The 72,089-nt window shown below is 42.3% G+C and overlaps 1 protein-coding gene and 1 non-coding gene across 2 annotated transcripts; one reads left to right on the top strand and one right to left on the bottom strand.

Annotated features, from left to right (window-relative positions):
• Positions 1-33,551: 33,551 nt before the first annotated feature.
• LOC126457027 (glutathione S-transferase 1-like) lies at positions 33,552-66,693 on the bottom strand. Its single transcript, XM_050093004.1, has 6 exons — positions 66,604-66,693; positions 55,669-55,831; positions 44,749-44,807; positions 41,992-42,130; positions 38,378-38,542; positions 33,552-33,826 (listed from the first exon to the last, which is right to left on the bottom strand). The coding sequence occupies exons 2-6, from the start codon at positions 55,810-55,812 to the stop codon at positions 33,677-33,679; spliced, it is 657 nt and encodes a 218-aa protein (XP_049948961.1). The 5' UTR covers positions 55,813-55,831; positions 66,604-66,693; the 3' UTR covers positions 33,552-33,676.
• On the top strand, positions 47,845-47,918 carry Trnas-cga (transfer RNA serine (anticodon CGA)). Its single transcript has one exon. It is a non-coding gene; the product is annotated as a tRNA-Ser (tRNA).
• Positions 66,694-72,089: the final 5,396 nt, after the last annotated feature.

Raw genomic sequence — 72,089 nt, 5'->3', positions numbered from 1 at the left:
TAGCTGCGCCGTATGAGGGCAAAAGAAAAATCTGGCAAAACTCTGAAAGAGCTAAGTTGAAATCTTTTGGAGAGACAGCCATGACTTAACTATTCCTCATGATGTGCAAGATCTAAGATACAACTTAAATACCTTCATATTTCAAGAAGAATTTAATAACATCTGTATAAAAAACGTAAGTGCTGACAGGTGTCAATATCACCACACTACGACTATTACAAGTCATGGTTGAATGATTTAAAGTAGAATGGAAAAACTGATATGAGTCGACATGGAAGGAGGCATGTTTCGGTAATACACTCTTTGCCGGTTATCTACAACTGTTGCTAAGACTTTTTTCTTAGTGAACAAATCCGGTCCAGCTGTATTTGAGAAATGCGTACACTCTACCGGGGTTTCTGGATGTAAATCCCATCTTTAGGCCCTGCAAAAAAAAGGAAAACTACAGGGGATTCTCCATAAAATTATTTAACATCGAAAGGACGGATACAAATGTGAATATCATATGATACCGTGATTTTGTGGGAGAAAGTCGTACCAATCATGAAAAAACATCCAGAAAATGTATCAAGTAGCTTGTGAGATCCCGTGCGGGTGAAGCATGAAAATATTTACATAGGGTAAACACGGTGTAACTGAAAAAAACGTAGATATAACAGCAAATAAGCACACACTGTCAGTCTAATATAACCTATGAACCAAGTGCGAACGACCAGATATGTGGCATGGGCTTGAGAAATTGAAATGAAGGCATAAAGACCGTAAGATGTAAAGTAAGCTGGTTTTTGCGCTGTTAGTAGCGGTTGAGGTTTGAGATAAAACGTGAGGTTGCCGTCGTATTGTTAGCTATGGCTTCTTCTGTGGCCTCTCCCACCCTAGGTTTTAGTTTCCCTGGTAGCCACTCTCTGATGTATATGTACACACAGTCACCTCATTGCTGCCGGCCGTAGTGGTCGAGCGGTTCTAGGCGCTTCAGTCTGGAACAGCGCGACCGCTACGTCGCAGGTTCGAATCCTGCCTCGGGCATGGATGTCTGTGCTGTCCTTAGGTTAGTTAGGTTTAAGTAGTTCTAAGTTCTAGGGGACTGATGACCTCAGAAGTTAACTCCTATACTGCTCAGAGCCATTTGAACCTCATTGCTGGTTCGCGCGACAGTCGACCGCTCTCGCTGTGACGTGCGGCGGGCTCCGTGCTTTTATGGTAAGCTAATGTTGAGGTTCACAGATTGGGATTCTACAGCTTTTATACCTTCATTTTAATTTCTGAAGTCAATGTCACATGTCTAGTCGTTCGCTGTTGGTTCATAGGTTACATTCGACAGGCAGTGTTTGTTTATTTCCTGTCACATCCATGTTTTTTTTCGGTTATGCCCCATTTGCCCGATGAAGTGCTAGCTAACTCAAAGGACTTTTTCATGCCTCACCAGCGCGGGAAATTTGCTGGATTTTTTACTTGACTCTTGCGACTCCCTCGTAAGCAATCAAGATATGAATTGATATTGATATTTGTATGGACCCTTTTAATGTTAATTAATTTTATTTAGAATGCCTCTTAGATTTCCTTGTTTTATGTAGCACCTGAAGAAGGGGTTTTCATCTCGGAACCCGTATCGTGTGCACTAGTTTATAGAAATAAGAAATATATCAAATACAACTGGAGCGGATTTATTCATCATGGAAAAAGTTCTATTTGGGTCCCAGAGAAATATAGGGTACACACGAGGCAAAAGTGATCCACTACTTATCTTAGGAGGAAGGTTAAATAAAAACGAACTTACGTTTATAGCATTTATAGATTTAGCAAATGGAGTATACTCTTTGCAATTCTGAACGTAACAGGTATGAAATTCACCCAGCGCAAGTTATTTACAACTTGTGCAGAATTGAGACTGTAGTTAAAAGAGTCGAATGACATGAAGGGAAAGCATTAACTGAGAACGGATTGAGATAGGCTTGTAGCCCCATGTTAATGAAACTACACATTGAGTAAGCTGTGAAGGAAAGGGAAATATAGTCCACGGAGAAGATCCTAAAACATTGATATTTGCCGAATACTTTGCAGTTTTGTCACACACATCAGTGGACTTGGAAGATCAGTTGTTTGGAATGGATAGATAAACACCCACGATAGTAAATGAAGGGTAATGGAATATCGTTGCATTACACCAAGCGATACTGAGGGCATCAGATTAGTTGAAGTGAACTAGATATATAATGCAGACTGCCAATAGAAGGAAAAGCATTTCTGAAAACCAGAAATGTCTTAACACTGACATCACATTCTAATGTTAGGCAATATTTCTGAAGAAACTAGATAATGTTTTATTTCTTCCGTTCTAGTAATACCATATTCTGCATCAGATGTTACTGATTTGGGGCTGACACGCCCATTCTCAAACCACACACCTAAAAATTACAAAGTACATGCCTTACGACAATGTGTACGACCATATATATGTCCGTATTACAAGTATTCATGTGCTTATAGACATAACTTCCTATAAACCATAAATATTAATACAATATGCTGCCGAAAGCCACGAATAGCTTCTGTACAGCAAAATACGCAGCGGGCAACAAGTACACTCATTATTCTTAGCCTATGTGTCTGTTGCAATTGACTTTCTCAACCAAACGGACAAATATTAGCAGCATAAAAAGCTGGGTGGTGACGACATAGCGCGCCCTCCTGCATACAACCCTTTAATTTGAAGAAGCGTACAATACCGAGCATACTACCTTGCACCCAGGGAGTAATGCTAAAACCTAAACTATGCTGTTCATTATTATATGTTAACCACATACTGTCTAAAGTTAAAATAAAACAGTTTGCATCTATGTAAATTACATTATTGGTGTAAACTTAGTAACAAACCCACAGTAATGCATTAAACAAACGTTAAACAGCACCATACTGATCATCGTCCTATGCAATCAACTTGCAAGGCGTGAAGGCTGTTTTCAAAAGCATAAGATGGCAGTCTTTAACGAAATGCTGACACGCGTATGCTAACTTAAATTGGATGAGAGGGAGATACGGACCAAACTCAGAGTGCTCAAGCAGGTAACTGCTGCCAATGGTTACAGGGCTGAAATTGAAAATAATATGTATTGTAAGCTTCAACAAGATAAACCTGTGCTTAGTAAAGAGACTAAGTATGTTACAGTACACCATTTCAGGGACGTCACCAACAAATTGGTACCTGCACTGCCAAAGAGATGCAAAATTTCATACAGGAAGTCGGGTCTTCAAATGATTCAAATGGCTCTAAGCACTATGGGACTTAACATCTGAGGTCATCAGTCCACTAGATTTAGAACTACTTAAACCTAACTAACCTAAGGACATCACACACGTTAATGCCCGAGGCAGGATTCGAACCTGCGACCGTAGCAGCAGCGCGGTTGCGGACTGAAGCGCCTAGAACCGCTCGGCCACAGTGGCCAGCACGTCGGGTCTATTACAGAATAGACTAAGACATACTCTAGGTAAACCATCAGAGGGCAAAAAATATAATGAATTCGGGAATGTACGTGTGACATCAGTCACACAGGCAACACTTTCAGGACATGATATAAAGAGGACATCTGCCCGTCGAACCGAACGGGTTATGGACAACATGTGAGAACTAATAGGCAAGATCGAGGTACCATAAAGAATACGATAAATATTTACATTGGGCAAAAGAAGGGGCCAGATTGGATTTCCTCGAAGAGTTAGAAGTACAGGGTGAGCACAAAGTATTTTCCTGAATATAAAAATTTATAACAGAATAACCGTTTCACACAATAATTTACATTTGATGCTGTTACATAGGTTAGTGTTACTAGTTGATCTGATCAATAAATGGCGCTAGTGCTCCTCAACACCGACGCGGTCTTTTAGGTCACGTTAGTTGCTCGCGAAATGGCGTCGAAGCAGGAGAAAGCGAAATGTGTGCTCTGGTTTCACGAAACGAAATCGCCCATCAGTGTTCAGCGTTTAATTTCGGTCTTCTTATGTACTCAGCCCTTCTGACGTTAAATCAATAAAGCGATGGCATGCAAATTTTAAAGAAACAGGCAGCGTTGAAGATCGTCCTCGAAATGCAAGCCTCGTGCGAGTGATGCAACTGTTGATTGTGTTCGGCAATCGTTTCAACAGAGTCCGTCTAAATCAACTGGTCAAGCATCACGTGAACTTCAAATACCGCAAGCAAGTGTGATGAAGATTCTTCATGAAAGGCTTAGGTTGCATGCTCACAAAGTACAAATCGTACAGGGATTGCAACCGAATGATTTGCTGATACGTGCTGAATTTGCAACTGAGATTCTCAACAGGACTTATCGCGCTAACGATTACTTAAATCGGATATGCTTTACCGATGAATCCATCTTTCATGTCAGGGGATTGGTAAATAGGCATAATGTCCGTATATGGGGTTCAGAGTTTCCATATGCTGCTGTACAGTTACAGCGAGACAGCGAAAAAGTGAATGTTGGTGAGGCCTCATGCATAACAAGGTGTTTGGACCGTTTTAATTAGTGGAAAAATCCACTACCGCTGACATTTACTATGACGCTTTGCAACAGTTCATTGCCCCACAGATAGAATAATATGAAGAAGCGTGGATAATTTTCCAGCAAGATGTAGCACCCCCCCCCCCCCCCCCCGTTCTCGCTTTCCGCGCCCGGGTTCGATTCCCGGCGGGTTCAGGGATTTTCTCTGCCTCGTGATGACCGGGTGTTGTGTGATGTCCTTAGGTTAGTTAGGTTTAAGTAGTTCTAAGTTCTAGGGGACTGATGACCATAGATGTTAAGTCCTATAGTGCTCAGAGCCATTTGAACCATTTGAACACACACTTGGCTTTTATTGTGCGTGATTTCCTAGATGAATAATTTCCGGATCGGTGGATTGGAAGGAAAGGTCCGGAACCCCGGCCACCGCGTTCTCAAGACATTACGCCCCTTGACATTTTTTTTCTGCGGCTATATCAAGGACAGAATCTTCGTCACACCAGCTGCTGACGTCGACGAGCCAAGATACAAGCTGCTGTGGGCACTGTGACAGAACACATGTTACGAAATACCTGGCGGGAACTGGAACATCGCCCCGACTTACCATAGGAGCACACGTTCAGGCTTACTATCGTTAAGTGATCTTAAAAGAAACTAGTAACATTAACCTATGCAATGGCATCAAATGTAAATTATTATGCCAAACGGTTATTCTGTAATAAATTGTTGTAATCAGGGCAAGACTTTGTGCCAACTCTGTATACATAACGAAAGTCAAAGAGCCTGTAAAATGCTAAATGTGTAGGCAGATTTTAAGTATAGCAGATATTTAAATTTTTTACAAAACTTTATAATGTTTGGAGTATATGTTTCAGATACTGTAGTAAGGGTATGTATTATTATGTAAAATGTGATGGTTACTGCTCACCCTTGAGCTTGACATTACAAGATATTAGTACCCTTAGAGGTAGCAAGTACATGCGCGTGACTATGAACATGGATAACAGTAAAGATGTGTAGTACACAGATAATGAGTAGTTGTTAATGTTTTACATGTATGTATCGTTATTATTATATGTTTAATAGTTGATGTTCAAACTCCATCAGCAATGCTTTAGGATAAAGTAATGGATACGGCCATAGCAAATAGCGAGGCAGTCGGTAGTATAGTGTATGAATTTTGGCATTTCGTTGGACCAGATAAATGTGGTGGTTTATGTAGGCACCACATCTTTGTGTTGTGGTATGCACCACCGTGACTAACCTGTAGACATCTTCCGTGTTTTGGCACTTCACTAGAACTTTAGTTGTCAGCATGACCTTATGTACTCGTATATGTACCACAGTCTACATTGCATGTATTCCTTCCTGTTTGAACTAGATATGATTTGTTAGGTAGTTTTGGTCGTTAATGGCATATAATATCGTCATAACTAACCACTTATAATTGAAAATGCATTCACATTGGTGTGTGAGACACAAGTGATTCGTAATATTCCTGGTACATAGTAGCTAGCACCTGTTATATAAGAGGGTTTGGGTTTTGAGTCTAAAACCTGTCATGGGTGTTAGGACACAGCTCCGCCACACAGAAGACTGTATTGCACTAGGAATAACTGGACTAATGCATTTCAAGATCATATAATGTACGACCCATGTCACAAGTACTACCCAAAGAAATTAGCATATAATAACTTTTTATGTATTGAAATTTAGGAACGCGTCATGATGACATTGCTGCCTCAATTGCATAAATACATACACTACATTTTTATAATACGTTCATAGTTTGTTTATGACATTATGAAAGGAGCAGGAGATTTTGTTTTAATAAGAAATTTTTCGAACATGATACGGAAGGTGATAAGGGCTTCATTTCCACAACCCAGGCTTTGTATGATATGCTACGCGTTGATCATAGAGAATTGTGATGTGCTGTTTGTGTCTGCGGTGCTTATCGTTATTCCCATTTTGAGCGAAAGGCATATGTTGTTACATTACTAGCGTAAATAGGATGTGCACATACGTAATCGTTTGAGACTTGTCCAAATCTGTATGACTAAAATCAACACACCTCGTGACGGCACATATTATTTGCAACACGCTTTTTTAATGCAGCCCTATGTAGTGGTATATTACCAAAATGTTGCATAATAGTTTTACCAACTATTGTTACGTGTACATGCATGCGACCTTCGCGCCATGAATTAAGATTGCGTTGGATGATGCTTGGTATGGTTCTGCGTGATGTTTACTTAATGCGTTACTGTGAGTTTGTTACCAAAGGTTATACCAATAATGTATTCTGTAAAGATGCAATTATATGATGTCTTTCGCCATATTTCGTTTTTAGCCTATGTGGATAACACAGTAATGAAAAGCATGTTTTAGGTTTTAGCATTGACTCCCTGTATGTGAAGTAGTAATGTTTGGTACTGGCTCAAATGGCTCTGAGCACTATGGGACTTAACTTCTGACGTCATCAGTCCCCTAGAACTTAGAACTATTTAAACCTAACTAACCTAAGGACATCACACACATCAATGCCCGAGGCAGGATTCGAACCTGCGGCCGTAGCGGTCGCGCGGCTCCAGACAGTAGCGCCTAGAACTGCTCGGCCACACCGGCCGTCTGTTTGGTACTCTTCCTTGTTACAAAAAAGAAGGGTTGTATTCAGGAGGGCGCGCTATGTTGTCACCTCCTGGCTTTGTATATTCCATTTGGAAGCTAGTTATTTTGTAAAACAGAATTGTTAACATTTCCTGTTATTCAAAATTGACATTTTCATTTGGATGTTACGTTATTTTGTAAAACAAAATTGTCAACAAGTCCTGTAATGTAAAATTGCTATTTATTCACGTTTTAAAAATCTTAGCAATAAATTACAATGGTTGTGACAGCACCACAGAAAATTACTAGGTAGCCATATGCGCATGCGCGTATATACATTATGTGATCAAAACTGTCCGGACATCCACAAAAACATACGTTTTTCATAGTAATGCCAGGTACTCCCTATCAGCGACCTTAGTAGTCATTAGACATCGTGAGAGAGCATAATGTGGCGCTCCACGGAACTCACGGTCTTCGAACGAGGCCAGGTGATTGGTTGTCACTTGTGTCTTACGTCTGTACGTGAGATTTCCACACTCCTAAACACTCCTAGGTCCACTGTTTCCGATGTGATAGCGAAGTGGAAACGTCAAGGGGCATGTAATGTACAGCACAACAGCGTACAGGCCGACTTCGCCTGTTAACTGACAGAGACCGCCGACAATTGAAGAGAGTTGTAATGTGTAATAAGCAGACATCTATCTACACCATCACACAGGAATTCCAAACTGCATCAGGATCCACTGCAAGTACTATGACAGGCGGGAGGCGAGAAAATTTGGATTTCATGGTGGAGAGGCAACTCATAAGCCACACATCACGCGGGTAAATGCCAAACGACGCCTCACTTGGTGTAAGAAGCGTAAGCCTTGGACGATTGAACAGTGTGAAAATGTTGTGTGGTGTGAAGGAACACGATACAGAACGTGGCGATCCGATGTCAGGGGTGGTTATGACAAATGCCGGTGAACGTCTTGTGCTAGCGTGTGTAGCGCCAACAGAAATATTTTGAGGCAGTGGTGTTATGGTGTGTTCGTGTTTTTCTTGAAAGGGGGCTTGCACCCCTTGCTAGTTTGCGTGGCACTATCACAGCACAGGCCTACATTGATGTTTTAAGCACCTTCTTGCTTCCCACCGTTGAAGAGCAATTCGGGGATGCCGATTGCATCTTTCAACACGATCGAGCACCTATTCATAATACATGGCCTGTGGCGGAGTGGTTATATGACAATAACATCCCTGTAATGGACTGGCCTGCACAGAGAACTGATCTGAATACTATAGAATACTTTTGGGATGTTTTGGAACCAAGACTCACCGACCGATATCGATAACTCTGCTCAGTGCAGCACTCCGGGGCTGCCATTCCCCAAGAAAATTTCGAGCACCTGATTAAAGGTATGCCTGCGAGAGTGGAGGCTGTCATCAAGGTTAATGGTAGGACAACACCATATTGAATTCCAGCATCACGGTTGGAGAGCGCCACGAAATTGTAAGTCTTTTTCAGCCAGGTGTCCGGACACTTTTGATCACATGAGGGTGACGCTTACCAAGATATCTTTATCATTACTGTAGGTAATACACTCCTGGAAATTGAAATAAGAACACCGTGAATTCATTGTCCCAGGAAGGGGAAACTTTATTGACACATTCCTGGGGTCAGATACATCACATGATCACACTGACAGAACCACAGGCACATAGACACAGGCAACAGAGCATGCACAATGTCGGCACTAGTACAGTGTATATCCACCTTTCGCAGCAATGCAGGCTGCTATTCTCCCATGGAGACGATCGTAGAGATGCTGGATGTAGTCCTGTGGAACGGCTTGCCAAGCCATTTCCACCTGGCGCCTCAGTTGGACCAGCGTTTGTGCTGGACGTGCAGACCGCGTGAGACGACGCTTCGTCCAGTCCCAAACATGCTCAATGGGGGACAGATCCGGAGATCTTGCTGGCCAGGGTAGTTGACTTACACCTTCTAGAGCACGTTGAGTGGCACGGGATACATGCGGACGTGCATTGTCCTGTTGGAACAGCAAGTTCCCTTGCCGGTCTAGGAATGGTAGAACGATGGGTTCGATGACGGTTTGGATGTACCGTGCACTATTCAGTGTCCCCTCGACGATCACCAGTGGTGTACGGCCAGTGTAGGAGATCGCTCCCGACACCATGATGCCGGGTGTTGGCCCTGTGTGCCTCGGTCGTATGCAGTCCTGATTGTGGCGCTCACCTGCACGGCGCCAAACACGCATACGACCATCATTGGCACCAAGGCAGAAGCGACTCTCATCGCTGAAGACGACACGTCTCCATTCGTCCCTCCATTCACGCCTGTCGCGACACCACTGGAGGCGGGCTGCACGATGTTGGGGCGTGAGCGGAAGACGGCCTAACGGTGTGCGGGACCGTAGCCCAGCTTCATGGAGACGGTTGCGAATGGTCCTCGCCGATACCCCAGGAGCAACAGTGCCCCTAATTTGCTGGGAAGTGGCGGTGCGGTCCCCTACGGCACTGTGTAGGATCATACGGTCTTGGCGTGCATCCGTGCGTCGCTGCGGTCCGGTCCCAGGTCGACGGGCACGTGCACCTTCCGCCGACCACTGGCGACAACGTCGATGTACTGTGGAGACCTCACGCCCCACGTGTTGAGCAATTCGGCGGTACGTCCACCCGGCCTCCCGCATGCCCACTATACACCCTCGCTCAAAGTCCGTCAACTGCACATACGGTTCACGTCCATGCTGTCGCGGCATGCTACCAGTGTTAAAGGCTGCGATGGAGCTCCGTATGCCACGGCAAACTGGCTGACACTGACGGCAGCGGTGCATAAATGCTGCGCAGCTAGCGCCATTCGACGGCCAACACCGCGGTTCCTGGTGTGTCCGCTGTGCCGTGCGTGTGATCATTGCTTGTACAGCCCTCTCGCAGTGTCCGGAGCAAGTATGGTGGGTCTGACACACCGGTGTCAATGTGTTCTTTTTTCCATTTCCAGGAGTGTATTTGTCAGTTTGGTTGTGTCATTCACTTGTAACAAGCACGTAGGTTAAGATCAATGACAGTATTTGTTGCCCGCAATAATTCTTGCTGTACAGAAACTGTTCGTGACTTTTGGCCCATTTGTATGAATAATTATGGTTAATAGCAAGATATGAGCATATGAGTATCTGTGATATGGTCATACGTATTGTATGTCCAAATTATTTTAAGACCCACACTTTGTGATTTTTAGGTGTGTGGTTTGAGAATGGGCGCGTCAGTCCGAAGCGTGTAACCACTGCAGCAGAATTCTGTACCAATGCAACTGAGATGGACCAAATAAAAAGTTATTCAGTTTACTCAGTACTGAACAGCTGCGAACCCTTCTACGGTAGCGTGCCTCGAATAAACAAGTATTTCTGATATTCGTCTGGAGTATAGCGCCGTACTGACGTGAAACGCGGACAGTAAACAGTTTTCAGGCAATAAAAGAGAAACTTTTGAAATATTGTGCAACAAACGAATTCTGAAGACTTGGAGGACATGTCGTATAATTAATGAGGACTTACTGAACCGAACACGACTCACGGAAGGAATAGGTTGTTAGAGCACATTCTAAGGCAAAGTTAATTGTTAGTGGTGGTAAGGAGCGGGGGGGAGATAGATTTGAGGGCCACACCAAGGTTTGACTGCAGTAAAGGGGCTCAAGTGGATGGGGGTTGCAGCAGTAAGACAGATGAAAAGACTTGCTCAAGATAGACTCGCATGGAGCGCTGCATCAAACCAGTCTTCGTACCGAAGACTATAGCACTAATAATGTCACCTCATAACGCATTACTGTATTCTAACTACTCTTTCTTATTTTGCTTTAGCAGTATAAAACGTAGTTGTAATCCATTGCCATGATACGACATTACGATTTATGTCCTCTACATCTACTGACATCAACCCTTCGAAAGTCGTTATACGTACCACTGTATGACATGATTCTGTCTGCGTAATATATATAAACAAACGACAGTGGAAAATAAAGTAATATATTATCGAATGTGGTACATGTATCGCATCATTTTGTTGTTTCTCTTGTGACAAAATGTTAATTGCCTATGTGAAAATGTGAATTGCTTGTCGGAGCGAATGTTATGCAAAGAGGTTCTGGCTTCACACATTCTCCTGCGTAAAATGCAGATTGTATAATAATCAGGCATTTACCACCTTTTCTAATAAAAAATCATTCTAAAACAGATCTGTGGAAACGCAGATCATGAACTTTTGATGTCTCTGTCATGATGATACTTTCTCGTCTTGCCAAATTTGTAACGAAAAATGGAAACAATTCGTTTCTGAGATAGGAAGATAAAGACTTAGCACTTAGCTCATAAATAGAACAGACAGTGACAACTCAGATGCTCGATTCAGAGGAACGACGTTTTTCGTCAAAGCTCACAAACAAGCTCCTCATGTAGAAAGTGTGTTTGTTAATATGACCGAAAAGACTGTCTGGGTGCGACGTTCATGTTTGACCTTCACTGCCTAAATTAGTAACTTATATTGAAATTGTGTTTAGATACGTAATCTAGATGCAGAGCGAACTCTGTTGTACAGAAACAACATTTAACACGCCCAGCTTTCCTTGTAATTACATGACATTCATTGCTTGTCGGTAATTTAACGAACTGGCTGCCCTTGAAGAAAGGGTTTAATACCACATTTCATTTGATAGAACCGTGATAGGGTAACAGACTCGTCAAGGCCTGTTTGCCTTGTAGCCTTAAAGTATTCGCGACGGTATATACTCGTATTTCGTATTTGGTATCGTGCGTAGAGTTCACTTACCATGTAAAATTTGGCACTGGCATAGCAAAAGCTTTATGTCTAGAGTTGTGATGCAGTCACTAGTGAAGAGTCTGCATCTTGCCAGTGAAATATATTGTTCTTTTTAAGTACAAAAGCACTTAGTTTAAAGCGTAGGCCCAGTTTAGGGGTCCGGTCTAATAGATTTCAACCTTAAATTGCGATTCCGGGAACTTTACGAAACACACATCTACGGCTGCCTATACCCTCTTCATCAGGCTTCAGCCTTCTTTCATCCACAAATTCCTTTCGATTTTAGAATAGGTATAAGGCCATGTAATCTTATAAGGAGGATAGATGTCCTATGCATTTCTTTTTTTTCTTTTTTTTTTTTTTTTTTTTTTTGCAGTCAATACAATTTCTAGTGTATTCTTACATCCTATCCACTTTGTTAAGACGACTAATGTGGTATTCATGAAGTGCAAAGAAAAGAGTTCATTTTTCATTCCTCAAACAACTAATGTTAATCTTTTCGGCAGATGAAATAACCTTTCGCCTTTAGTGCCACCGATTCGTTCGTCTGCGTTGATTTCTTTTTGGTGCTCCATACGTCAAACGGTGTAAATGGAAACCTTACAGGAGACTTTGTTATCCGTCTGTCTGTTCGACTGTTAAAAACCATATTCCTCGACAACGGGTAGACATACCAAGTTCATATTTGTCACTTACCAAGGTCTATGGTTCCCTGGCGGTGTAATTAATGTAAGCTCCTACGTCAATGTAATCAAAGAATACAGACATTTGTGCCACATACTTTGATATTCGCAAACTCATTCATTAAAACCTGAAGGGTACTCTCCACTGGTCTAAAGTCATGAAATTTGTACATAATACAGGAAATGAAAGAAATCATAAAACTGCTAATTTGTAATTATGTATAACGGAAAAAGAATTATTTTCCCCTTTGTTATTCGAAATCAAATTTGAAATAAAAACATTCCCGAAAGTCTTGGAATTAGCGGGACCTACATCTTTGGCAGTATCAATGTCACAACACATAAAACTCCTCCCCGGCGTATATAAACTGACTGTATGCATAATTAAGTTTGTACGGCAACCCTGAGGACGCGAGTCCTATTGTCATCCGACCAAAGTTTTTCGTTGCTAACATAAAGTAAGGAATGGGCGAACAAAATCAGCTACGTACTGCTGTCATGAACAGTTTTGTTGGTCACTTAGCTGAAAATTTCTCTTCGTTTCTTCGGTTTCTTTTCCCCGTTCAGCCTGAGCAAGAGAGTGCATTTTTTTTTTTTTTTTTACTGCATCACAGTCTTTATCTTTGCTATGTAGCAAATAGCCTTCTTGTATTGGGTTTACGTTAGTTTATGTCCCAGTTCCTTCTTCGTAGCTCTTCCTATATTTAGTTATTCATAAATCACAGTCAGACGTATCCATTCCAAAGATATTTAACTCTATGGGCTCTATTGATTTATTCAAACATCATTTCCAGAAGCTTTTGTTTTTCCAGTCCGTATTTAATGTACCATGTCTCCTCACAACAGTGACTGAAGACTGGCTATTCTACAATTCAGTGTAGTTTTCCAGTCATGTTCTGAGAGCCTTTCTTACTTTGTGCTTGCAATGCCACGAAGACTAGTCATTGTATCTTCATGTCTTGCTACTTGATCCTGGTCAAATACCATCTGCTCATTCATCGTTAACTACAATCTTCCACTTTGTCATTATTTTTTGTCGGATGAAACTGGACAAAACTATTGAAAAATTATCGCCATTTACAAATCCTGTCTGTATATTCAGCGGTATCGAAATCTCCCTGAGTACCTTATCTTTGGAGTTTAGTTTTCAAATGTTTCTTCCCGCTAAATTTCGTGATTGTACTTCAGTGGGAAGTACCCCAATAGTTTCATTGAGTGAGTGGCTGCATTGATTTAGAAGCTTACATTTATTACACCGCCAAGGTACCACAGTCGTTAGTACGTGACATGAATTTCGGCTTCATCCGTTATTGAGGAAAAAGTTTCTCAATAGTCGAACAGACAGACAGAAGGAAAACAAAATGATCTTATAAAGGATACGTTTTCACCCATTGGGGTTCGGAAACCTGATTAACAGTTTCGGTTTTTTCCCTTTACTTGTAATGCGAAGCCTTTCTTCTTGACAAATGTCATGATTCCAAGCCAACGGGAAGTACACTATCGGTGCTGATGAATGAGTTTGCGAGTATCAAAATATGTAACATATGATCGTAATTTTTGATTTCATTTACTTACGGGCCTTAACCTTTTACTCTGTCAAGGGACCATAGACCAAATTATGTGACGCAAGTTTCGACGTGATATGTCTATCCGATTTTGAGAAAAAGGGTTCCTAACATGTGGATGGACAGACAGGTGTTTTTCGTGTGATATTAATAGAAATTAACAATTTTACAATTTTTTTCCCTTTAGTTGTGCTTTGAAACCCTACTTACTACCAGATTTCATGTTTGTAGCCCAATGGAAGTACCCGGTGGTTTTTATGAGACAATTAGCGACAATTTGTGACGTAAATGGACGAATCTTTTGATTGCATTGGTTTTCTAAATCATTGCAATCAAAAGGTACAGCCATTTATGTCACATATGTTGATACTCGTAAACTCACCCACAAAAACTTTTAGCGTGAATACTTTTTGCACCACCAAGAGACCGTGGACCTTACAGTGTATGACAAAAATATTTCACGTCGATACGTCAACCCATTCCTGAGGAAAAGGCATCTTAACAGACGGATGGACAGTCAATCAGATAAGAAATGACATTTTTTGTGTTATAAAATTGCGAATTTAAGATTTCGGATTTTTCCCTTTATTTGCACTGTGGCGCCTTTTTCTTTACCAAATGTCGTGATTCCAGACCAGCGGTAAGTACACTACGGGTTTTGATGCGTGAATTTTCGAGTATCAAAATGATCGAAGTAACTAGCCGTATCTTACGACCGGAATGATTGAGAAGCTTGAGTTTTTTAAACCGGTAAGAAAATTTACACCCTAGTATATGGCAGACATACGGAGAACAAGCTGATCCTATAAGGGTTCCGTTTCTACCTGTTGATGTACGGAACCGTCAAAATGAACGAACACCACTCCGGTGTTTATTCCTCAGCCTACTCTTGCTCACAAAATGCACTGATTATTCCCCTAGTGTTTCCGCATTACACAGGGTTTACCCAAATTCCTCTTGAAGCAGGTCGAAAAGATCCTGGATATATCTCATGTCTAACTCTCTGCCATATTATTAGGCAAAAGTGGCAATGTTGATCTACGTTTATGACAAAATATACAAATATCAGTGACAACAGACATAGCTCTCCTACAACACATACCGCTCCTCCTGACACGTCCTGTGTCCCAAGTTACAAAGACAGTGAAAACTTCAGTTGTGGTACAACATTACGGAAGAGAAAATAGCTACGGATTGTATGGCGAACAATTTAATGTCATGTCGCAAAAGCAAAATAAGTTAGTCGAGAATTTTTTGGATAGGATACACAAGATCAGCGTTAATACATATCAACTAATCGGATAATAGCGTAAAAAACAGAATTTTCGTACAGAAAGCAGAAGACAGGGCATTAGACGCTTTCGAAAAGGGGACTGCCAGCCGATGTGCCAAGAAAGGTGCGCACAGCATTTCAGAACCCTGACTGATGTTCTTGCCCTAGTCACGGCTCTGGAGGAATAGATGCGATAACAGTAGTCAGTAATAAAAGATATATCTGCTTGGTTGACGTGAAGCGTTATCGTTGTGGACTTTCAGGTCACATACAAAGAGAGTGCTGTGAAATAGTGTAAGAAATGTGGAAAAGTGGAGCACTGGGAGCGAGATTGCAGAAGTCATTGGCGTAAAGGAAAAGGAAGGAATTTAAACCGTCAACCATTAATCAACAACGGGGACCCCAAATCCACCCAGCAACTGTCACGGAAATGTACGCATAAGCTTGATTGATATAGGAGACGGTGAGAAAATAGGTTTGTATTAAACACAGGGCCTCACGTGTACATATGAAGGGTACTGCCTGATCCTGTGGTTAGATTTCCTGTATTAACATTCACATACCGTGAAAAAGGAAACTGCCGCGAGGTCTCTCAATACATCAAGAATACGTTACGCTGCACCCAGCTGACTGAATGCAGAAGTGCAGTGTCATCATTGTCGGGTGTGCATGCCATCTTCATTGGATGTTGCAATAACTCTCTCGCCTACTTCCCTAGTAGTTTTATAAATCAGTGACGTGAATTGACTGCACTGTATTAACCAGTAAAATCGCACATTTACAGCTCTGACGAGAATTTCCGTTGACTATCGATCCGAAATATTGAACACCTTTTTGTGCACCGACACGCTGATCTGATCATGTCAGTAGAGTAAAATGCTTGTTGCAACATAGTCCACGTTCCGGACGAGCCATATACTGTTCCTGAGTGACAGGAACATCTAAACTATATTGGCTGTAGGCTTGTCGTAGCCACAAATTCCGTAGGAGTTTAACTTACCATTAATCATAAGTTGGGAGAGTTGCACTGTTGTATTTTACACTCGAGACGTTACATTCTGCTGGAGCTAAGTGAATTCGAATGTGTGGAACTGACTTTTTATTTCATTTATTTACGGGCCTTAACCTTTTACTCTGTCAAGGGACCATAGACCAAATTATGTGACGCAAGTTTCGACGTGATATGTGTATCCGATTTTGAGAAAAAGGGTTCCTAACATGTGGATGGACAGACAGATGTTTTTCGTGTGATATTAATAGAAATTAACAATTTTACAATTTTTTTCCCTTTAGTTGTGCTTTGAAACCCTACTTATTACCAGATTTCATGTTTGTAGCCCAATGGAAGTACCCGGTGGTTTTTATGAGACAATTAGCGACAATTTGTGACGTAAATGGACGAATCCTCTTCATGTGTGTAAATACTGTAGTCATTAATCGAAGTGCTTAGATCAGGGATTCCCAAAGTGGTCGATATCGACCTCTTGGGGTCGATATCGGTTTCCTAAGAGTCGACATAAACGAAAACTAAAAGTCGACCCCTATTAAATTAACACAAGTTCTTATTTAAAACTTATTCATAATAGTCTGCTAACTTAAAGCATTGCTAATTCTCACTCTGTCTTCTTCTATTGACCTAAGTCAGAATGAAAAATAATCACTCTGTAGCAGCTGTTTTAAGTTAGTGGACCATTATGAATAAGGGGGTTGATCTCAAAAGTAGGTAATTTGGCCATGGGGGTCTGAGGTAACAGTTCATTTTGGAAAAGGGGTCACTTGTTCAAAATAGTTTGGGGATCCCTGGCTTAGATGAATCATATACTAAAAGAAGTGATACAAGAATATCAAGGTTTCCGCGTTAAATAACTGAAACTATAGACAGGTAGGTAACAGTTTGAATTTGACACACTGGTTCTTGTTTTTAAGACCTACAAAACAACATTGCTCGTTGGTATTGTGGCGATAGTCAATACGTTCAACATTCACCGACTCAGTAGGAATGCCTGTGTATAGAGACACACTGAGACTATCAAAAATGCGAGTTTAATGTGGATACCAACAGAAGATAGTGTAAGACGTGTTTACTCGTAGCAGGGGCAGATACACCCACATTCGCATAAGGTTCTTACGTTTTGGCTGGTACATTTTCATTTGGTGAATCTTATCGGGATTCTTACCAACTTCCAGATTTTACCAGCTTTACCAATTTCCAGATTTGGCACAACTCAGCTAACATTTTGCAAATTACCGTATAACGTAATTACTATTACACTGTAAAAGTATGTTATTGGAGCGTATATACAACATACGTATGGACTATGTGTGTATGTATGCCATAAGCGTTGTGTATACGTTGTGTATTTGTGGCGTAACTGTGACGTAATTCTGGTGCAATTGTAGCGCATTTGTGGTGTAACTGAGGTGTATGGGGTGCATGTAAGGCGTAACACCGCCAATTTACCAATTATGTAGAAAGTACTACCAATTTCAAGATTTTGTATCCTACCAATTTTTCTACTTACAGCCTGTACTAACAATTTCCGGATTTTGTACCACGCGATTAACATTTTACAGAATGTCAAACAGTAGAAAATCTAGGATAGAACAATAAAATTACGAAATGTATGGACTGCTATTCCCTATGCAGAAGAGATGTTCAGTCGCAGACAGGAACACCAAAAACACTGCCAAACATGTGACATTTCGGCCAAAAGGGCTTCTTCTGGAGTATGTAACACACACACCCACCCACCCACACACACACACACACACACACACACACACACACACACACACATATTCATGCAAGCTCAGCTCACCAACATACGACCACTGTCTCAGGTCACAGCCTTAGTGGGCACAGACAGTGGCCACGCGTGTGTGAGTTATCCTTGCGTGAATCTGTGTATGTTATCTAGTCTAGAAGCTCTTTTGGCCGAAAGCTCACATGTTTCGCAGTCTTTTTGTTGAGGCTGTCTCCTACTTAACATCGCATCTATATGATGAGTATCAATCGATCTCTTTTTTACAGACCGTACTTGATGTCGTTATTGAATCTTTTCAAAGAATCTTACTTCGCCGTTTTTCTGTCGCTCGGCTTCTCAATGGAGCACATAATCCCCTGGCTACGGAGCAAAGCCCTCCAATGGAGAACAACAGCACACGAACTTTCGAGCACTATGGGTAATGGTGCGAAGCTGCACCGGTGTGAGATGCCGACATTACAGCGATATGACGCCCGTGTGATGTATGGGTTTATCACATGTGTGACATCGTCAGACTGGATTCATTTGGGTCAAAAGTGAATATATTCTGATACCTGAACACTGATATAGACTGGACGGCATATCATGGGAGTCCCTTCATGCTCGAAATATAGACAGCGTTTGACGACTCTGACAATCAAATTAAAGTTTGCTCGTAGGATTTGTGGGCGGGGGGTTAAGAACTTGCGCGCCACCGTTACGCGTTCATAAATATCATAAATATTAAAGCAAAATAGCGTGACGTCGCAGTTATAGGTTTCACCAGCTCTCAGCTTTTTTGCAGTAAAATGGCAGCAATTTAATTTGACGGGAGGCACGGTGTGACGGGGGAGGGTGGGGTGGGGGGGGGGGGGGGGGAACCTGATGCTGGGAACAGGGAGCGCGGGTGAAGTGTTGTCAGAATTCCTGGAGTGAGGGCGTCTTGGGCTCCATGCAAAACCGAGCACGATGATGTTAGAATTCCTTGAGCGATGATGTCATGACCTTGATGCACGTGGCCAGAGGCAATGATGTTAGAAATCCAGGAATGTTGATGGTTAAATCGGATAAAGTGGTCCGTCACTCCATGTTTAGTCAGCCCAGACCCCGCCGTGACCCTCTACTGTAGTAATAATCGAAGGCCTTTTGACAGCTGTGAACTACATGAACGTGTTTTGGAGCGCTACAATCCTTTAATGCTTGGACGTTTTTTTTCTTATCGATGGAATCGCCCAGCAGGTAACTGTACTTATCGTAATCCTGGAATTTTGCTACAGTGGTTTCTGGTGCGTGATAATGAACTTACATTGACGTGTTGTTCACTTAATTCGCTTGACCGGACCTAATGAAATACATCTGGAATTTTGTCGGGCACTAGCTCAGTGACCACAATCCATCTGCCCATTATTTACGGGAATTGAGTGACTTGTGCGAAGTCACTTGGTGCCACACGCCTCCGGAAAAGGAAAAAAAAAGTTTAAAAACTTAGTGACATTGCATGTGAGCTACGTGTTAGTATGAATATGAAATGCAATACAATTAAATTCGAACAATGTGGCCACATACCATAGCACCTGATGCGGCCCGTTTGAACGTTTACATCTTACAATGTAAACAAATGATGTCCGAAAATTCCTTCTCATACCCTGAATCCTTTTACAGTTGCTTACAGGAGAGTTAGCTATCAGCCACAAATGGCAAATATTCACGCCACTGTACCTTTATAGAATTCCAGTTCCCGAGCAATTCACACTTCCGGTAAACTTTAAGATTCTAAAGCGCTACTAGCATTATGTTTAAACTGAATGAGACTGTGCTCTATTTCTGATTTACTTAGATATATTCTTTATTTGACCAACGCGTGATTACGTCTCTCTTACTGGGACAGTCTACTAGACATGAAATTAGTCATATCTAGGAGACAATCCGCTTATACTGCGCATTACGACCTCTAACCTAGATAATGGCTTCAAGAAAGCGTCATTGACAGGAAGCGGACTCGCCTTCAGTCCGTGCCACTAATCGCATGCTGTGTTACATGACTGCGAATGGTGATCATTCACGGTAGACGTGAGTAACTGTCTATGTTGATGCACCAGCAAATCGGTCCGCTTCGTCCGCCGGCTGGTCATGAGAACTTCGCGACACGAACGTTCGTCTGTGCCGTTTTGTCCCATCTCCCAGTCGACCCATCTTACTACGCTGATTCCCCACACTCGACTGGTACATACACATCTTTAAAAATGTATTAAAACAGGCTTGATCGCAATAAAATATTTATTTCCTATTGGGCGACTGACGTTCATGGCGTCACAATACCTGCCCCGTTCACCGCCATCGCCTACCATCACGGTGTAAGCAGTTGGAAGATGGCCACATTCTGCTGAAGCCGGCAACCATTGCTAATATATCTTATATCGCATTAAGATAGTTTTTAATCCATTTCTAAAGTGTTTGAACCAGACTACTACTTTTCTTCACGATAAATGCTCTTAAAAGTTTTTCCTCCCTGGAAGAGACTTACGTCTTGCAGTCACATGACCGCATGACAGCAGTTCTGTAACAACTACGCTTTCCATCATCATCAGTGTGTTCTTTTAAGGGGTGAACAATGTTTTGAAATATAACTTCATTGGAGAACGTGTGTTTATGCTGCCAAAAATTTTAAAGGTTGTGGAGGTGATGCAATAACGTTGTCCTATAAGGTCAGCAATTATCACCATAGTATGTTGAGTTGTAAGACGCATAGTGACTGTACAGTTGAATACGATACGTTTCATTCAAGGAAGATAGTTGTGCAGGTTGAGTACGTCCAGAGATGATGCTCCTTTCAAATACCATAACGTTCAAGTACAGTGTAATCGTTCACACTAACAGACGTCGTTTTGGCATCCATCGCTGTTTAGACTATTCGTAGATACTTACATATAAATATGGTATGTCTTAGAGAAAGCCATTCAAACCATGAACATAGATGGTGTTTACAAAGTACTGTGTTGTCAGAGATTCTGCGAGTCAGTGCAAGTACATATTAGTGCCGAGATACAGGCAATAGGTTGGCAATACGTTGTGGCGTAAAAACATGGTAGGAGAATGGTGAGAAACATGTTGGGGAAGGGGTCACTTCTGCTGTTATCTAGCTACTAAAATGTAAACCAATTGCAATATCAGTATTCGACAAACAGTAATAACGGTCATTGTATGAACGAGTACCGTTATACAGGACATTTTATTAACACAGTGCCGGAAAAAATGCAACACCGACAAGTTCGAGGTCATTTAACTGGACATGCATTGTGATATGTAGTTCATAATTGTAGGAGTACATGCTAATAAATTCACAGTAGGAGGTACCCAAACATTCCCATCAACATACAGCGTAGCACCCCTAGCCTGCAATGCAGGCGTGTAGTCTTACACACAAACGATGATAAAGACACCAAATGGCGTCCTGCTACAGATTTTTCCGACGCATCTTTACCTCTTATTGCCGTTCGACAAAGGTTCTTGCAGGCTTCGGAGAATGAGTAAAGTCCCGCTTCATCATGTCCCATATACGTGCAGTTAGCAATAGATCTGGCTATCTTGCTGGCCACGGCAGTAGTTGCACACCACGATGAGCAAATTGCGTTGGAGGAGCCGTACGTGGACGTCCACAGTCCCGATGAAATGGTAGTATTATGTGGATAACAAACTGTGCAGTCTTGTGGCCACCGGTTACTTTACCCTGAAGAAACACCAAATGTAACCGAGCTACGTGATGGCTCACCTCACCATAAAGCCTGGGATGAAACGTATGAGTCGTAGGCAAATGCGCTCCAGAATAGACCGCTACCAAGTAAGGTGGCGCAGTGGTTAGCACACTGAACGCGCTTTCGGAAGGACGACAGTTCAAACCGGCGTCCGGCCGTCCTGATTTAGGTTTTCTGTATTTCCCTAAATCACTTTGGGCTAATGACGATTAGTTCTTCTGAAAGGGCACAGCCGACTTCCTTCCCTAATCCGATGGGGCTGGTGACATCGCTGTTTGGTCCCATCCCTCAAATCAACCAACCAGCTCTTCACAGTACCCGTGTACGTCCATCACTAGCATAATTTCAGAGAATACAATCGTCACTGGAGACAACAGAGTGCAATTCCATTCTGCTGTTGCCTCTTTCATGACACCAGAGGAACTGTGCTTGGAGGCGGCGTTGTTACTGTGGCCCTGTATCCAGAACCATAAATGATCTTAGACCCTCTGCAAGCATGTGGTTTCCAGCGGTCTCTGATAAAACAGAATGTGCAATAAGTGTCCATAATTCTTCCTTGGACGAAGTTATATCGGCCATGCCTGCTCGTACAACTCGCCGAACTTGACTTTGTCTGTACTTGTACTACATATAAGTTGAGAAGCTAGCCTCCGGGAGTTGAAATTTTCCATAGACCACTGCTGAAAGGTGTGATACACCAGAGATGCATTGCTTCTGACATGTGTACCAATCCGTCAGTTCGCTGAAATGTGTTCGCTTTAATCAGCCATCTTTAATGTATTCCACATATACAGGGTGATTCAAAAAGAATACCACAACTTTAGGAATTTAAAACTCTGCAACGACAAAAGGCAGAGCTAAGCACTATCTGTCGGCGAATTAAGGGAGCTATAAAGTTTCATTTAGTTGTACATTTGTTCGCTTGAGGCGCTGTTGACTAGGCATCAGCGTCAGTTGATGCTAAGATGGCGACCGCTCAACAGAAAGCTTTTTGTGTTATTGATTACGGCAGAGGTGAATCGACGACAGTTGTTCAGCGTGCATTTCGAACGAAGTATGGTGTTAAACCTCCTGATAGGTGGTGTATTAAACGTTGGTATAAACAGTTTACAGAGAATGGGTGTTTGTGCAAAGGGAAAAGTTCTGGACAGCCGAGAACGAGTGATGAAAATGTAGCACGCATCCAGCAAGCATTTGTTCGTAGCCCAGGAAAATCGCCTCGCAGAGCTATCAGAGAGCTGCAAATTCCACAATCAACTGTATGGAGAGTCCTACAGCGGCCGGTACATCTGGAGAAAGTCACATTTAAGAATTTCAGTAGAACGTCCTTTGAGTACACTGCCAACGAGCAACACAAGGATCCAACATGGAAGGAGATAAAAATAAAGTGTACTGATAACAACAATGCTGCCATTCGACAATATTGTTCTTAGAAATATTGTTTGTGAAGAGAGGTGAAGATGATTTGCAGTAATGATAGTAATTTCCAGAATGATTGATGAATGGGTCAATAAAATGATGTGGTACACTCATTTAAGCCATGCGCACTTTGGTGACAGGGATTGTGTTCACACTATATGTCAAACATGCTACTTTTCGGATATGGAGAAATGCGTTTCTAATGGTTTGCTTTCATCCAAACCTGGTCAGAAGATGATACCAGTGACAGGTCTCATCATCCACCATCGTTTCTGATAATTCCATCGAGATTAAAAGGGCTTGCAGCAGCAGACGTGTTCAGTTCCCTTCCAAGAACTAATGAAAGGCATTCCTGTATTGTCTCTCCTATCGTATTAACTTCCAAATTTGTGTCACTAACACCATTAAGGGGAGCTGTTAGTCAGTCTGTTGTAAGCACATGCTTTAATCAATTTTGGACAGCTGGAGAAAGTGATATTGGACAATAGTCCAAAATTCAGATCAGTAATCTGGAAGTGTGCTTTAAATTGTCACAAAAAACTGTTTACGTATTACTATATCATCCCGTTTTAATATGTAATGGAATAACTAGGAAAACTTTACAGAATTTACTGTCAAACATGCCATAAGTTATATGATTCGTATATTCGAGGAATTCGTTAATGAAATACCAAATTATTCGAACTCCCTACGAAGAATTCAGATGCCCATAGAATCAGCTCCAATGGGATAAAATTCGAGAGGTCGTACCGTTTTGGACATTCATCAAGTTAAGACATAGCGATGCTGTCTAACTAACATCAAGGAGTATCGGAAGGGCTGGTGAGCTACAGCAGAGAAATCGTTAAGTGCAGGAGAGTAGCAAAATCAATAGCCATAGGACAAACGGTGTTGATAACATCACGTAAATTTTCCAGTAAATGACATTCATTGGTATACATGTTTTTCCCTGTATATTTAGAACTCTGCCAACTGAAAATATCAAATGATTCGACTTCCCTAGGACCAATTCATGTGCCCATAGATTCATCTCCAATGGGATAAAATTCGAGAATCAGTACTGTTTTGGACATTCATCAAGTTGAGACATAGCGATGTTGTCCAACCAACCTTAATGAATTGGACTTAATAATAATTAAAGTAATTAAAGCGAACTGCTGAAGGAACAACAGTAGCCACGAAAGGAATAATTAGAGAATGGTCAGGAGATAGGCAATTCAATAATTTTATTTATTTTTATTTTATTTTTATTTTATTTATTCAATAATTTTATTCATGAATTAAATGTTAAAACTTTTATTTTCCATCACTGTATCGTGGAAAATAAACATAACCTATTTAACCTAAGGTATTAGAACTATGGTAAACCATTGGTGAGAATTAATTCGAAGAGTTTTGGATGGCTTTTTTCTTGTTCCCACAAGTATCCATCTTTTCGGCGTATGAACCAGCATGTACGTGTGTGTATGTGATTTTGGAATGACTTGAAGGTGCTTATTCTTCTTGTATCGTTGGCATCATGTTTGGATTATAACGTTTCTTATTTGAAGTCTTGAGTTTCGCAGTCATCTTATTGTTATACATATTTCCTGTTTGTTACGAGGTTTCACTTGTCAGTGAAGACGATTTCCAGTTGTGATAATAAGTTGTTACTTATAATACACATCGCGACGCCTCTGTGCTTTTCTACTGTTATATACCTAGGGATCTCTTTATAAACGTTCACTTCAAGGAACGATATGTTCTCAAGAACTACTTACTTCCAGATACACTTGTAATGGGCTTTTGTTAATGAATCGTTTATTCTTGTAGACTGCCGACTTTTTCAAACAGACCGTGTCTATCGTTTAATAAAATTTTTCTCTTTGTTGTTACTGTCGTTTTCCACAGAAGGAAGCATGTTACCTGGTGGTTCGACCCTGACTGGATGAATGATTTTGCTCCTTAAATTTTCTATTCTTATGTTCCTATCTGCCTTGTACTTACTTGTGGTACATTTTCCTATACACTGTTCTGAAGAAGGGCGCTAGGTACCTAAAACCGGTAAGGAAATAAAATTTCGTTTGCAGCACTGGTTGCTGATTTTTTTATCGAATATATTTACAGTTGCTGATTGATAACGTTCTAAATATTGACGCTCGCTAATAATGCGATAATTCTAAGAATGTATAATCTCTTCTTTTTAAATTTTTATACTTTTGCTTCTTTAATATTCTAATATTCTTATTTTTCAGATGGAAATATCTGTATATGATTGTTATGAGCTCTTGATAGTTCAGTGTTCCTATAATTACAATGAGGATGAGCGGAGATTTTTTTAAAAAAGGCTAGTAGAGAAGTGGTAGTTGGTTCCGATTAATTGCTGTAGTCAGTGTAGTGGGAGATAGACTGGTGTGGTATTCTGGCCAAACGTTTAAAAGACAGGATGGCAATCGTAATCATCTTCGCAGCATGAGTGCTCTCAGTGATTCTTACATGTGATATCTGGGTAAATACATTAAATGAAAGTATAACTTTGTGTAATGTAGTTCAGATTGAGGGAGTTGACACTGCACATGGCAAGAGCATGTGCATAGTTTAAATTCTTTTTTTAGCATTTCAGTTTCATAACTTTATCTACCTTTGTGCATGACATTTACTGTACTGTAATAACATGGACACAGTGAGGCCATTTTGTAAGATTATGTGTAATGGTCTTCTATGAATCAAGCAACTCTTATCAAATCAATCTTTCAGGAGCAATTTTCTTTAATTTATTTATATTCAGACCATACTATAGTTTCATCTCCAAAGTGTATGTCTGTATTCACTATAGCTGTATGATATCTCGTACACAGTGTTTCAAAATAATGAATTATCTACATATTTTATTTTACTGTGAAGATATTCAGGTCATATGAGGTCATTTACCACGTATAGTTATCTAAAAGGAATTGATGTACTTTAATGATTTTATCTGAGCTATGTATCCTAAAGTGGCGGTTATGCATAATGAATTTTGATATGCTTTAAATCGTATCCATTTTCTTGATGAGGGAAATGTTGACGATCAACTCTGAATGTGTTGTGCTGATCACACTACAGGAAACATTCCAAGCCGACTCTCTTACTCCAGGGGAATCTGATGAAAGACGTCTGCTTTAGTCATCTTTCATATGTTCTGTTTATTTACGTATCATGATGGGACGCACTTACGGTTTTGTATCGGTAACCCACTGATCGATTTACGCATTTTTTCTCCTACATCACCTACAATTAGGTGTTCGCCTGTGGTCTTCCGACCGAGTTTTAACTGAGCCAATGAATAGCAAGGTCGTGGTAGCCTCACTTGGAGAAGCTAGTATTCTAAACGAGGAAATGGCAGTTGGAGAGTAGCAGGCAACTGTAGTGTAGCAGTCAGCTGAAATGTTTTTTGTTGTGGAGTTGAGTAGGTAGACAATGTTCGCCAGGACATGGCCACTATTAGTTGCACGTGATGGTCGGTTTTCTGATGTATCCTGTTTTGGCAGTGATGTGGATAGAAGGCGTGACATTGGTATGACTTTGCAATGAAGGTCGCTAAAATATTACCTTCTGAAACGCAGAGAGACAGAGAGCTCGTGACCTAGTGGTGAGGACTTGAGAAGAATACGTGTATACCACTCCTCTCAATTTCTCTGCTCAGCAATACAAGATAATACGCACTTCTTCTTTACGACTAGGACTCGATCTTTGTATGACTATGATGAGAGCAGCAGTTCAACTGGGCACTGATTTTTCAAAGTCTGAAGTTCAGTAGTAATTATGATGTTAGAGAAAATCTCATAGCCTTATTTCAGATCCGCACCTTCCATTAATTTTGTTAACAGAAGCATCAATTTTATCAGATAGTAGAAGGGTTCAGATGGCTCTGAGAACTATGGGACTTAACTTCTAAGGTCATAAGTCCCCTAGAACTTAGAACTACTTAAATCGAACTAACCTAAGGACATCACACACATCCATTCCAGAGGCAGGATTCGAACCTGCGACCGTATCGGTCTCGCAGTTCCAGGCTGTAGCACCTAGAACCGCTCGGCCACCCAAGCCGGCTAGTAGAAGCGAGCACGTTCGACGTGTAGCCCAGTGCCTACGTATAAGTACTCAGATTAAATATTATAGTACCTATTCCAAGTAAGTTCATCAATTAAAAATCATTTCTGCACGTGGAAGCTGCTCACAAAAAACTACCTTCTGCATTATCCTGTTATTTTCAGGTCCTATGAGATAACTCACTTCGAGAGCTTCGAGACGGTGACTACCTGTTTTGTGGTGTTGTGGCGTTGCGAGGTCGTATCGAGGAAAAGCTAAAATTTGAGTTTCTGTCTTGCTAATGTAGGAGATATTAAATACATGTCCCATTGCGATGTATAATTATGTGTATCTCTAGAATAGAAACACCGTTCACCTCTACTCTCAGCACAGTTTCTACCTGCAGAAACAAAATATTGAGCGCACAGACAGGCCATATGAGAGCCATCTATCACCTATACCTGTGATAAATGAATCAGTAACACTACAGTCCCTAAGCATGTCCTGGTACCACTGAACACATTCCTTGTGGTCGTTACATTTTTTTCCGGCTATGTACATAGAACAGTAGATAGTAATTCGCCGAAATATCAACATTAGAGATTGTTTACAAGTGGTTATTGGAATTTATACAGAGTCTTCATAAATTCCCGTTACGAATTTCTAGGACTTGTAGAGGGGAGTGAGTACATCATATTTTGGATATTACCGTTTCCGTTCTACGACGGTTTCAGTTCAGATGTTCAACTGATCCACTTACGTTTGAGGAATTGAGTTAGGCGTGACGTAGTTCAGTTGTCAGGTAGCAGTTCTAAAAGAAACAGAACGAAACAGCCGTTTATCACTTAAGCACATTTGTTTGCATTACCTCTTGAATATTACGTTACTTGCGTTCAGTGTGTTGCGCTCTTTTTCGGTTTGGAATAATGTAAAAACAGTGTTTGTGGGGTATACAAATATATGCTTAAATGATAAATGGATTTTTCTTTACCTTTCGTTTCGAATTGTTGCCTAGTAATTATACTGCGTCACGCCTAATTCTACTCCTCAAGCAGATGTGGATGAGTGATCTGATTTGAAACCGTCGCACAACGGAAACCGTACGTATCAAATGGCTCTGAGCACTATGGGACTTAACATCTATGGTCATCAGTCCCCTAGAACTTAGAACTACTTAAACCTAACTAACCTAAGGACAGCACACAACACCCAGTCATCACGAGGCAGAGAAAATCCCTGACCCCGCCGGGAATCGAACCCGGGAACCCGGGCGTGGGAAGCGAGAACGCTAACGCACGACCACGAGCTGCGGACGTACGTATCCCAACATGGGTTGCTATTCAAAATATTATGTACAAGTCGTAGAAGTTTGTAACGGTAATTTCCGAATATCCTCTATGAAGAAGTTTTCAAGTTACTGTTCTTCTTTCAGTAGGTTAAATGATCAGCTATCTATTGAAATGAGGAATTTAAAAGTAGGATTCGATCGAAATTTTTCGCTACAGGAGAAAAGATGATTACATAAGTTTAAGTGATAATATATTTCCTTCAGAAACTGTGACAGAAAGCTGAAGTGCTTCAGAATATGCAGCTTCAGACAACGAGTCGTTACGGTAGAATGTAGGCAAAGTGTAAGAAAAGGAAGCTCACTTATATCTTGCATCAGAATTCACTGCATCTAAAACAGCTAAAAACAAAGCAAAGTTTGTTAAAATTTGTCCTTCGTTTATCTATTTCCAACATAATGACACATAACGATTTGCCGAAATTTATCAGTCTGACATCTGTTTAATATCAGTGTATGAGTATTAGTAGAGGTTACTCCTGACAGTCATCGTCTTCATTATGTACAGGGTTCCCTCCCACACTAACTAAAGGTAACTCGGTATTTGTCGTATAACAGTCACTGCATGCGGGTAGTTATCCAGTCCCTACTAGAGATCGTGTTATGTTCCTTCTTCTGTCTATTAGGTAACAACTGTGAAAGACTTCCTGCTTCTCCCAGCAACGGGGCTAATCGATCTGCGCTTCAGTGGTCGTTTCTGAGCAATACCTGAGAACATAACGCTGTACAAAAGTTTGTCGCTAATATCACGTATGTAAAATGGATTTGCCCTCTTGTTTAGAGCCGACGACTGGTTCTCATATCACTGTACGACATTAATCGGTTAAAATTCTTAATTTTAAGTGGTACCCTGTACGGTAATTTAACGGCACGTGGCACAGTCATAGCGTAACGCCACTCAGAAGTGGGCGCCAAGGCTGGTGATGTATTACTGCTGCAGCAGGGAGTGAGCGAAGCATTAGTGTGACGACCACAGTGGTACCGTGAGTCGACGAACCAGCGAGAGCGATAACAGGAAGCGGCCCAGTGTTCTCTTCGTCCCGGAGTGATTGGTCCCACGAGTGTGGTGGCGGACAGCAGAACCACCTTGAAGAGGTGCCTGAGGTGCCAAGTAGTGGCTGGCGGCTGACAACACGAACGAGCAATCGCAAAAGCTAGAAGTACGGGCTCGCCGGTGCTGCCATGGCGTACAGAAGTACATTTCTTGCTGTTCCAGGAGAGCACGAACTTGAGCGGCCAGTCGGGCTTTGTGTGTGTTTGTGTGTGTGTGTGTGTGTGTGTGTGTGTGTGTGTGTGTGTGTGGCTTGAATTCAGTGCTTCCCGAAGACCAGAGTGAGCTGTGTGCTTACAGGAAACAGAACAGGCACTAGTGCTACATAGTGTGCATAGTCAGAGATTTTGTCCAAAGCTGACCATGTTCTTATACTGCCTTTAACTGATTTTGACTATGGTTGGTAACTCTTTGTTTTTATTCTTCTGGGTAACATTGTTTACTGCACTTCTTGCATAAGAACAGGGTGTCAGAAAGAGTTTGGAAAGTTCGTAAGGGTGCTACGGTATAGGCTGCGCTAAGAAAAAAAAACATTCCCTGTGTTGCGCCGTTTCCGATTTAATCAGCATAGAAGTTAGCCTGTCATATCTTTACCTGCGCCAACTTATGCAGCCTGCCAGAGACATTGCAGCCAAACGTGTTCTCAGTTGTTTTTATCAAACTGAACAAATGGTTCAAATGGCTCTGAGCACTATGGGACTTAACAGCGGAGGTCATCAGTCCCCTAGAACTTAGAACTACTTAAACCTAACTAACCTAAGGACACCACACACATCCATGTCCGAGGCAGGATTCGAACCTGCGACCATAGCGGTCGCGCGGTTTCAGACTGAAGCGCCTAGAACCGCTCGGCCACTTCGGCCGGCCCAAACTGAACAAACGTGCTTTAATTTATCAAGTCAAAGAAAGTCGCGTTTTATTTGGTAACGAGCATTTGAACAAGTTTAGTTCAGAGCCCACAGATGCCTGTGCATTACCGCGTTTTAGCGCGTGTACGTGCTTCAATTTGCGGGTGCAACAACTTGACTAACGTCAACGCTAATTAAGTCGGAAACGACACAACATATAGAATTTTTTTCTGAACAATTATTTCGCAGTACAACCTATCCTGCAACACCCTTATAACCTTTTCAGACTGTTAATAACAACCGTGTGTAACGTGAAGCAATTTGTATTCTGACTGTATGATGCACTGGCGTCTGGAAGGTAAAAATAACGATACTGATGGTTATCATTGTGTACTCGAGATTCTAGTGTAATTTATTGTACCTTTTCCTCGTATCGTTAATACTGGTTTTCCCTAACAAGCGCGCCGGCCGGAGTGGCCGAGCGGTTCTAGGCGCTACATTCTGGAACAGCGCGAGCGCTACGGTCGCAGGTTCGAATCCTGCCTCGGGCATGGATGTGTGTGATGTCCTTAGGTTGGTTAGGTTTAAGTAGTTCTAAGTTCTAGGGAACTGATAACCTCAGACGTTACGTCCCATAGTGTTCAGAGCCTTTTGAACCATTTTTTGAACCCTAACAAGCTTTTGTTTTGTTCACAGTGGATTCATTAAGAAAACTTAATTACTGTAGCGATATTATACGCATTCACTGCCACACATAAAATGTGTGATATTCATTGTCTATTCATTAAAAAAGTTTTAATTAATGTTATTCATTACGTTTTTGTTTGCGAACCTTTTATTTTTATTTGAACCATAGGCGAAATTTTGTATCATAAAAGGTTACTTTACTGATTGTGAAATCATTTGAAAGATTGTCTGTAAGGTTCTATGATTAGTTTGTTTATTATTAATACATTCGCTTGTTTAGAATTATATGTATTGTTTATATTATCAATAAATTGTGTATTTGGTAAGAAAGTTATATAAGTACATCTACAACTACACACGTCTCAAGCCACCCAACGGCGGGTGGCAAAGGGTACTTCTGGTACCAGTAACTGATCCTCCCATGCTGTTCCACTCGCGAATGGCGCATGGGAAGAATGATGTCGGTAAGTCTCTGTGTGGCAGTAATTTCTGAAATTTTCTGGTCGTGGTCACTACGCGTGATGTATGTGGGAGGAAGTAGCACGTTGACCGGCTCTTTCGGAAAGTGATCTCTCAAAATTTCAATAGTAAACCCCTCTTGAAACGTCCCCCAGTGGAGGTCATTGAGCATCACGGTAATTCTCTCGCGTTAACTAAAACAATCTCGTGATGGAAGTGGCCGCTTTTTGTCGGATCTTCTCTATCTCTTCTATTAGTCCTACCTGATATGGATCCCATGTTGATAATACTCAAGGATTGGTCGAACAAAAGCCTCATAATCCACTTCTTTCGTGGCTGAGTTACATTTTCTTAAGATTCTACCTATGAATTTCAGTCTGGCTTTTCCTACTACTTGTGCAATTGGGTCACTCCGCTTTAGGACGCTCTAGGTAGTTATTCCTAAATATTTTACAGTAGATACTGTTTCCAGCATTTTCTCATCGATAGTGAAGTAATACAGTAGTGGCTTTCTTTTCCTGTGTGTGAGCAATACATTACATGTATTTATATTCTGAGTAAACTACCAGAACCTGCATCATTCATCGATCCTCCACGAGTCATTCTGCATATCGATACTGTCTTCTGGCATTGCTACCTTGTTATTGACAAACGTTTCACCTGAAAACTGTCTTAATGAGCATCCGACTGTAGATAGTAAGAGTTTTATCTTTACGCTGACTTATCATATGTCATGGGACAGGCACCTAAGATTTCGTGGGGCCCACTCTGGCCCTGCGGATTGCAGTGAGACGCCGTGGAAGTGAGTCTAAAAGTCCATATTATCGCTCTGGAAGCAGATGACACCAAATCGTTTGCAGAGCAGCAGCCAATTCTGATCTGTTCGTGGGTGCAACACGACCCATGGCATGGAGCCTGCGTTTCATGACATCCCAGATATGCTCGATTAGCTTCAAATCTGAGTTCTGGGGTTGCCATCTCAGTCTTTGGACATCCCGTGCATGTTACCACAAAATCGTAAAGGCGCTGAAACGTCAAAAATGGGTGGATATGGTCCCCGAGCAGCTCAACATACCGCCACCATGGCCTTGGCAGGCAGGATCCATCGATTCATGAGGTCTGCACCATACACGGTGCCTTCCAAGGGCATGGAAGTGTGATTCTTCGACTAATTATGGTTACAGTGTCCATCCCTGGTGACTGCCGACAAATGAAAGCCGTTGCGCCAGGTGAAGTTGGATTAACAGTCGCATCCATGTGCGGCGCCGGTTCCCATACCCCATGCAGCTCAGGTTCCTACGGGTTATCCACTGTGAGACGTGTCTCGCTCAATTCTGTGATGAACGGAGCCGTGGTCTGTTGCACTGATGCCCTTCATCGAGGGTGGCTGGACGGCCGTTAGTTCATCTTTTGTGGACTGCGACACCGTCATTCAACCCTTAACGATACACTAAGGACCCGGTTGAAAGTGCGAAGCCGAATTGTTGCACCATTGCCGAAATCGAAATTCCCATTCGTCGGGCACCGACCATCATACACTGTTCGAACGGCATCAGCTCACGACGACGTTGCATGTTACCACAAGTCGCTTACACAGCGACTTCACAAAAGGTCCCCCATACAACCTGAGCGCCCAGTCACTTACACTCCTCAGCCCATTCTGCTGCTAACTCTACCATACCAACACGAAAGATGATTCTCACACTATCATGAGAGGAAAAATTGGGAGACTTACAATCATTCTTTACGAATGGAAATATCAAGATATTTACTATTTTATTTTGGTCTCCTCTTTAGTTACAGTATTGCTCACACTTTTAGCACAACAATACAGTATTTCCACAGGTGCAGTATTTACTCATTAAGAAAAACAAATGGATATTTAATACTTTCCATCCTGCAAAAATACTTTCAGCGCATTCTCAGCTATCTCGTCATACTTCTTAAACAAGGGACTAGTCTTATGGAGTAGGTCCATCCACCTCTGGATATTTTTGTACTTTGTGAGGTCTATTCTACCCTTTTGTGGAACCTGAAAAAGAAAAGAAACAAAACATGTAGATATTCTACAGGCTCATTAAATCCCCAGCGTCAAAGCAACAACAAGAGAATTAAGTCTGTGTTTCCGTGTTAAGGTCTTAGACTTTGAGAATTGATGGGGAATTTAAGAATTAGCGAATAAAATGAAGAGCTCACTCTGCAGATGCCACAAGAAAAGTGTACAAGCCTGAAAAATTACTGAATGTCTATGGTACCATTTTTCTAAGTACCAGGGTGTGGTAAGAAGAATGTTTCATGATGTTAAAAGTAAAGAAGCAATCGCGTTAAATAAGAACTGCATTCTAGAAAAGTGTCACATCTTTCAGTTCCACTGCACTTTAAGCGAGGAATCCGAAGCATCACGTGCAGAATTCTGAAGGCTCTAAGCGTCGCCGAACAACTAGATAACACATTTTAATAACTCACATAGTATATTCATCCCGCAATACAGTGATTTGGGGTAGAAGGGTATTATGCTGCACTGAGTAGTTATATATTACACCCTCTGACATATTCACTGGAATTTTGTAGGCCTCTTCGCACAAATTTGATATGGGTATTTAAGCGAGTCCATACATGACTGAAGTATCACTAACGAAACAGGCTTAATCAGAAGAAAGTATCCAGATTTAAAACTGATTTTGCTTCACGAACAGCTGTAGTAATGTTCGACTAAACATAACACGAAGTCTGAAAAAACACTGGGTTCATGTAGTTATAGCTCTCCTGTTCAAGCAGTAACTTACGGATAGTGCTACTCACACCTCCCAATTCACTTGTAACTTGGCGAGTACTTACTGGCTGTTATTCAGTCTTGAAATGCAGGAAGAGATTGGGTTTACTGATCATTTTTATAAGAACTGGGAATGATATTTTCCCTCATAGCTATTTAAATTTTTCACATTTGACATGTTGTTCGAGGACCATAAAGAATTTGAATGCATAGGTTATCAGTCAGTGCTCACCTACACTAATGTGATCAAACGTATCCGGGCACCTGTCTGAAAATGACTTACAAGTTCGTCGCGCCCTCCATTGGTACTGCTGGAATTCAATATGGTGTTGGATCTCCCTTAGTCTTGATGACAGCTTCCACTCTCGCAGGCATATGGTTAATCAGGTACTTGAAGGTTTCTTGGGGAATGGCAGCCCATTCTTCACGGAGTGCTGCACTGACGGGAGGTATCAATGTCGGTCCATGAGGCCTCGCACGAAGTCGGCCTTCCAAAACATCCCAAAGGTGTACTATAGGATTCAGGTCAGGCTTCTGTGCAGGCCAGTCCATTACAGGGATGTTATGTCGTGTAACCACTCCACCACAGGCCGTGCATTATGAACAGGTGCTCGATCGGTTGCAAGATGCAACCGCCATCCCCTAATTGCTCTTCAACAGTGGGAAGCAAGAAGGTGCTTAAAACATCAGTGTAGGCCTTTGCTGTGATAGTGTCACGCAAAACAATAAGGGGTGCAAGCCCCCTCCATGAAAAACACGACCACACCATAACACCGCTTCCGAATTTTACTGTGGCACTAAACACGCTGGCAGATGACGTCCACCGGGCATTCGCCGTTCACACACCCTGACATCGGACCACCATATTGTGTACCGTAATTCGTCGCTTCACACAACATTTTCCCGCTGTTCAGTCGTCCAGTGTTTACGCTCCTTACATCAAGCGAGGCGTCGTTTGGTATTTACCGGCTTGATGTGTAGCTTATGAGCAGCCGCTCCACCATGAAATCCAGTTTTTCTCACCTCCCAACTAACTGTCATAATACTTGCAATGGATCCTGAAGCAGTTTGGAATTCCTGTGCAATGGTGTGTGGCGTGGATAGATGTCTACCTATTACACATTACGACCGGTCTCTGACAGTCAACAGACGAGGTCGGTCGGTACGCTTTTGTGCTGTACGTGCCCCTTCACGTTTCCACTTCACTATAACATTAGAAACAGTGGACCTAGAGATGTTGAGGAGTGTGGAAATCTCGCGTACAGACGTATGACACAAGTAGCACCCAATTACCAGACCACGGTCCGTGAGTTCCGCGGAGCACCCCATCCTGCTCTCTCACGATGTCCAATGACAACTGTGGTCGCTGATATGTACTACCTGGCAGTAGGTGGCAGCACAATGCACCTAATATGAAAAACGTATGTTTTTGGGGATGTCCGGACACTTTTGATCACATAGTGTATGTTGCCTATTGGGTAAATCAGTTTCAAGAGTTACGTCCTCCTCAAAAGCCCATATTACTTCTTAGCCTAAGGTTGCGTCAGTATATAGCAGTAACGTCCATTCATTCAGGCCTCGTACTAGAGGCTATGAGAAGGACATAACTATCGCAACCGCTTTAGCCAATAAACAGTACACATCAACACTGACTGATAATCTCTTTACTCATAGTTATTTAAAGTCTAGAAAAAAATCAAGTAGTTTAATGTAGTCTACGTCTAAACTTGTTTTCCACTGAAATTTTCCTTTATACCTGCGGCTTCTGTTATGGCATTACTAAAGAAACATATCAGTGATTCCTGCCTACTGTGCCACATTTGATAGCACACTGTAATCCTCGTGTCACGTACAAAAAAGCTACTAAACGCACTTTGTCTTACTCATCTTCATCCACTCCATTCCCACTCCATATTACTAGATTTGCATACTCTCCAAATCGTTGCTTAACGTTTTTTAAGTGTTGGTACCTTTTCCAATCATCAACCAACAATAAGCGCTGTTTCAATCGTTTCCGGATTAACTTTCCGCATCCCAATTGCGCTTCTGCATCATTTTCGTGCTTCTCCCCACAAACATAGGTTACTTACAAACTGCTGAATAAAAACAAAATGCTGAAGTGGTACTCGCCAGAATTATCAAATGTATTGAGTCAGTGCTTCTGAGTTAGGCTAGTGAGAAAGCAGCAGAAGCGAAAACTCTGTGCCGTACGAACGAGATCATCTACAAACGCAGGCACCGCTGATGCCGTTTTCTGCAAGACTTTTTAGATTAATTTGAAAAAATTACAGTTGTTGTTTCAACATCTGCTTGTGTAACGCATAATATCGTATTGATCTGCCGATACCGGGCAAGTGACTTTCAGGTACAGCGTCTGATCTGTACGGGAATGTACACAATGGATGTACGAGGACAGATGGCAGACGCATGGTTGCGCCACATGCAAGTTTCTGTCTGGCAGTAAGTCGTGCTCGGATAGCCAAATGGTAAGGCGAGCGCTCGCGATAAGCGGGAGATCCGGGTTCGACTCCCAGGCTGGCACAAATCTCAATTGTCGTCATTCCAGTCTACAGCTGAATGTTGTCCTTATTCGCAATTGCGAATTCATTTGATGTACTTCATAACGGCTGTAGTGGCTGGAGTGCCTATTGCTTGGGACATGCATGCTTGCATGCATGCATCAACCGTCTTCCTCTCGACTGCGAGGCCAGTGTGCTAACCACAGCGCCACCTCGCTTGGTGTGTAATATCTCTTGCTGATAATATTTGGTCAGCCGCTCCTTCCAGTATATCTATTTGCAGTCAGCAGCTACGCCTATAAAGTCCAATACGTTCATTTTAGTTTCCATGAATGCTTTCTACACATTCAAGTGGTGAATATGGAAACCATAATTAGTAAAACGATCTATCGGAACTCAGAAAGACGTGAACATGAAGCAAAAAACATTACGTTCGTCATAATTATTTTTAAGAAAGTACAGAAAACATACATTCCCAGAATTTGTTGTATAAACTAGATGAACTCTTGCATTCTTCGCTACACTGAATTTCACGGCTCCGTAGAATCAACGAAACTTAGTAAACTAACACTGTAACATAAAAGCCATGTTTCTGACTGTCGAGAATATAGTTCTGTACTGAAATAACAAATGTTTTCACCTTCAATTAATATTCACACACGTTCTCATGCTGACAAAACGTGGCTAAGTCCTTACAATATAAAATACGTTTTTTAGTCCAATAAAATATTCGCATCGTGTAAATCACTTTGCGTTTAGCGAAACAACCTGAAAAACTAAGGCGTAAATCGGACAGTACTGCATCTGAAGATGAAAATACAGGAACTGAAAAGCTTTTGCGGTTAATAATTAATATTGCTGAATAAATAACATTGTTATAGATACGTGATAAAACATAAAATGAAGGTAAATCTTTTAACTACGCAAAGAAGTTGAGGAAGACAAATGAGAATGTCGAGCTGACATGGTTAAGAGCTGAATTTGAAACCTTACCATAGGTATCTACATCATTTATTATGCAACTTCCCCATCAGAAACGTACTGCATGTCTCAGACAGGACACAATTATAAAGGATGAGGAGAATATGCAAAAGAAAATAAATAAATAGAAATATATTACAAGTTCTTTGAATGCTCTGAGTATTATGAAAAAATAAAAGTACACGAGAGCTCATAACGGAATAGCTGTAAGATATAAAAAGCAAACTATACTGCCTCCCCACAATTGTAACGTACTGTAATTCCTAAGTTTAAGACAGTGTCACTCTAGTAGCGTACAAAATGTACTTACGTCAACAAATGTGATGCTGCAGTAGCAGCAGTAGTCGGCAATGGTTAAGCTGTCCCCGGCAATAAATTTGTTGGTGGTCAAGAACCGCTCCGTCGTCTCCAGACCGTCTATCAGACTGTCCCTCAATTCGTCACTCGGTTCCTTTTTGAAAAGCAGAGGGGCTATCTGCGGGAAACATCATATCAGGATTAGAGAGAGTCACGTGATATCTTCATTAAAAATTTACGTAACTATAGTATCTGATGAGGCTAAACGAGATGTTAAACAATCAATATTACGGTTGTGCCAAGTTGCTAATTGAACTATTCTCATATTATTTTCTTCTAACCTTTGCAAACGATGTACAAGACGTCTGCTTGATGCTGAATAGGGCTTTCAATGAGCAGCAATGTTCCGATATTATCATTGGTCGAAAGATAAATGGGAGAACGGGGGAGTGTAATCTACACTCCTGGAAATGGAAAAAAGAACACATTGACACCGGTGTGTCAGACCCACCATACTTGCTCCGGACACTGCGAGAGGGCTGTACAAGCAATGATCACACGCACGGCACAGCGGACACACCAGGAACCGCGGTGTTGGCCGTCGAATGGCGCTAGCTGCGCAGCATTTGTGCACCGCCGCCGTCAGTGTCAGCCAGTTTGCCGCGGCATACGGAGCTGCATCGCAGTCTTTAACACTGGTAGCATGCCGCGACAGCGTGGACGTGAACCGTATGTGCAGTTGACGGACTTTGAGCGAGAGCGTATAGTGGGCATGCGGGAGGCCGGGTGGACGTACCGCCGAATTGCTCAACACGTGGGGCGTGAGGTCTCCACAGTACATCGATGTTGTCGCCAGTGGTCGGTGGAAGATGCACGTGCCCGTCGACCTGGGACCGGACCGCAGCGACGCACGGATGCACGCCAAGACCGTAGGATCCTACGCAGTGCCGTAGGGGACCGCACCGCCACTTCCCAGCAAATCAGGGACACTGTTGCTCCTGTGGTATCGGCGAGGACCATTCGCAACCGTCTCCATGAAGCTGGGCTACGGTCCCGCACACCGTTAGGCCGTCTTCCGCTCACGCCCCAACATCGTGCAGCCCGCCTCCAGTGGTGTCGCGACAGGCGGGAATGGAGGGACGAATGGAGACGTGTCGTCTTCAGCGATGAGAGTCGCTTCTGCCTTGGTGCCAATGATGGTCGTATGCGTGTTTGGCGCCGTGCAGGTGAGCGCCACAATCAGGACTGCATACGACCGAGGCACACAGGGCCAACACCCGGCATCATGGTGTGGGGAGCGATCTCCTACACTGGCCGTACACCACTGGTGATCGTCGAGGGGACACTGAATAGTGCACGGTACATCCAAACCGTCATCGAACCCATCGTTCTACCATTCCTAGACCGGCAAGGGAACTTGCTGTTCCAACAGGACAATGCACGTCCGCATGTATCCCGTGCCACCCAACGTGCTCTAGAAGGTGTAAGTCAACTACCCTGGCCAGCAAGATCTCCGGATCTGTCCCCCATTGAGCATGTTTGGGACTGGATGAAGCGTCGTCTCACGCGGTCTGCACGTCCAGCACGAACGCTGGTCCAACTGAGGCGCCAGGTGGAAATGGCATGGCAAGCCGTTCCACAGGACTACATCCAGCATCTCTACGATCGTCTCCATGGGAGAATAGCAGCCTGCATTGCTGCGAAAGGTGGATACACACTGTACTAGTGCCGACATTGTGCATGCTCTGTTGCCTGTGTCTATGTGCCTGTGGTTCTGTCAGTGTGATCATGTGATGTATCTGACCCCAGGAATGTGTCAATAAAGTTTCCCCTTCCTGGGACAATGAATTCACGGTGTTCTTATTTCAATTTCCAGGAGTGTAGTATGTTTGAGTCTAACATCTCTGCGACACGAAGTCATTCTAAACTGAACATCATCTTATTTGTAGCCCTATGATAGAAGCAATCGCCGTTCGAGATCTCGACGGAATGATCTCGGCACTGGCGGGAAATGATTTAGGCATAAGAGATTGGGAAACTAAAATTGTAGGTAATGTTTAGAGTAGCGGAATTTCCCCCATTCGGAAGGACACTCACGAAAACAGTTTACAGTACCAGAAATATAGTGAATGTCTACTTTCCGCAGGGACCAGATGCGTCATTTCACGGATACACTTGCTGATTTGGCGATGTGACGTTTTTGAGTATTCCATTTATTTTCGTTCGAGAATAATTTGTTAATAGAATGTTCCATCCATGTTTTATGAAGGACAGGTCATGGTGAGTCACAGAGCTGATGCTTCCATGCCACCTCTTCCTGCAGTTGTGTGAACTTCAACAGTCTGTGTGATTTCTACGGCTTTTTTTATTGTTTTTCAACATACGTTCGTAAACATTTGAGATGCATAGCCGTCTCTAGATATCTGTGAGGCCAGTAAGACTTTGGTATAAGAGACTGCAGGTCTTAGTACTCATATCTGGTATGCAGATATGCTTCTGCCCATAATGTTTTCAGCATTTTTAGTACGTGGGACTTGAAGGTATCTATGGTTTCCACTGGAAAACTGGCTTCCCTCAGCAATTTCGATTGATAAAATATATAATTTCATGTTTATAGGTATAATATGTTACTGGCAGTCTACTAATATGTAACTTTGAGCTATTTTTGAACCATGAACCGTTCCTCTAAGTCCTTATCACTCGGTTGCCGTAGTCAATGGAGCATTTTTACTTCGTTTTAATGAAAATGGTTCAGGGCTTTGTTTATGCAACACTGTCGATCGCTATGAGGTAACTGACTTTACTCACAAATAATACCGTGTTCATCAGTGTCTTTCGGTATGAAATAACGTGAAGTCTTCCCAAAAGACTTCCCAAAAGACTGTTTCCCCTATTTTTGAAAGCATATTTATTCAGCATCTAGTAACACACACGTATTATCGCAGCAACGTGACCAGCATTATTTGAACTTAAATATTTAACTGTCCTGTGAAATTCAAACTGCATAACTGGATTACCTGTATATCTTCCGCCGTTTCCATCATCTTGGCTTCAAGCAAGCCATTCCCATCGACTAAATTGAAATTCAAACTTAAATTTTACACCTGTAACATTCCGTATACTACAAACAATTTTCTGTGTGTACTTAAAGTAAACCAAATCTCCGTCATTTCGCTCAAGCTACCTGTAACGTCACAAAGTCAGTTCTAGGTGCAGATACTCCGTTTCCTATTTTCTTCACATTTATCTCCACTAGCTCTTTTCTTCTTAATAGTTTCCATCAGTATCGTTCGTGATTTAGCCTATTTGCTTCTTAGCAATATCTCATTAAGCAATAGCAACAAAAGTACTTAAAAACCATTTCACTTGTAATACCCTTACTTGAACACATTTTAACTGTGCACTGCAAGTTCAACTGAAGATAAGTGACTATCTTTGTTTCAATACGCCGATTTCTCAACAATGTTTACTTTACAACAGTCTCCAAACTATTTCAATAAGTAAATATAGAGGACACCACACATTACCAAATCATTACTTGTCAAATTATGCTATTTAGTTAAGTCTGTTTTACATTTATTTGCAAAAGTAATTGTCTTGCTTGTAAAATGAGACACAAATACTTACGACAAAGTTTAAAACTTTGGTATACAATGCGACGTCGAAAAACAGCCTCTCATGAACTATAGAGCGTTTCAGGATGTCCTTCGGGTACAGGCTATCATTCTTTGCATATTTGTCCACTATATAGGTCACTATTGCATGACTGAAACATGAAATAAACTGAAATCAAAACCTTCTGATAAAATAAATCTGAAATATTATAAATGAGCATAATAAACGTTCTTTCGCGCAACCGAAATCACTTTAGAATTTCGAAGAGAAACTCTTTTTTCATCTTAAGCTTGACGTTTATAGATAATAATAACCAAAGATGTAAGGAATCATTTTCTCTGGAAATTGCACTCCTTTAGAGAACATTTAATTTTGCTCTTAAATCCCAATGAAGGTTATACCACACATATCTGTGATACATCAGTGAAAATCAAAGGTACATTCTAAATAAGTTTCAAGTCAAAAGCTGATTTTATCGTCTTCCGTATTATTTTTGCAAAAAAATATTTAGGAACTTGAAATTAATTTTTACTAAGGATAGTTACTCTTTACTCTGTACTCACTGTCTGCTAAGCGAAATTATGTTCCTGTGGTTGATTTAAACACATTATTTACTGTAGGAGTAAATTACTTTACAAAAATTACCAAATACACATCTACCTCAACGGTCTGAACATTGTGCAGTGTGTGATGAATAAATTCGTTGGCTAAAGGAAATATAAATTATTAAAAATAAGATGAATAATAGCTGTTCTGGAAATGTTTCATGTTTTCAACACCACTGTAGAGTGTACAAGAACGAAATCACTTTGAACTATTGTATGAAAGACAGATTACAAGTTGAATGTAATGAAGACCACACAACTTTTACTATCATTGTTAAGAAGGTAAGTTTCATTTAATAAGTGGACAAGGGATAATATATTTTTGGAAAATGATTTCCATATTTACAGTGCCAACTATAATCAACACATACACTAGCTGCAGGTAGAAATAAATTCTATCTTGACAAAATTGCAACAGTTTTCGAAAAGTTTGCTAGTAGACTGTCTGGAATCAGAAGTGCGTCAAAGGAATTACCTGTCTACAAGCGCCTATGGCTTCAGCAGATGTACTTTTATATTTTTAAAGCGTTCAACAAAGACAGGTAGTTGGCACTGAGGGTACTGCTGAACAGCGGGGACTTAGGACCCTCTGGCGTTTATTCAAGCATGTGCCAATGTCGCACCCCTGTGATCACGCCTCATGAGCGCGTTAAACGGGACGGCTGTAAAAGCACAAAAACCCTTTGCAGCACGCCCATATTTCGTTGAATGGACTGGAACGGTCCTTGCTGGTTCCGTCCTGTATGCCAGAGTAGAACTTGCGGTTGCACTCCACTGTAAATGGGTGTAACCACGTCCAGTGAGGTTGCTGGTCGACGACGTCCTTGTAGAAGGCTTGAATCGGCCGGGGAGTGTCAACAGTACTAAGGTTGTACAGAACGCCGTCCTGCTGCTAAACCAATGCCATCTGTCGTTTCCGGCCGCAAAGTGTATGGAAATTAGCGCCCTTTATGTCACCCTCCCAAGGCCTTTCCTTGCCGATTTCGAGTGGCGGTGTGTCTGAAGTGTTTCCCTCGGCCACTCTTCAGGAAACACCCTGTGATTTCAGTACGGGGTGTCGCAGTACTGGTCTACATTGCACAGACGTTAACGTATGGAGTGAAATGTGGTTAAGGGTGGCGTGATGGCCTTCCCATCGTGTGACACATCCGCAGGATTTTAGGCATAATTGCGGTGAAATTTGATACCAATGCGACATCATGAACCCACCTTGCAACGCACATGAACTTCTCAGCTCTGGCTTTTTCTTCACATGTTTCGACACCTTCGCTGTTTGAAGCGTCGCCGAGCCCGAGACTGAGGTTGCAAGTCGCCACGCTATTGCACCATTGCAAAGGAAGGTTGCAGGGTCTTTGACCCAAATTTCAGACTTATGCACCGCAGCGGGATACAGTTACCGGGTTTCTAAAAGGTGATCCTTTAATTGTGCCGCTTAGTGTTGTTATTAACATCTTATAATGCTATTAAAAATCAGACATCCTAGTGAACAGGCCCATTAAGAAGACATAACTGCTGAAACTTCCTGGCAGAATAAAACTGTGTGCCGGACCGAGACTCGAACTCGGGACCTTTGCCTTTCGTGGGCAAGTGCTCTAGCTGCAGAGTGAAAATCTCATTCTGGAAACATCCCATAGGCTGTGGCTAAGTCATGCCTCTGCAATATCCTTTCTTCCAAGCGTGCTAGTTCTGCAAGGTTCGTGGAACAGCTTCGGTGAAGTTTGGAAGGTAGGGGACGAGGTACTGGCAGAACTGAAGCTGTGAGGACAGGTCGTGAGTCGTGCTTGGGTAGCTCAGATGGTAGAGCACTTACCCGCGAAAGGCAAGGTACCGAGTTCGAGTCCCGGTCCAGCAGACAGTTTTAATCTGCCAGGAAGTTTCATATCAGCGTACACTCCGCTGCAGAGTGAAAATCTCATTCTGGAGACGTAACTACTATCCATATCAGAAGTGAATTAGAAAATATTGGTCACGCTAAGCAACTTGATTAAATCTCACTGGAGCATTTAACCATATCAAGCACTAGCGTTAGTGCACGTCATCTCATCCCTAATTAACATCTAAATTCATTTCCAAAGTTACAAGTGCATTCAACACAGATTACAAATAACCAGTTAGACTTTGTAATGAATCCAGCATGGAGTGAGTAACATTTTAGTACACATACCTGTCAGACAAAAAGTATCCTCCATCATCAATGGTTGGAATCTGGTGCATTGGGTTCATCTGTAAATGAAATAAACATGAGAATGAGTATTTAGCTCCAAAAAGGAGAAATAACAGAAATTACTAGGCTGGAACAGAAACTGCGCAGTTGTAGTATTATAAGAAACTTGGTATCAGCACAGTCTGATTAGATCACATCGAAGAGGAATGTCAATTCTTTAAACTGCAGCATATTAGATAATTACTCATCATTGATATTTTGCACATCGATTTCACACGTCTGCGTCATTTTAAAGTATTTTTACCAATAACAAGGCGTTTGTGAAAGATTGCAATTCTTATGCGTCAGATGTCAACCGCATGTCAAAATAAGGAAGATTGACACGTTTGGCTCCACGGCATAATAACAGAGGATGAACCGTAGAAAAGAACTAAATGTCAACTAAAAGTGCTATGCGTGAGATACAGTTAATAAGAGGCTAGCCGGAGGGTACAGTCTTCCAACTTGTCGAAGATTCTTACATCTGTCAGATATAGTACCACATAGGATTTGTCGACTGGGAAAAAACGTCCTTCAGTGTAAAATTGTGCAAGATTTTCGAAACTCCGAGAAAAATAGGGGTAAGCTATAGGTTGAGAATGTAATATATAATATATATAAGAGCCAAGAGGGCTTGCTCTTCAGTCTGTACATCGAAGTAGCATGACGTAAGTAGAAGAAAGTTTCAGGGGTGGCATCAAAATTCAAGGTGAAAGGATAATTATTCGATTCGCTGATGACATTGCTACCCTGATTGAAAGTGAAGAAGAATTACTTGATCTGCTGAACGGAATGAACAGTCTAATAAGTATAGAGTATGGACAGAGTAAACCGAAGAAAAAAATGGTTCAAATGGCTCTGAGCACTATGGGACTCAACTGCTGTGGTCATCAGTCCCCTAGAACTTAGAACTACTTAAACCTAACTAACCTAAGGACATCACACACATCCATGCCCGAGGCAAGATTCGAACCTGCGACCGTAGCAGTCGCACGGTTCCGGACTGCGCGCCTAGAACCGCGAGACCATCGCGGCCGGCAAACCGAAGAAAGACGTAAGTAATAAGAAGTAGCAGAAATGAGAACAGCGGGAAACATAACATCAGAATTGATGATAGGGAAGTAGATGAAGATAAGGAATTCTACTACCTCGGCAGCAAAATAACCATTGACAGACGTAGCAAGGAGAACATCAAAAGCACACTAGCATTGGCAAAGAGGGCGCTCCTTGCCGAGAGAAGTCTACTAGTACCAAACATAGACCTTAATGTGAGGAAGACATTTCTGAGAACGTACGTTTGGAGCACAGCATTGTATAGTAGTGAAACATGGACTGTTGGAAAATCAGAATAGAAGAGAATCGAAGCATTTGAGATATGGTGCTACAGACGATTGTTGAAAATTAGGTGGACTGATAAAGTAAGGAATGAGGAGCTTCTGCGCAGAATCGGAGCGGAAAGAAATATGTGAAAAACAAGGACAGGATGGAAGGACATCTGTTAAGACTTCAGGGAATGAATTCCATGGTACTAGAGGAAGCTGTATAGGGCAAATTCTGTAGAGGAAGACAGAGATTGGAATCATCAGCAAGTAATTGATGATGTAGGTTGCAAGTGCTACTCTGAGCTGAAGAGGCTGGCACAGGAGAGGAATTCGTGGCGGTCCGCATCAAACTAGTCAGAAGACTGGTAACTAAAAAGAAAAAAAACAACAACAAAGAACAAAAAACCACATCGTTATGTAAATGCATGTTTGCTGTAAAGTTAACTCTTTGATGCATGCAGCAAACCATTGAGTTGTGACCTTAGTTCCTCGAAATTTATGAGCTTTAGAAAATCCAAAATATTTGTGTTTTTCTAGCACTTTATACCCTGTAGTTGGTAAGAATTCATATTCCAAATCTTCCTTTGTATGATTTTCAAAACTGCGTATGCGCTTCTGCGTCACTGTGCAGTTTGTTACTTGATTATATTTATTGATAAATTTTATGCAGCTACACTTAAGAGAAGCTTTTTTTTGTCATGCAAAAGCAAGGTTAGACCTGTGGGATTGGTGCTTCGAATCGATAGTCAGTTCCTATGGCTTGACAACTGTTGTGATTGTCGCCGATTGCTGCAATTAAGTAGTTACCACAGAAACACTTTCACTCTAATGTATTTGGTTTCACTTTTCCCAAAAATTAAATTAATTCTCGTAGTAGGAATCATTTAAGACTGTTTTCCCCGGACAGCGCAGTGATGCATAGTAATGCAAGATTTTGCACTCTTCTCGAAACACAGCTTACGTGACAGTAATTCCACAAAATACGACCCCTATCACAAAACACCTAAACATAAAATAACAGTCCAATATTAAAGAATCTGGCACTTATAGGCCAAATTCATATTACACGCTAAACAGTAAATTCAGTTACAAGTGTAACCCTTGAAGTTCCATGCACGGTGTTGAAACTGACTTTCACATTATTTTGTCTAACCAGTTTATATATGTGAAAATAGTTGATGATTACAGCTAATAAAATATTTCTGGGTATTACACGGTGGTCGAATGGATTTCTCATTAAAACCTAACGATTCTTCCCCATCTGCGGAGGATGTTGATGATGTATGATCTTCCCTGAGAAGATACTGCGTTGTTCTTTCATTATAGTTCAAAGAACAGAGTAAGCTTAGGTAGTCTGTTCTCTAAAAATTAAGATGTTAACAAATGTAGACGATACTTTGACGACGTAGCTTTACTAGCTGTCTACGTGTGTTGTGAACTTCAGTCCAGAGACTGGTTTGATGCAGCTACTCTATGCTGCGCAAGCTTCCTCATATCCAAGTAACTATGGCCACTTACATCCTTCTGAATCTGCTTAGTGTATTTATCTCTTGGTCTCCCTCTACGATTATTACCCTCCACGCTGCCCTCGAATACTAAATTGGTGATCTCTTCAGAATGAGATTTTCACTCTGCAGCGGAGTGTGCGCTGATATGAAACATCCTCGTCTCCTACCGAGAAGGTAGGAGACGAGGTACTGGCAGATGTAAAGCTGTGAGGACGGGGCATGAGTTGTGCTTGGGTAGCTCAGTTGGTAGAGCACTTGCCCGCGAAAGGCAAGGTCCCGAGTTCGAGTCTCGGTCCGGCAAAGAGTTTTAATCTGGTGATCTCTTGATTCCTCAGAATTGGTCCCACCAACCGATCCCTTCTCCCCAATTTTATTCAGTACTTACTCATTAGTTACACGATCTACCCATCTAATCTTCAACATTCTTCTGTAACTTCACATTTCGAAAGCTTCTAGTTATCGTCCATCCTTCGCTTCCATGTATTGCTCCACACAAATACTTTCATAAAAGACTTGCTGACACTAAAATTTACACTCGATGTTAACAAATTTCTCCTCTTCAAAAATGCTTTCCTTGCCATTACCAGTCTACATTTTATATCCTCTCTACTTCGATCATCATAAATTATTTTGCTCTGCAAATAGCAAAACTCATCTACTACTTTAAGTGTCTCATTTCCTAATCTAATTCCCTCAGCATCACCTGGTTTAGTTTTAGATCAAATTCCATTCCATCTGTTTTCTGTACAAATTGTAAATAGCCTTACGCTCCATGTATTTTACCCCTGCCACATTTAGAATTTGAAAGAGAGTATTCCAGTCAACATTGTCAAAAGCTTTCTGTAGTCTACAAATGCTAGAAACGTAGGTTTGACTTTCCTTAATCTAAGATACGTCGAAGGGTCAGTATTGCCTCACGTGTTCCAACATTTCTACGGAATCCAAACTGATCTTCCCCGAGGTCCGCTTCTACCAGTTTTCATTCGCCTGTAAAGCATTCGTGTCAGTATTTTGCAGCCATGACTTATTAAACTGATATTTCCGTAATTTTCACGCCTGTCAACACCTGCTTTCTTTGGGATTGGAATAATTATATTATTCTTTTGAAGTCTGAGGGTATTTCGCGTGTTGCATACATCTTGCTCACCAGATGGTATAGTTTTGTCAGCCTCCCCCAAGGCTATCAGTAGCTCTAATGGAATGTTTTCTACTCCTGGGGCCTTGTTTCGACATAGGTCTTTCAGCGCTCTGTCAGATTCTTCACGCAGTATCATATCTCCCATTTCATCTTCATCTGCGTCCTCTTCCATTTCTTTAATATTGTCCTCAAGTACATCGCCCTTCTATAGTCCCTCAATATACTCCTCCCACCTTTCTGCTTTCCCTTCTTTGCTCAGAACTTGGTTTCTATTTGAGCAAATGATACTCATGCAAGTGGTTCTCTTTTCACACATGGCGTCTTTAATTTTTCTGTAGACAGTGTCTATCTTACCCCACGTGATGTATGCCTCTACATCCCTAGATTTGTCCTCTAGCCGTCCCTGCTTAGCTACTTTGCACTTCCTGTCGATCTCATTTTTGAGACGTTTGTATTCCTCTTCGCCTATTTCATTTAATGCATTTTTATATTTTCTCCTTTCATCAATTAAATTCAATATTTCTTGCGTTACCCAAGGATTTCTACTAGCCCTCGTCTTTTTACCTACTTGATACTCTGCTGGCTTTACTATTTCATCTCTCAAAGCTACTCGTTCTTCTTCTACTGTATTTGTTTCCTCCGTTCTTGTCAATCGCTCCCTATTGCTCTCTCTGAAAGTCTCTACAACCTTTGGTCCTTTCAATTTATCCCGACCCCATCTGCTTAAATTCCCACCTTTTTGCAATTTCTTCAGTTTTAATCTACAGTTCATAACCAATAGATTGTGGTCAGAGTCCACATCTGCTCCTGGAAATGTCTTACAATTTAAAACCTGGCTCCTAAATCTCTGTCTTACCATTATATAATCTATCTGAAACCTTCAAGTGTCCGCAGGCCTCTTCCACGTACACATGATTTTTAAATCAAATGTTAGCTATAATTACGTTACGCTCTGTGCAAAATTTACCAGGCGTCTTCCTCTTACATTCCTTATCCCCATTCCACATTCACCTACTACTTTTCCTTCTCTTCCTTTTCCTACTATCGAATTCCAGTCCCTCATGACTACCAAATTTTCGTCTCCCTTAACTATCTGAATTATTTCTTTTATCTCATCATACATTTCTTCAGTCTCTTCATCTGCGGAACTAGTTCGCGTATAAACTTGTACTACTGTGTTGGGTGTGGGCTTCGTGTCTGTCTTGGCCACAATAATGCGTTCACTATGCTGTTTGTGGTAGATTACCCACGCTCCTGTTTTTTTATTCATTACTGTAGCTACTACTGCATTACCCCTATTTGATTTTGTATTTATAACCCTGTATTCACCTGTCTTGCTCCTCCTGCCACAGATCTTCACTAATTCCCACTATATCTAACTTTAACCTATCCTTTTTCCTTTTTAAATATTCTAACCTACCTGCCTGATTAAGGGATCTGACATTCCACGCTCCGATCCGTAAAACACCAGTTTTCTTTCTCCTGACAACGAGGTCTTCCTGAGTAGTCCCCGCCCGGAGATCCGAATGGGGGACTATTTTACCTCCGGAAAGTTTTACCCAAGAGGACGCCATCATCATTTAACCGTACAGTAAAGTTGTACGCCCTCGGGAAAAATTACTACTGTAGTTTCCCTTGCTTTTAGCCGTTCGTAGTACCAGCACAGCAAGGCCTTTTGATTAATGTTACAAGGCCAGATCAGTCAGTCACCCAGACTGTTTCCCCTGCAAGTACTGGAAAGGCTGCTGCCCCTCTTCAGGAACCACACGTTTATATTTGGCTTCTCAACATATACCCCCCCCCCCCTTCCTCCGTTGTGGTTGCATCTACGGTACGGCTATCTCTATCGCTGAGTCACGCAAGCCTCCCCACCAGCTGCAAGGTCCATGGTTAATGGGGTGGTGCATCTGTCTACGTATCTCTTGTACATTATGAACTGGATATATTTTTGTAAAGTAGGCAAGCGCTTTTTCTGGGAAAACAAGAAGCGTAGTTCGGTTCATACGTTTCATACGTGAGGCTTGAGCTTATAGAGCAGCGCTAAATAGCAAAACAGTTACCGAAACAGTGTGTCCGGTATGTACTTGCGACCGTTTAATTTCGATTACACTATAAATCACACAAATTTCAATGTTTTCCAGTCAACTCAATATTTATGGATTCTTATTACGAACGACTTAAAGTGGAACCATAACATAGAAAACTTTGACGTTAGGCCGAACTAAAGAGTGCGTTTTATTGGCAGAACTCTTAGGAGAAACAAATCTACTAAAGAGACTTCTTATATTATGCTTGTACATCTCTTCTGGAGTATTGCTACACGGTATGGGATCCTTAACAGAAGAGATCGAAAAATTTCAAATAGGACGGCTCGTTCTGTACTATCGCAAAATAGGAAAATATTACCACGGACGTGGCAAGCGAGTTATCAGTGTTTCAAACAAAGGCATTTCTCATAATTTGCTTGGGAGAAAATGCATTAATATATCAGGTCAAGCTAAAGAGACAATACTGAAGCCACGACTTCGTGACTGAAAATAGCGTCGGTTGAGGTGATTTCTAATCGTGACTGAAAATGGCGTCGGCTGATGTGACTTCTAATCGCATGTCTGGAACTGTCGGCGTCATGCCGTAGCGCGACGTAGTCGCACATGCCGAGTAAAAATGGCAACGTCGTTCGCGGAAGACGTTATGATGTTCTGCTGATATGTGTTAATGTTCGGGCCGTACGTTACAGCAAGTGACACTAAGGTCCGACGAGTTGCAGCGATCTTCGCCGGCGGAGAGTGAGTTATTATTTGAGAACTATTTAACACTCCGTGGCTGTACGCTCCATAAAATATGGTACAGTTAAGGAGTGTCGGGAATTTATTCATTGATATACTGATCTGCCGCTTGTCCCTTGGAGTAGCAGAGTGTTCACGATATATGTGGGGCAAGGCGAATAGCGTGAGGTACAAATTCGTTGAGGGACCCGTATTTTCAGTGGCTCCAAATGACCAAGCAAAATAGACTAGCTGCAAGATAACATGTGCCAAGAGCGAAGTGCCTTCCCTTCGGTGTCGTCTCGTATGCATCGTCGGTCCCAATACAAACAGAATAGGACCCGGGGAGCCCAACATTGGATATTTTTGGCGTCTGTGTCGCTGTAGCAGAGAGAGCTTCCGAGTCTACGTTGCCAACCATGGGAGAGAGGAAATGCCAAATGGTTCAAATGGCTCTGAGCACTATGGGACTCAACTGCTGAGGTCATAAGTCCCCTAGAACTTAGAACTACTTAAACCTAACTAACCTAAGGACATCACACACATCCATGGCCGAGGCAGGATTCGAACCTGCGACCGTAGCGGCAGTGCTGTTTCGGAATGGAACGCCTAGAACCGCTCGGCCACAGCGGCCGGCCCCTCCCGCCCCCTCATGAGGAAGAGAATGATGCGGATTTTATACGTTTTTTTAATTAGTTGCCGCCATTTTCCGCACTATGTCCACATTTCTCTGAACGGCCGTAACCGGGATCCGCCTGCAGATTTCGACTCCTCAGTTTTTCAGGAAACTTTATTATAGTGAGAGTTTACCTAGTTAACTCTCGTGCACATCTAGCTGACAATCACCACACATGTGACTTGACGAGCGAGCTATATTTATACTCGCAGTACCAGCGGTCATGCAATATAACGATTTCTCGGACATAGCATCATCAAGAACAATATATAACAAATGACCAACAAATTCTGGTCTGTGATTTTACTTTTAATTTGCGCAACGGAAACAACACTAGCAGAATGAGATTGTCACTCTGCAGGAGAGTATGCGCTGATAAGAAACTTCCTGGCGGATTAAAACTGTGTGCCAGACCGAAACTCGAACTCGGGACCATTGCAGACTGATAATCTCATTTTGGAAATATCCCCAAGGCTGTAGCTAAGCCATGTCTCCGCAACATTCTTTTTTCAAGGAGTTCTAGTTTTGCAGGGTTCGCAAAAGAGCTTCTGCGATGTTTGGAAGGTAGGTGACGAGGTACTGGCAGAATTGAAGATGTGGGGACGTGTCTTGAGTCGTGCTTGGATATCTCAGATGGTAGAGTACTTGCCGCGAGAGGCAAAGGTCATGAGTTCGCGTTTCGCTCCGGCACACAGTTTCAATCTGCCAGGAAGTTTCAATACTGTCACAAACTAGCATCGAGACACCGCCTCTGATGACGTCACTGCTGTATTGACTCAGTTCTAATCAAATAATAGTGCTACATTTTGTCTCTGGAGCTTAGTAATACTACAGTTTTCATATCACTGCCACGTATTATTAGCTTATGGATGACCGAAGAACAGGCGATTATAAGCCAAGAAGACAATGGCTACTGACTAGCTGTCAAGCAACACGATCTTACCTCTCCGATTTTCATTTATTAGCCCCACAGTTCGCACATCCCTAAAACCGTCTATTTCGTACATTGTTTACAAGTACCATGAGGGCATAATTCTTCATTAACATTACAGTTCCACTCTGACTAACCTTTATGCTAGGCCTCATAATATCAATACCTACAGCGCATAATTGGCGATTGATTTGTGTTGTCCTCCCTACAATACGTGTTCTATTAACCTGTTACTTCAAACACACCCTCTCAGCGTTCATACTCGTGCTGCGAAACGATCTCATTGTAATCGATTGCCTAGCAATAATACTATTCTTCAGTATCTTGCACACAAATCTCGTCGGAAGACATATTAATTCAACAAAAATTTATCTGAAAGTATTTACTTTATCGCTACGGATCTCATGAAAATATTAAATTATCGATCTGTACTGTTACCATTCAATTAAATTTGATCCCAAAACCCACGTCACTTCCATAGCTATGTAGTGATACTGGCAATTTATATTTGCACCGTACCCCCTGGTGCTATTCTCTATGCATTTCTTTGTACTCACCATTATGTAGCTTTATGAGACTGCTCCACATGCTCAGTATTGCAGACACTATATTTTTCCTGACAAAGTTAAATTTAATCTCCAGAGCGACGCTGCGCGTTTCCCAGTGCAATGCGATCCTTTAGGAACCGCCGGGTATGTGGCTAATGTACTCACAACTATTTTGCCAACGGAGTACAAAATTAAAAGCTTCACACGATTTTACTTATCTAGATTAGCTTAATCACACGAATTTTCCCACGTAAACATACAGCGTGGGTGGTTGCCCGAGTTGAACCCAACACGTGTCTGGTGACGAAAAAGCACATCTTTAAATTAATTGCATTAAAATTTTAAAGAATAAATTTATTGAAAAATATTAAAAATGCATTTTTCCTGTATATATATATCACACACAATCCTGAAATTAAGAATAGTTCAAGCACTTCTGGTCCACTTTCTCCATACAGCTCACTGTGACAAAGGCTGTACATAAATTTTGCTCGTCCTTGAGGAAGTGCTTCACCCAATCAAAAATCTTCACACGGCTTTCTTAAATAATCTCATCTTAAAACCTCAAACACGATGATATTTCAGTGCGCACCAAACACAGGCAGTTTCATTATTTCCTAATCACGTCCAACGAAGATTCACCGTTGGTCTGAAACAAAGATCCCAACATTCCCAGAGTTACATGTCTAACACTGCATCAAAATTCCTCTCCCCATCTGTTTGTCACAGTTGTTTTCCTGGATTACTGGGTTGGCTATTTTTAAGCACACTATTAAGTACTTCATTTCAGTCTGCAGAAAAATACTTGAAGCACAAGACAAAGTTAAGCGTTCAGATTAGGAACCAGCGCCAGAGTGTGGAAATATGGCTCCTCACAAAGGATACCTCCATCCAGACAATGGTGGGGGTATCCATTTGCTACACTGACCAACCCCAATCCAGACTCTCCACTACTTCAGTCCTCTTTAGGTGAGCAAGAGACTGTTCAAAGAATACCAGTGACTACCCATGCATTATATAGGGTCTCCTGCACCTGTTTCTATGCAGATCACACACACACACACACACACACACACACACACACACATACGCATGCACACACAGCACCTAAACATAAATAAATCATAAAACAATTCAAATGAGCGTATAACAATCAAATAAGATAGAATGTGCGCCTACAAATCCAAAAGCACATTGTCATTCTTTTCTATTTCGACCCCTTGTCATTAAGTTCTAAATAAATATGCCGAAATCGAATTCAGACAAGAACAACGATGCTGATAAATATGTGAGGGAAGAAGCTGTACCCTCTGAATTGTCTCCATTTGAGTGGAGAAGCTTGTTAAGGTGTTGATTTGCAACGAAAATTAAAGAGAACTCGAAGTAAAATTAAGAGAACAAATTCATCCAAGGATCGGTCATTAGGAAAGTGTCTAGAGTCAGTAATTATAAGGATAGATTATTAATTACTGGCACTCCCTCTGTTAGAAACCTTACGTGAGTGCACTGGTGGTGAGACTGGGGAGAGAGATTGTGTTACCAATACGATTCTAGACTCCTTGTTTGAAGAAGAGGAAGTTATGGTAATGTGAACTAGAAGTACCTGTAGTAGTGAATTCCATACTTTTCCATAGATATTTGCAATAAGTTTCTGAAATCCTTATCCTTGTGGTCATTCATTCACAACAGCACGACGAAAGATATACATTGCCAGTCGCTCATAGTCTTAGCCATCAAAACTGTTCTTCTACGGTTTAAATGAAATAAGATATGGCGCGCACAATGTTTACCATAGCCGACAGTTTCAACGTGACCGCCAGGCTGGTAGCTTCAGTTGCGAGTGCCACCCGCTGACGTCACGACGGCTGACTGCCGAGCAGCACCAGCGATCACCGGCCCATTACTTTGTCTGACAACAGCACCCGTCTGCTAGCTGTCGCTGTCGCTGGCAGTTCCAACTAATGGCACTTCAGCCTTCCGCCAAGTGAGTTACCTTGAGATATTCGGGTTTCTTGCACTCCCCTCTCAAGGGGTAGGTCCTCTTGAGGTCTACGTCCACTCCCACCGCTTCGGCTACCATCCTTGCTGCTCGCGCCGGTGGGCTCAGGTCGTTCCCATATACCGTGATGGTCGGCATGGTACCTCGCAGGATTATCCTGCAAAAATCAAACAAAATCACCATGACAGGATCTGTTTGTGCATTAAGGTTCAAAAATGGTTCAAATGGCTCTAAGCATTATGGGACTTAACATCAGTCCCCTAGACTTAGAACTACTTAAACCTAACTAACCTAAGGAGATCACACACATCCATGCCCGAGGCAGGATTCGAATCTGCGACCGTAGCATCCGCATGGTTCCGGACTGAAGCGCCTAGAACCACTCGGCCACAAGGGCCGGCTATGCATTAACGTAACAGAGTCGCCGGCTACAGCTTTCTTGTAACGGCATGACAAAAAATTGCACTACTTACATTCAGCATTGCTTACTCACAAAACAATAACGAACAGAAGGTTCATTATACGAATGCTGATTAAATTGTTACTACAGTAAAACTATTCGAAATTATTGTTGTTTTCAGTCCAACGACTGGTTTGATGCTGCTTTCCACTCTAGCCTAACCCAAGCACACAACTTTATTTCTGTAGGTCTTTAACTACTGCATGCTGAGTCTTCTTGAACTTGCTTATTGCAGTCAAGCCAGTTTCACTGTATAATTTTTATCCCTCTCCCCGCTCGCCTCCATTACCAAATTCCTTCACCCACATATTCGATTAAGTGCCTTTTCATTCGTTATCCGATCACATTTCCAGATCTTTTATTTCCTTGAGATCTCTTATTCATCGCCTACATTTGGCTTCCATATTATATTACTCTACAGTAAACACCTTACTAATAAAATTTATATTAGATGTCAAGATACAGTATTTCCGATTTTCAGAAACGCTTGTTACAGTTGCACGCTGCAGTTTTATCACATTTACTTTGTCTGTCGTCAGTTACACCCCTGCTCAAATAGCAAAACTCATCTGCTGCCAATGATGTCTTATTTTGTAATGTAACACCCTCGACATCACCTGATTTTGTATGACTTGAGATACTTTTTCTAATGTTTGGTTGGTTGATTTGGGGGGAAAGAGGCCAAACAGCGAGGTCATCGGTCTCATGGGGTTAGGGAAATAAGTCGGGCTTTCAAAGGAACCATACCAGCATTTGCCTGAAGCGAAACCTAAATCAGGATGGCTGGACGCAGGATTGAACCTTCGTCCTCCCGAATGCGAGTCCAGTGTCCTAACCACTGCGCCACCTCGCTCGGTACATGGATGAACCCAAACATTATGACCACCTGCTTAATAGCTTGTTTGTCCGTCTTTGGAACGAAACACAGCACTGATTCTGCGTATCCGGGATCCTACAGTTTATTGGTAGGTTTGTGGAGGTATTTTTGTGGAGTTAAGTGGTATCAGATGTCTACGAACAGGTCATGTAATTCGTATAAATAGCAGGCCGCTGATTTGCTTCGCTGTGTTGGGGCCGGTAGCAACCCAAATGGGTTCTGTAGGATTTACATTAGGCTAATCTGGTCGCCGAGACATCAATGTGAGTCCGCTATACTTCTCCTCAAACTACTGAAATATGGTTTTGGCTCCGAGTCAAGGACGATTACAATGCTGAAAGATAACATAGCCATCGGGGTAGAAGTCAAGCATGAAGGGATGGAGGTGCTTCGCAGCTGTCAACGTGTCTTTCATTACTACCACAGTTCCCACGCAAGGGCAGGGGAAGGTCTCCCGTAGTACAATATTGCTTCCACCAGCCTGTCTCTGTGGCGCGCTGCACGTGTCAAGCCGCCGTTCACCTCGAAGACGGCCTCTGTCGGGACGACCATGGACCTCGTGTAGCGAAAATGTGATTCACGCGAAGAGCCGACACGTTTACATTGATGAACGGGCGAATCGCGATGGTCCCGTGCCCACTGAAATCGTAAGTGACGATGTCGTTGGGTCAATAGGTGAACACCTAGGGTGATCTGCTGCGGAGCTCCATGTTCAACAATGTACGATGAACAATGCGTGCCCCATCATTGTGCTCTTTCGACAGAGTTGCCACAGATCACAATCTATCCTACTTTAAATAACAAAAAAAAAAAAATGGTTCAAATGGTTCTGAGCACTATGGGACTTAACATCTGTGGTCATCAGTGTCCTAGAACTTAGAACTACTTAAACCTAACTTACCTAAGGACATCACACATCAATGCCCGAGGCATTTAAATAACAGACAAGCCTTTGAGCTCCTCTGTGAAGAGTCGTCGACGTCCAACCATTCAGCATCTAGCGGTAGTTTAACTGTCCATCTACCTCTTTCCGTAGATGCTCACGACATTAGCAAGTGATCATTCGATCAGCTACGTCGTTATCGAGATACTCGTTCACAGGCTCTGCGTAATAATTATCTGCACTATGTTAAAGTCACTTATGTCAATGGATGCCCCCATTTATTCCCCATATCTTCGCTACGGTGATCCCCCTTCCATGTGTGCCTCGCTTACTTTTGTTACCGCGTCACGTGCCCGCAAAACCACCAGGCGGCATCCAACGTCGCCGTGGGCAGTGGTCATAATGTTTTGGCTTATCAGAGTAATATCTGTCCCAGAGACATGGACAGTGTCCTGAGTATTCCGTTCAACATATCTTCCAAGCCCTTAGTCGTCTTTGAGAGAATTACAGTGTGACCGGCAAATCTTTACGTTTTTATTTCTCCTCCCTGAACGTTAATTACCTCTCAAATTTCTCTTTCTTCTTATTTATGGTTTGCTCAATGTTTACAGTAAATAACATTGGGGATCGGTCACAACACTATCTCACTTCTTTCTCATCAACAGCATCCCATTCTCATTAACAGATGGTTATAATTGCAGTCTTGTTCATGTGTCGTTTGGGGCCGTGAATTTTATTCCTGTGGTACTTGAGAATATCAGAAATGGTTCAAATGGCTCTAAACGCTATGGGAATTAACATAGGAGGTCATCAGACTTACAACTACTTAAACCTAACTAACCTAAGTACATCACACACATCCATGCCCGAGGCACGATTCGAACCTGCGACCGTAGCAGCAGCGTGGTTCCGGACTGAAGCGCCTAGAACCGCTCGGCCACAGCTGCCGGCTCAATATATAAAACAGCGTATTCCAGTCAACACTAACATGGGCGTACCCAGCGAGGGGCAGGGGGGGCAGCTGCCTCCCCTCCCCCCCCGCCCCCGCTAGAAGATACACTCCTGGAAATGGAAAAAAGAACACATTGACACCGGTGTGTCAGACCCACCATACTTGCTCCGGACACTGCGAGAGGGCTGTACAAGCAATGATCACACGCACGGCACAGCGGACACACCAGGAACCGCAGTGTTGGCCGTCGAATGGCGCTAGCTGCGCAGCATTTGTGCACCGCCGCCGTCAGTGTCAGCCAGTTTGCCGTGGCATACGGAGCTCCATCGCAGTCTTTAACACTGGTAGCATGCCGCGACAGCGTGGACGTGAACCGTATGTGCAGTTGACGGACTTTGAGCGAGGGCGTATAGTGGGCATGCGGGAGGCCGGGTGGACGTACCGCCGAATTGCTCAACACGTGGAGCGTGAGGTCTCCACAGTACATCGATGTTGTCGCCAGTGGTCGGCGGAAGGTGCACGTGCCCGTCGACCTGGGACCGGACCGCAGCGACGCACGGATGCACGCCAAGACCGTAGGATCCTACGCAGTGCCGTAGGGGACCGCACCGCCACTTCCCAGCAAATTAGGGACACTGTTGCTCCTGGGGTATCGGCGAGGACCATTCGCAACCGTCTCCATGAAGCTGGGCTACGGTCCCGCACACCGTTAGGCCGTCTTCCGCTCACGCCCCAACATCGTGCAGCCCGCCTCCAGTAGTGTCGCGACAGGCGTGAATGGAGGGACGAATGGAGACGTGTCGTCTTCAGCGATGAGAGTCGCTTCTGCCTTGGTGCCAATGATGGTCGTATGCGTGTTTGGCGTCGTGCAGGTGAGCGCCACAATCAGGACTGCATACGACCGAGGCACACAGGGCCAACACCCGGCATCATGGCGTGGGGAGCGATCTCCTACACTGGCCGTACACCACTGGTAATCGTCGAGGGGACACTGAATAGTGCACGGTACATCCAAACCGTCATCGAACCCATCGTTCTACCATTCCTAGACCGGCAAGGGAACTTGCTGTTCCAACAGGACAATGCACGTCCGCATGTATCCCGTGCCACCTAACGTGCTCTAGAAGGTGTAAGTCAACTACCCTGGCCAGCAAGATCTCCGGATCTGTCCCCCATTGAGCATGTTTGGGACTGGATGAAACGTCGTCTCACGCGGTCTGCACGTCCAGCACGAACGCTGGTCCAACTGAGGCGCCAGGTTGAAATGGCATGGCAAGCCGTTCCACAGGACTACATCCAGCATCTCTACGATCGTCTCCATGGGAGAATAGCAGCCTGCATTGCTGCGAAAGGTGGATATACACTGTACTAGTGCCGACATTGTGCATGCTCTGTTGCCTGTGTCTATGTGCCTGTGGTTCTGTCAGTGTGATCATGTGATGTATCTGACCCCAGGAATGTGTCAATATAGTTTCCCCTTCCTGGGACAATGAATTCACGGTGTTCTTATTTCAATTTCCAGGAGTGTATTTGAAATCGTTCGCGCAGATCCAGGAGTAATTTTTTCGTCTTAGGCACGTTACTGTCGGCAAATCCTAGAAGATTATTACTGAATTAAAAAGTTGTATTTTTAAACAAGTGCATTCTTATATTTAAAATGTTTATTGAAAGCAGTTTTTCACTAGTTTACTGTTTTATTGAATAAGAAGTGTTGTATGTTGTCTCGAGTCCTTTTTCCTGAGACTAGTATGAATGACCTGCCCCCCCCCCCCCTTAGTTCAGATCCTGGGTACGCCCTTGAACACTAACACTAAACAACAGAATGCAAATGAGCGGCTTCATACAAATCAATTGTAAGCATTAGAGACGGTTTGTGATCAACAGAACACTAGTGGATTAGAGTCCTCGCTTCAGTGGCGCAGAGACTATATATATCTGATGATCTACGCGTAACACTGGCATCAGGCGCCCATCAGAGGTAAAGAGAGCTGTCGCCATGTGCGTGTTAATCCTTCCATTAACCGCAGAGAGTGATTTATAACCACGGTTACCTGTTTCGATTTTATTCACTCTAAAGTAGATGGTCCTCGACTTGACTGGAGCAGGAGGACGAGGCAGAGATTAGTGTTTAATGTCCATTAGACATCGAGGTCATTAGCGACGGAGCACAAGCTCGGATTAGGCAAGGCCGGAGAAGGACAACGCTCATGCACTTTCGAAGAAACCATCCCGGTATTTGCATAAAAGAGTTAGGGAAATCACTTAAAATCTAAATCAGGATGGCAGGACACTGGTTAGAATCGTCGTCATCCCGAGTGCTAGTCCAGTGCAACTGTAATTACGAGCTATCCTAAGTTACTACACCGCTGGATAATGCGCGGACGTCATCGCGAAGGAGATATTTGTTCAAGGCGATTAGCCACGTGAGTACCGAACGGCCATTGCCACGGGAAGAAACGTTTCCATAACTACAACAACTGACGTACTATGCTGAGGACCAAGAGTAGCCTGTTCTCTTGCAGGATGACATGCCTTATCTGCCGCAGTGACAGAGTTCACATTATATTTAGCGACAAGTCGTCAGTATTATCAGCTAACAAATATCATCGAGAGCCGTGCCGTCGGACGAGACTGTCTTTAGGTAGGGCGATGTGGCTTTAAATGTACGCGCGCTATTTTCGTTCTCACGCCGTATCAAAGTTATGAACTTGTCCCAATGGAGAGGAAGACAAGCGTCATTCATAACATGATTTTACGGGCCCAAAGAGATGACGTATTTGATATTACTTTTCGTTCTCATGTTGTGCCAAGGTAATGAAGTCCCAGTGGAGAGGAACACGGGTGTCATTCAGAACATTGATGCAATAACAATTGGAACATACATCAGAACATCATTTTAAATCTGATGTTGAACCCACGACGAAGACGGAGGCTCTTGACTGTCACGTTTATTCAATATATGTAACGGTTTAATATGTGAAACAAATGTATGACATATTCACGACCGTAAAATGGAGACAACTAACGTAGAAACGCGGCATTGCCTAGGTATTTGTTTATAGATGTGCGTCCACGCCCGTAACAAGCAGCGGCTAGCCATGTGCTTACTGTTAATGATGTCGTTACTGTTGAACTATGTGTCGCACAATGGTATAATTTTGTAGGAACATTCAGCGGTGTATGTGAATACTACCTGAAACACGTGTTGGGAATGGAGTTACTAGCAATAAAGCCATAACTTAAGTCAAGCACTATGAGGCAGTTTAAGCATCTCACTGTTTATAACGCCATATCTCCTGAACTGTGAGTCGAATAATATAATTTTGAAGTTACATTCAGTGGTAAATGTGCATACTATCTACAAAATTTGTCGCGAGAGCAGTGAACAGTAAAGAAATAATAAATTATAACGTTTTGCCTTTTGCCGTACTTTCACTGCGTGGCAGAAGAAAAATAGTAAGTGATAAACATTTTTCTTTCATAGTTTCGCAGGGGTTGTCAACGAGAAAAAATTTCATAAAGGTTTCAAATTATACCTAATGTTTGTTAAAAGTCGTTAAGTGCTCCGATTCTCATACGAAATCTGGGAATTCACGCGTCTTTCTCACACTCGCCCCCACCCCTTTGATAGGTAAGTAGTTCTCATCCACCAAAGTAATCTTCGTCTGACAGTAAGGTATATGTGTACCAAGACTGGTTGAAATCGGTCCAGTGGTGTAGGAAGACATACGAAACATACACACATACACACACACACATATTTTTATAATATGTGACGATTTGTAAACATTACAAACAGGAATCCAGAACGGTTAACTACTTTCGTATTCTGACAAATCATATGAAGTTAGTTATAGTGGTAGCCGTACACTACAACTCAGCGGTCGTACTTCATAGTAGAGGTTGAGAGCAGCACCGTCACCACGGGAAGACCCTCAAGGTCGCCATAATTGAAATAATTAATGACGAGGTACATTTTTTGCAAAAAAATTGAGGTGGATAGGAAACGAAAATACGAATAAATTTATATTTTTAAACTTCTAAGGCCAGAATCAGTTGACATAAAATTCTCGGTATGGTACCGTGTTGTATTATAAAAAAATTATTACTGGTGAACGTTTCGGCCACTAGGAGGATGTGACGTGTCATTATATTACCGTTTCAATTCTATACTTGTGTCGACATTATTCGCTATTGGTTCGTAATGAGAAGGGATAAGTGTTTCATATTAGTGTTTAAAAGGCATGTATGTGTTTTTGTTAAAACTATCAATTAATTTGGCAACAACGGAAACTAAATTCAGCTCAGTGATATGCTGTCGTATGCAGTTCTGTAATATCGGTGCAACATCTTCCTTTTCAATCCGATCACACTTATCCATCCTCGTTTCTTCATTTCGGTTAATCTGTTTGAGAGTATTACACTATTTACTAAACATAGCAAGAATACTCATAAATAAATTGAACAACGTTGCGTATAAGAACTTTTGCTATGTAACTGATTAACTTGAAAACTTATGGGTTTTGCCCATTAAAATATTATCGCATCGTTACCTCTACTCACTTTCTTTTTCCTGCCACGTTCCATAGTAAATAAATGCAAGTGAAATTAAACAGTTTATTTCAAAAATGTTGACACTGTGTTCGAGAATCATAACAGTTTGGAAGCCAAGTATGAGATAAATCGAATAAATAATGTCTGTATCGGTGTTTCTTGCACACAGATAAGGAGACAGCCTGGTGATGTAACATAACGTGTCACGAAAATTTGCTTACTTCATTAGTCATCTTCAATTAAACTAACTCCAGATATAAATATGTAAATGAAGATAACGAAAAACGTTTAAATACAGCAACTTATAAAGTTCTTGTGACGTAGAAGTGTGCTAAATGATCTAAATGGATAGTCAGTAAGAGGAGCGAAATATGTGCTACTGCCTAAAATAAACCGTCCCACGTGGGGCAATAAATATTTTAGAAAATATTCTTAATCATCGGATGTAGACGTATCTGATATTTTGGACAGGATCTCTCTTTCGAATGAGGCATTGGTTCAGATAGATGTTTATATTCGGCGGCCTTCCTGATTCAAGCTTTCCGTGGTATCCTTAGACATCACTTCAGGAAGAGCCTGAATTGTTTCATCAACAGTAACTCGATTCGCATTCTTTCACATCCTTTTCTCTCATCATATTCTCCAACTCTTAAATATTAATAGATGCGCAGTCTCTAATTCCACTTTATACTTCTGGGTAATTAGATGTTATTACCAGAGCATTAACAACAGGTATTTATCAATTCGTGCAGCTGGAAGCAAAGCTTAAACAATATTTTAGTACATGTGCATGTGTATTTCACGAATCTACAGTGAGATGATTTTTATTCGGAGCTTCTAATTTCTCTTTAGAGTTACGAAACCCATTTCACTACTTTTGAGTTTTGCCAGAAAAAATTTTTCGTACGTGCTACTCATTACATATAAGTGCAACTAATTGCAAATGTTACGAAAATCGAGAATAAATGTAGAGAAGACATCGGTTCTGACGGACCACCGATGCCAATGTCAGATCTAGTTAAATTACTGTCGTTTTAGAATTGATAAATTATTTTTCTATCAATTATCTCTATCGATCATCCAATTTTGCTTGTCATCGCAGATTTTTACTCTTCACTGTTAATATAATCACAACGTTGGTACATAACTTTCAAAAATTTCTGAAATGACAAGTATTTTCCTCTGGTACGATTTGCAAAACTTACGGCTAAGTTTCCTGACGGCCATAGAAAGTGTTAAACCATGAACACTTTGACCGAACGAAAAAAGAAACTGGTACTTCAGTATTTCGACAGGGTATGTTGATCAAAGTTTGATCCTCAAACAAGTTTACTTTTTGTATTTGTTTTACAGAAAAAGCCATTCTTACTGGTAAAGAATGGTGTGAGTACATGTCTATTACTGGTGTCTAATGTTGCTGAAGGTCTTCAGTGGTGAACTTCAGAAAGCATGCCCCGATTACGCGCACTTACAACTCATTGTCAGCTTTCGCACTTTGAGTACGGTCGTGGCACGTGAAAGCACCGCACGATAAATCGCACAGACAGTTGCCTGTACTGCTGTGACTGCAGAACAAATGCTGACAAAACTGTCCCCGAAAACGCTATGGCAAGAAGGGCAGGCACGGGTGCATCCAGGAACACACGAGAAGATCGTAGGATTGTGTCGACTCGCCCTGATGAACAGATGGATGGCAGCAGGTGATATTTGGACTTCGTTTGCGGGCAGAGTGTCCCGACGAAACGTTGTACGTCTTTTGTATCGAAAAAGTATGACGAAAATGACTCTTCATGAGGACAAATATTGTAGTTTCGTGTAATCAGTGAGTTTGAGAAGAAATTCGAAAGTGTTAAATATCAACTAGGTGCTTGTGTCTTTTATAATGAAATGCCCGATTAAGACTTCTCTGTAATTATCTCCTAGACGCTGAAGTCGAATGAAGGTAAATGCTAATATAACACCTTCTCTTGAAAGATTAAATATTAAATGCAATATTTGTGATACTAACAGTGCTTGGATGAAGTTTTCGTAACGAGGCGGTGGTTATAAGCAGTAGAAAGTGCCGGAAACTTCTGATGGCGGTCTCTAGTGCGCTTTCCTTCATGTAATTCTAAATTCGATCATTAGACTGAAACATCAACCAGGAAACATAATTTGTTCCTAGGTACACTATCCTTCACGTGCAGTATTCTCCCCTCTGTGACGATAATAATAACCCTGTTGTCGTATCATTCATGACGTGGGTACCATGTGGTATATTCCAGCAGGGCAATGCAAGATCCCACGCTTCAGTTCACATTACAAACACTTGAAAACTGTACGGATCCTTCACTTGCCTACCCAGTTCCCTGATTTGTTATCCACAGAACAAATCTGGGATGACATGGGGTGAAGTATGCATCGTATCATCCTCCAGCCAGAAATTTCCACGAACTGACACAACATATGTTTCAGGTGCAGCAAGATCAGTCCCCGATTCTATCAGTGTATTATTCACTATCACTACGGCTTCTGAAATCACTCATGCGTAGAATACGTGTAGAGAGTAAAAAACTTTTTCTCAGGCCTACTTTAGACATTGACCGCAGGGAATATACGGAAAACATGGAAACGTCCTGACAAGATCATAGTTTAGATGGTTCGTTGTTGCCTTCCCTTGACCTCTTACCGTAGTATCAAGCCTTTAAGATGTATGGACTTTGTAAATGTCTTTAATGGTCACCACCTCAATGTAATGTTTTCACGACTGATGTTGCTATTATAAGGAGGGAGTTGAACGCGCTGCTCTCCGACAGTTTATTACTCTGGAGTTGTACCAAGATGGTCAACTACATTTAAGCCCCCGCCGGACAGATTACTTCAATACCACACGACTGTGCTTCATAAGACACGGCAGAGAGGTCGAAGATTTAGTCGAATACGTTGGCATGCAGTTGTCACAAATCAATCTCCACTCTCTCACTTTACCTCGCCAACCAAATGCAAAAATTTCTGTTACCTTCGTGACCTGGACTGCACAGTAATTAAGGGTCGTAGCACTGTTGGAAGACGCGGTTTATCGTACTTTGCCCGAGAAGTAATTGAACTTCATTCTCATGTTATCTTATGAGCCTTACCGCTAGTCGTTGAACACTGTCAGCACATGATGTATACTATTTGTTATAGTTAAAAAATTGTTTAGGTTGTAAAGCAGCTGAACTTACGTGTGAGCTAATGGAAGGAGTCCTCTGGAATACTGTACGCAGAAGGATTCTCCTGTGTTTATATAACTGCACAACTCTAAAAAGACACTGATAAGATAACCGTTATCACCATGAAACAGCGAAATGGACAGACGCTGCGCCTGGCGTCTTGGAATTAATATGTAGCGTGGTGTAACGCCTTTTATCGCTACAACTACCTGACGATGACCAAACATGAGTAATCAAATTATCTCCGCCTGCCGAAACCTCTGAGAAAAAATAAAAGTGTGATCCAATAAGCAACAGAGTAGGTGAATTTCACTAGTGCGGGAATTAATAACATCCAATATTCGCGGTCTCAGTAGTTTTCTTATGTAGGAGAATCAATGAAAGAATGTTTCTTTGCGGCTTCACGCTGGGATATAATGCGAAAAGTAGTAGATTCATTTTTCATGAAACCTCTCTTCTTTTCAAACCATACGCAACATTTGTTTTAAATAGCTCGTATTTCAGCAGGTAAGTTCCTTTGTACGATGCTTGGCCGCTCTTGCACCGATTCTTAGCTCTATAACTGTCAATCGAACTTTTATCCATTACAGTAATCCTCAGGTGGAAAAAAAAAGTGTCCATGTCTGTCTTTTAAAAGACGCGCAACGCTATCAAAACATCAGAAAGTGTTGTGCTGTTCAGGAGTGCAATCGCTGTGAACTATCCACTACGTGTATTTCTGTTGCTGTAACTCCTGTTTCTATTTAGTCATTAAAGTTCAACATTCACAACTTTGTGATCCCATATACGCTTTAATAGTGTGGAAACACCTTGGTCACTACTCTTTTAAGACAGTGTTACTGTGAATACAAAAAGAACTGACACTTAGAACGAGAAGTTCCCGAAATTTTCGCTTGGAGCAGAACATAGTAGAGGTGTGACTTATGAAGGTTGTACATACGACTGGTAAGAGAAAAGTGTGTCAAAGACTTTTGTCAGCAAAAGACAAACATTTATGAAGAAAGAGGCCAAATGCTGACGACAAAACAAACGTATCAGTGTCACGATAGTTTCCATAGACTCAGTCTATCAGAAGGAGGCATGTACGAATATTTGTAGGCTTGTTGCGTACAATGAAGAAAATGAATATTTCCGTTTTTAAATTAACGACGGCAATCATAAGTCATTTCTGGCAATATAACACGCGTAATGTTACCGAATCGTAATTTTCAATTTGGACACGTGATAGGCGATGCCTGACGCCCCTCATAACGATGCGTTTCCGTCAAGGAAACATCCCTAGCATTTACTGTTAGCAGGAAAAGCATCAGAAATACACTAAATTGTTCGTGAGGCTGAACATCAAAAACGGTTCCAGTTACACATTCCTTTCGCTTGAGTGAGCAACTGCGTGCAAGAAAACGGAAGAACCTGTTTCGCGCTAGTATCTCTTCTATCCACGCATCAGAAAACGCAGTAAATTATAAATAAACTGCACCATATTGTGGACAATTATTAAGTGCCACGGTTGCTTTATACACTCCTGGAAATTGAAATAAGAACACCGTGAATTCATTGTCCCAGGAAGGGGAAACTTTATTGACACATTCCTGGGGTCAGATACATCACATGATCACACTGACAGAACCACAGGCACATAGACACAGGCAACAGAGCATGCACAATGTCGGCACTAGTACAGTGTACATCCACCTTTCGCAGCAATGCAGGCTGCTATTCTCCCATGGAGACGATCGTAGAGATGCTGGATGTAGTCCTGTGGAACGGCTTGCCATGCCATTTCCACCTGGCGCCTCAGTTGGACCAGCGTTCGTGCTGGACGTGCAGACCGCGTGAGACGACGCTTCATCCAGTCCCAAACATGCTCAATGGGGGACAGATCCGGAGATCTTGCTGGCCAGGGTAGTTGACTTACACCTTCTAGAGCACGTTGGGTGGCACGGGATACATGCGGACGTGCATTGTCCTGTTGGAACAGCAAGTTCCCTTGCCGGTCTAGGAATGGTAGAACGATGGGTTCGATGACGGTTTGGATGTACCGTGCACTATTCAGTGTCCCCTCGACGATCACCAGTGGTGTACGGCCAGTGTAGGAGATCGCTCCCCACACCATGATGCAGGGTGTTGGCCCTGTGTGCCTCGGTCGTATGCAGTCCTGATTGTGGCGCTCACCTGCACGGCGCCAAACACGCATACGACCATCATTGGCACCAAGGCAGAAGCGACTCTCATCGCTGAAGACGACACGTCTCCATTCGTCCCTCCATTCACGCCTGTCGCGACACCACTGGAGGTGGGCTGCACGATGTTGGGGCGTGAGCGGAAGACGGCGTAACGGTGTGCGGGACCGTAGCCCAGCTTCATGGAGACGGTTGCGAATGGTCCTCGCCGATACCCCAGGAGCAACAGTGTCCCTAATTTGCTGGGAAGTGGCGGTGCGGTCCCCTACGGCACTGCGTAGGATCCTACGGTCTTGGCGTGCATCCGTGCGTCGCTGCGGTCCGGTCCCAGGTCGACGGGCACGTGCACCTTCCGCCGACCACTGGCGACAACATCGATGTACTGTGGAGACCTCACGCCCCACGTGTTGAGCAATTCGGCGGTACGTCCACCCGGCCTCCCGCATGCCCACTATACGCCCTCGCTCAAAGTCCGTCAACTGCACATACGGTTCACGTCCTCGCTGTCGCGGCATGCTACCAGTGTTAAAGACTGCGATGGAGCTCCGTATGCCACGGCAAACTGGCTGACACTGACGGCGGCGGTGCACAAATGCTGCGCAGCTAGCGCCATTCGACGGCCAACACCGCGGTTCCTGGTGTGTCTGCTGTGCCGTGCGTGTGATCATTGCTTGTACAGCCCTCTCGCTTGTCCGGAGCAAGTATGGTGGGTCTGACACACCGGTGTCAATGTGTTCTTTTTTCCATTTCCAGGAGTGTATTTACCTTTGAAAGCCATCGCGTCACCTGAAGGTAATCTCGAAATACAGCATCACTACAGAGCAAATCAGTACATTTTTACTGCTCTTTACTCTTTTTTCATTAATAATATAAAAGGTACCTCTTGCGCGTTACCTTGATGTGTTATCTGTAATCAATTTCTGTGTGTTCTATGTGTTATGCATCTGTTCAGACGAATTTTTTTAGTCATCGTATATCCGAATCTATGGTATACGACGCAATTGGCTTCATTTGTTACGTAGACCAAATTGCGTATACAACGATTAAAAGGCGCGAGCGATCACTTTAACCGCTTTGGCTATCCGTGTACATCTCACGGCCAGACCCAAACTTCAATATTTCTTTCTTCATGCTTCACAGCCTGCGCTGCTACACATTGTGTAATTCCCGTACAGAGGGGAGAACATTAATTGAAAGTCACTGTCAGGGTATCGGCAGATGAATACGATACTGCAGTGCCTGTGTTATTAAGAAGAACGGTACAAAGTCAGAGAATTGCCTCTTACTTGTTAACAACACAGACATTGCAGTATCGTATCTTTCGTAATGCCATTGCAGTGCCCTACCTAGTTACCTGAATTAATTTTGGTGCACGATATACGAGGTGTGGCTAGAAAAAAACCGGACTAGTACTGGTGAAACAATAAAACGAATGCAATAAGGCTGAAAGTCGCGTGGCCTGTCACGTGACTCTCGCTCCGCCTACTGCTCGAGTTTCATCTGCCTCCTGCACTCAGTCTGCCCGTGGCGTCTGTTTTAAGTAGTTGACGTTTTGTCTGTGCGTCGGAAAATGTTGAGTGTACAGAAAGAACAGCGTGTTAACATCAAATTTTGTTTCAAACTAGGAAAATCTGCAAGTGAAACGTTTGTAATGTTACAACAAGTGTACGGCGATGATTGTTTATCGCGAACACAAGTGTTTGAGTGGTTTAAACGATTTAAAGATGGCCGCGAAGACACCAGTGATGACACTCGCACTGGCAGACCATTGTCAGCAAAAACTGATGCAAACATTGAAAAAATCGGTAAACTTGTTCGACAAGATCGCCGTTTAACTATCAGAGCAGTGTCTGAGTTAACAGGAGTTGCCAAGGAAAGTGTTAGGCAGATTATTCATGAAAGTTTCAACATGAACAAAGTGTGTTCAAAAATGGTTCCAAAGTGTCTCACAATTGAACAGAAGGAACGCCGAAGAATGATTTGCTCTGACATCCTGGAAAACATTGAAAGTGATCCCACCTTCTTACAAAATGTTATTACTTGCGATGAATCGTGTTTTTTTTTTACTTACGATCCCGAAACTAAACGCCAATCGATGCATTGAAAAACTCCTGGTTCTCCACGACAAAAAAAATCACGAATGTCAAAATCGAAATTCAAGGCAATGATGATTGTTTTTTTTTTTGACATCAAAGGAATTGTGCACATTGATTGGGTACCAGAGGGACAAACAGTGAATCAGCATTATTACATTAGCGTCCTGGCTACCCTACGTGAGCGAGTACGGAGAAAACGGAACGATTTGTGGAGAAAAAAGTCATGGACCCTTCGCCAAGACAATGCCCCAGCTCACAGTGCGTTGTCAGTGAAGACGTTTTTGGCAAAACACAACATTCCCATCTTAGATCATCCACCCTACTCACCTGATTTGGCCCCCTGTGACTTTTTTCTTTTCCCTAAAGTTAAGTCAGCTTTGAAAGGAACTAGATTTGAGACTGTTGAAGCAGTAAAAGAAAAAGCGACGGAAGTAATGTATGGACTTACCGAAAATGATCTGCAGCATTGCTATGAACAGTGGAAAATTCGTATGGAGCCGAGACCGAGGAGGAGAGTGCATTGAAGGAGATAACATGAAATTGTAAATAATTGTAAATAAATGTTTTTTCCAGCATCAGTCCGGTTTTTTTCTAGCCGCACCTCGTATTCGTTGAACGACTTCTGTTGAACAGGTACCATCCCGTTCATATATCATCTCATCTTCGCCTTTCGTCAGTCTTTGAACAATTACCGCGGTAGAGTTCAAGACAGGGTTTAACATCAGATTTTGTGAGGTTACAGTCGAGCAATCAACATACTCCTGCGGATGTCAGAATGACCTGTACATTGTGACCTCAGTCATACACAGATCACGTTTCACACAATCACTTGAATTTAGTTACAAGTGACGCACGAAGTATAACTTAGTGGACTGAATTATTTAAACAGAGGTGGCCCTAATATAAATGAAAGACGGGTGCTGGTATTCACAAAATACAGGTAATATTGATAATTATCAACAAGTATTACAATTGAACTAAAGTGTCAACACCTTCGCAAAGGTCAAATAATGAACCTGGACTGAACAAGTTAATCAGAAAACATTTGGGTAAGCAACTAAGTTAACAGAAGCCACACAGTGATTGCCGATTGTTAATCAAGATGGAAGGAAAGAACAACAAAAAGAATCATGCATGCACATAGTGCCTGGTTTGAGCGAATGTCAAGCCTGCAGTTACTAATAAGCGTCTTGAAATTAAATGTTGAAGTCCTGACATTAAT

This window comes from Schistocerca serialis, chromosome 2 (assembly GCF_023864345.2).
Source record: "Schistocerca serialis cubense isolate TAMUIC-IGC-003099 chromosome 2, iqSchSeri2.2, whole genome shotgun sequence".
Taxonomy (NCBI): domain Eukaryota; kingdom Metazoa; phylum Arthropoda; class Insecta; order Orthoptera; family Acrididae; genus Schistocerca; species Schistocerca serialis.
This window is presented reverse-complemented; position numbering and strand designations above follow the sequence as displayed.

Bases quoted from the DNA above. Each gene is read 5' to 3' on its own strand.
- LOC126457027 (XM_050093004.1), bottom strand. From the start codon at position 55,812: ATGCCGACCATCACGGTATATGGGAACGACCTGAGCCCACCGGCGCGA. The intron at 38,543-41,991 runs GTAAGTATTTGT...TGTTTCCCGCAG, and splicing joins CCAAAGTTTTAAACTTTGTC to ATAGCCCCTCTGCTTTTCAA. The intron at 33,827-38,377 runs GTAAGTACATTT...TTTCTTTTTCAG, and splicing joins GCAGCATCACATTTGTTGAC to GTTCCACAAAAGGGTAGAAT.